This window comes from Protopterus annectens, chromosome 4.part1 (genome assembly GCF_019279795.1).
Source record: "Protopterus annectens isolate FY-2018-M chromosome 4.part1, PAN1.0, whole genome shotgun sequence".
Lineage (NCBI taxonomy): Eukaryota > Metazoa > Chordata > Ceratodontiformes > Protopteridae > Protopterus > Protopterus annectens.
Genome location: NC_056734.1, coordinates 292,042,356 through 292,114,444, shown reverse-complemented (window position 1 = coordinate 292,114,444; position 72,089 = coordinate 292,042,356).

Here is a 72,089-nt window from a genome sequence, read left to right as displayed (position 1 = left end):
ATGCTCACAGGGCAGCCATGGTGGGCAGAGGTTAGCATTGTCACCTTACAGCAAGAGGTTCCCTGGTTCAATCCTTGGCTTGGGTTCCTTCTGTGTGGAGTCTGCATGTCCTCCCTGTGGTCATGTGGGTTTCCTCCAGTTGCTCCGGTATCCTCCCACATCCCAAAGACATGCTGTAGGTGGATTGGACACTCTAAATTGGCCCTAGGTGTGAATGCGTGTGTGTGTGTGCCTTCTGTGGAAGGTTGGGCTCTGGGCTGCTAACTTGACACCGTAAAACTTCACTGCCAATCATGAGCGGACAGGTGATACACTGTGGCAACCCCTAACTGGGAAAAGCCAAAAGAAAAAGAAGAAGGCATGAAACATTCACACAGTCCAACCACAGCTGAATACTATTACATCATGCAAGAAAGAAATTAGAAAGTGACTATAGTCCATTGCAGTTTCTGACTTCATGCTAGTTTGTATCCTAACAGTAAATGTGTTTCCCTCCCCACACAAAAACAGGATTGTAAGACAGACAGATGTATAGTTACAACAATTATTATGACATGTTTTGTGTCTACTAACTGGTCTGTGTCCAACTATAAATCATATAAGTACTTGTACAACATACAGTGCATGGTTTGATAGCAGTGTCCACTTTTATGAAGGTGGTTGTATGAGGAATGACTCCAGTTTTGGAAAGCAGCTTCTGTGGCCAAATGAACTAAGACAGCCATCCTGCTTGATGAAGCTTCACTGGTGTTTAGGGTTTAAATCCTAATCTGAAGTTTTGGAGGTGTTTTTGCAATAGTTAGAATTTTTTACATACTGTCACTCTATGTCCCATAATGCTTCAATCTTTATATTTTTAGTACACATTTGCCCAATGTGTCACATGCTCACAACAGTTTTAATAGTGCCTAAATATTTTGTGTGAACTGCAAAACTGAAGAAAAAGGAAATAATCAGATAAGAGTTATGTTAGACTGGCAATAGCAAACACTGGACATATTCAATTATTGCCTGTAGCAATTGTGAAATTACGGCCTGAAGTAGTGATAGGAATGGGCTGCAGTAGGACGTAGACATTACATAATAGGAAGGCTGGATGTTAGCAATGTGCCTTTTGCTTGGGCACTACTTACCTATCCACAAACAAGTAAAAGAGGGAACTACACATGCATGTACACTTAGTGCAATAATCATTGCACTTTCCCTGTGTCTATCATAGTTTTAAATTGTCAGATTTATGAAGAATGTCCATATTTTTACATAATATTTGTAGCCTGTTCCCATTAAAATATTGGTTTCTACAAAATTATTGTTAAATCATTGAGAATGAAGTCAGAAAATAATGACATACATTTCATTTGTGGATGTCATACCCTTCATAAAATTCATGCATAACCTGCTATTCCATCAACATTCTATGATTGTAAGGGAAATGTTTAAACATTGACCAAATTTTTTCCACTTTATACATACATTAATTTATGGCTTTGTGCAGATTTCTTGCTCTAAGAGTTTGAGAGGTATGCTAACTATTACATCACACACATAGATCTGTGTTATTACTGTCCTATATTTCCCAGATGCTTTGTTTAACCTAAGACTACATGTGGAAACATTGCAAACTGAGGGCACAGTATAACTATCTGTAGAAAAATGTGATAATCATCCATGCGTTTCCTCACAACTAACCTCAACAATAATCAGTACTACCATGGGATCTCCTTAATTCTACAACACATACATTTAACACAGAACAAAGGTCTAATATATAATGTTGTGTGCTCCCTCATGCACACAGCCATATAGTTGTGCTCACAGGCTTGCACTGCTAAAGTCAAGCATCCAAATATGCTCAATTTATTTATTTTACATTTGTTAACTGGGAAAGTCCGACTTGGAATGAAGACAATTTTCAGCAGAGGCCTAGGGAGAGATGCTCCAGATGCATGTGTTTGTAATCTGGGAGGAAAACGGAACACCCAGAGGAAACCCATGTGGACGCAGGGAGGACATGCAGACTCCACACAGAAGGCATCCCAGCCAAGAATCGAACTGGAGAACCTCTTGCGGTGAGGTGACAATGCTACCGCTGCACTATTGCGCCAATAAGGGACTTGTGTTGTTACACAGCTATGCCTTCTAAAGAGTATACTACTATTAGTGTATTAGCCTCAGATGACACTAAGGTGCAATGTGCATATGCAGGCCTCCCAAGCTGGGATGATGTCATATACTATAAATTTACATGCAGTCTAGTTAAAATCAGACTTGTGTGGTGGTACGTGTGCTAAAACTCTGTTCTGTAGTCTGTGCACTTAGATAGGTAGAGGTTCAATTCTCACTGTAGTAGTCTGTGTGTGTGTGTGTGTGTGTGTGTGTGTGTGTGTGTGTGTGTGTGTGTGTGTGTGTGTGTGTGTGTGTGTGTGTGTGTGTGTGTGTGTGTGTCTATAAAGAAGACTGGGAGTGTGTATCCAAAACTGCCTTGTAAAATGGCATGGTTTTGTCCATCTTCTTACCCCCCCCCAGGGCCTGCTGATGTCATCTACTATAAGATCATCTGTAGTCCCATTAAGTCAGACTTGTGTCGTGGCATGTGTGTTAAGTACTGTGTTCTCTAGTATGTGAAATTAGGTTGGGCTTCAAATCTCACTGTATCCAGCTTGGAGTATGTGTGTCTGTCTCCACAAAGAGATGTCAATCTCCACACAAATGCTGAGGACAAAACCTGAAGTCCTTTTGATGGGCTGTGTGTTGCTTATATTTGTTGACCAGATTAAATGTGTGAAATGTGTTGCTAGGACAGTGGTGAAATGGGATAAAAGCAGAGGGTAGTACACAGGGGAAAGAATAGAGGAATTTGCAGGATGATGATGCAACAGAATTATAGCTATCCACTTCTTCACAACATAAATGTAGTTTTTATGGCTTTGCGGGATTGTCAGACAGGGGATAGGTAACAACAAGAGAATAATGTTGAATAGTCAGTTGGAAAAAATCAGTCGTGTCAAGATGACACATAGGCAATGTAGAAAGCTATGTATGGTGAATATTTTTTCTAAGAGAAAGAGGATTATGTTGAGAAGGTGCTTAGGAATAAGAGGGTCAGGTACATTGGGCATGTTAGGTAGTAGGTGCAGACATATGCGAGTAGTGATGAGCACACAAGGTTGGGTGAACCCATGACTGGGGATGGATAGGAGACATCAGGGGCTCATACATATCCAGCTTGAGGACAGTGCAAATCTATTCTTCACCTTCAGAAATGTCCTCACTACTAGTTGCTTTGGAGACAGGTTTGGCCAAGCTATTCCATACCTCAGCATTACACAGAGACCAAGTATAATCCTCCTGCAGCAGCCTCTGTCTATATAACTGCACAAACAGTGCAACAAAATCCCTGGACTCCTCAACATCCCACTTTTGTGTTCTAAATGGAGCACCATCCTCATATTTACCAGCCATGTCTGTAGAGGTCAAGCCACATCGGTGTCCAGTTAAGATCTTTCAAGTAACAGCTTGTGTGAAAAGACACATAGCTTTGCTAGCTGCATTTGCACAAATAAAATTACAACAATGGCTTGGCAGACATATTTGCCCTGATTACATCAGAGACAGGAAGGTGTGAAATCTGGCATTAAGATTTGGCCATATGTGATGCTCAGACTATTGACACATATTCTAATGAAACACTGAAATGCTTTATGGTGTTTCTTATAATCGTGGCTGTGGAAGGAAACATGGAATGACTTGTGACATATTGGGCTGTTGGGACTTACACACTAGTAAGGTTTAGTAGTACCACCTGGAACTGAACACATGAAGAAAGTATAAAATGTTATGTTTTGCTTATTACTTCATTAACACTTATGTGGTACAGAATATGTGTGCTGGCAACCCTGGCAGTTATCATGACTCCCATATCTGGCACACATGTACTATATGTTTGCTGGGGGGGGGCATCCCACAGGGCCATTTACTGAGGGATGTTGGCTGCTCCTTGGAGCCATGGATAATGACACCCATCAGAAATTAACACACATCCATGGAAGAATGCCATAATGAGGCACACACCCAAACTAGAAACATCACAGAACACGTGTTGTGGCTTCTGAAGTCAAAGTTCTTGTGCCTAAATATATCTGATGGAGACTTGCAGTATAGTCCATCCACATGTACACAAATATTCACAATTTATAGCATGCTGCACAACCTGATCCTGTGGAAGCAGCTGCAGCAGGATCAGCAAGAGGAATGGACAGACATCGCCCACCAGTGCCTACGTCATCACAGCCATAGATTCATAGGTTCATAGGTAGGTACTAGGCTATCAGCCCAAGGGCCTAATTAAGCCTAGCCAACAAAGTTCCCTGGCTTATGCCACCCAAGAAAGTTAATTTCCTGTACCACCGTCGAGCAGAGCCACAGAAGTGATCCCCAGGGTGTATTTCCTATTTTCCATCCACTCATCAAGATTTTCTTGAAGAGTGCTAATGATGAACTTTGCTTGACATAGATGGGTAACTTTTTCCAGAGTATAGGGCTTCGCTGGGACAGGAATCTGTCCCCCCAGCATGTCCTGTTTATTATGGTGACAATGTTTAGGTCCCTAGAGTGTGTTGCTCAGAGGGATTGGGATTTATTTAGGTGTAGCATGTCCAACAGCTCTGGATTTAACATAGCATTATATGTTAGGCAGAGATCTTCTTGGAGTAGGTAATATGCTACAGAGTAAAGTAAGGGTTTTCTGAGATGGTCAGTATAGGGCATCTGTTGAGGCCAGTAATCATCTTTGTGAGGTACTTCTGTGGCCTTTCCAGCTGCTGCAGATTTCTTATGAGGTACATTCCAAAAGGGGCATTGTACTGTATAATGGGTCTAATGAGTGCCGAGTAGAGGGGAACAATGATCTCTTTTTTCCTGAATGAGAACCCTTTTGTGATGAGGTGTGCCACAAACAATGATTTCATGACTACTGTGGCGATGTGATTATCAAAGGTGAGACTACTGTCCACCTGGGTCCCAAGGTCTCTTATCACACTTTTGGCATTAAGTAGACTGCTGTTTATGTGGTAGTTCATGGGTACAAAGTTGTTACCAAAGGGGATGAGAATGCACTTTTTGGCATTGAGATTGAGGCCATGCCTCTGACACCAGGCATCAGTCTCAGTGAAGCCCTTCTGTAGGATGTCCACATCATTTCGTGACTCGACTATGGCTCCTAGTTTCCAGTCATCTGCGAACTTCATTAGCCAGAGGCCTTCTGTGTTGGCCTGTACTTCAGAGAAGTAGATACAAAACAGGAGAGGTCCCAGGACTGAACCCTACGGTACTCCACTTGTCAAAGGTTTGAAGTCAGATTTGGAGTCTGCAACTTTTACAGTGTGGATTCTGTCAGTGAGCCAGTTGGAAACCCATCTTGTGATGTAGGGATTTATACCTAGTTTAGTGAGTTTAGCTATAATTCCAGAATGGGGGATGGTGTCGAAAGCCTTGGTGAGTCAAGATAGGCTGTGTGAACCACCTTACCCTCATCTACAGCTTTGCTGGTTGGCTCAAAGAAGTCAATCAGATTAAAAAGGCATGATCTGCCTTTCACAAACCCAAACTAGGTGGGTTCCAGAGTTTGGAGGTTACCAATGTCTTTGTTTACGAGTTCCATGATGATAAGTTCCATGGCCTTGCAGACCAGGCTCATCAGGCTAATAGTGCGATAGATCCCAGGATCAGTGTTGGCTCCCCCTTTGTGGAGTGGGATAACGGTTGCTGTGTGCCATTCAGTGGGCACAAAGCTTGACATGAGACTATGATTGAACATTGTGCTTAGGTGGGGAGCCAGTTCATTTTGAAGTTTGTGTAAAACACAACCTGGGATGTTGTCCAGTCCTATGGATACTGTGTTTTTGGTCTTAGAGAGTGCAGATTTTACCTGCATAGTTGTGATTATAGGGACTCTGCATTCTTCCTGTATAGATATGGGCCGTTTATAGGGTGAGAGGGGGGTAAAGTTAGCACTGAACCTATCTGCCAGGATGTTGGCAATAGCAGTTGGTTCTGTAATTTTTATGCCATTGTGCTGTAACTCAGAGCAGATCTGGCTGTTGCCATTGATATTCCTGACATAGCTATAGAATGCTTTGTGGTTGCCCTTAGAATCAAGTGGCAATTTTGTTTTCATAGCTAGCTTTGGAGGATCTTATAAGGGATCTCATCTTCTTACTGAGGCTGACCAGGGAGCTCCTCCACTCATGGGATTTTACTTTGCAACAGTTTCAACAGTTTCTTCCTTCTGTTGTAGAGTTTTTTTATGGCAGGGGACCACCAGATTGGCTTCTGTTTTTGGAGGATAGCATCTTGGTTCTGTTTGGGATAGCACGCTCCATGCACTCGTGTAATTGCTTATAGACTGCATTTTGTAGGATTCAGCAGTCATAACTGTATTGTCCGTCTGCATGGGTGTCATGAAGTTCTCCACTTTTGTCTTAAGAAGCATGAAGTTGGCTTCGGATAAAATATTTACTGTAGTTTCCTTAATGGTGGGTGGGGGCAGGATGCGGATATCTAGGGTGATTAGCTTATGGTCGGATCTGACCAATGAGGAGTTGACTTCAGGTGTGGAACACCAGTCACTCATGTTGGTAATAATTAGGTCTAGGATATTGTTGCCCCTGGTGGGGGTGTGGATAAGTTGATCCAGGGCATTGGAATTTACGAATTCCAGAAAGAGTTGAGTGAAGGAGTTGGTGCATGAGTAGTTTTCCCAGTTAATGGTGGGGTAGTTGAAATCGCCCATTATTAGAGTGTTTGGTTGAACCTTAATATGTTCCAGTATATCAAGAAAAGAGGAGTGAGAATCCTAGGGCATGGTGGGGGATCTGTAGCAAGCTACAATTTGGATTGCAGTTTTGCCCAGAGTTAGTTGCACTTGGATAACCTCGGATGCATTATGCTGTGCAACTAGCCTGGAGGTGTGGATATCCTTAATGAATATGGACACACCTCCACCTTTGGTGTTCTGGTCCAGGTTAGATGGCTGAAAAGTGTGGTATGAGTTATAGCCTGGTAATGCAGGGGTGCTCTCTACAGCCTTGAACCAGGTCTCAGTCACTGCACAGATATTGATGTTCTCCATTTTAAGGAGTGCCTCGAGTGAATGCATTTTGAGATTTAGACTTCTAGCAATGAGTAGCATTATGCTCATTTTTTCTTGCTGTTCCTGTTACAGTGCTGAATTTGTCATTTGAGCCTTGCCAAAAAGGCACTATAGAGGCGGCAAGACCCTTAGCCAGTATCCGGAATCCCAGGTGTGACAGGTGTAGGCCATCTCTGGAAAAACATCATGGTCTGTCGACCATGTCATCCCAGGCAGACAAATACTGGATCCCTTTAGAATGACACCAGAAGCTTAGCCAATTGTTGAAGTCAATCATTTTGTCCTTGTACTGCGGTATCATTCTGGGTGATTGCAGGATGCTACTCAGGGTTAGGGTTATACCTGCCTGGGCTACAAGATCAGAGAGCTCTTCCATGTCTCTTTTCATGTACTCCAGGGAGGTACGTCGCAGGTCATTCACACCAACATGGACAATGACAGAGTCATATTTGTACTTGTCGTGGAGTGACCTGAGTGCATGGGTTTGTGGCAGATCCTGGTACCCGACAGGCAGCTGACAGTAACCTTCTCCTTGTTTAGCCTGGTGAGTTGGACATCAGTGTGCCTGACTATAGAGTCACCTATGACTAGTGTGTTGGGTATGTTGTTTTACCTTATGGGCTGTGGTTTATTGGCACACTGAGTCTGTGGGTTATGTGTCATTTGGGTTGTGTTTTGGGGTGGAGTTTGCTTACATTTCTGCTTTGGAGGTCTCTGTTGCTTGAGCAGATTATTATTGAGAGTCTCCGTGAATATTTTTGTATTTCTATGTGTGGATTTTGGTGGTGTAGATTTAGTGGGACTATGTGATGAGTGTGGTGTGGTGCAAGTGTTTACCTTCTTCTCTTGACTGTCAAGTTCAGTCTTGGTTGGAGAGAGCTTTACCTCCAGTTTGGCTAGATAAGTGCATCTCTCACAGGTTGTAGTGTTGGGTGGTAGGAGGAGAGGGTTGTCTGTGTACATGAGGCAATTGCTACATTGCCCCAAGATGCCCAGATTCATCAGATAGGAGAGAACACTGGAAGCTGACACTTGGACATGCCTGAATAAAAAAATACTTTCCTCTAGACAGGTGAGAAAAGTGAGTATAAGAGTTGTAGATACCCGTAGGAATCAATGCTCGTACTCGGGATGAAAAGGATAAACCTTTATTCCACAAAACAGAATCCCATAAAACGCTGGTTAAGCGCTTTCAACTGGAAACCCAGTCTTCTTCAGGTTCTGAGTACGAGCATTGATTCCTACGGGTATCTACAGGTCTACATCTGCTTTTTACTAGTTGGTTGTTGCTGTTTTATTATATGAGTATAAGAGCTGTTTTTCTCTAAGCAAGTGAGGAAAGTAAGTACAAGAACTGTTTTCCTCTAGGTAAAGAGGAAGTTTGAGTGCTGTAGTAATTTGTAGCTTATTTAGTGCTAACAAGTTCTGAAAAAGTGCTGAGCAGAAATAAGCAAATTCAAGTGCTAAAACTAAGAATCTGTACCTGGATCTTGTGGTAGATAGGCTACTTTGTGCTTACCACTCTCACTGATAAGCTAGAATGCTTCCGTCCAACACAGAAAGGCTTAGGGGGGCTCAGAAGCTTACAAACAGTCCTGGATACAGCAAATCTTTATCTGGACTAGACTAGTTACAGGAGAGGTGGGAAACAAGCACAAATGTGAGCTTTTAAACCAGAAAGTTTAAAAGGATGGAAAAACTGCCCAAACAGCCAATAAACTATAATTTCTGGGCCAGAAACCACTCTTGTGGTAGATAGGCTACCTAATGCCTACCACTCTCACTGATAATCTAGAAGGCTTCCCTCCAACACAGAAAGGCTTGGGGGGCTCAGAAGCTTACAAGCAGTCCTGGATACAGCAAATCTGTATCTGGACTAGACTAGTTACAGGAAAGGTGGGAAACAAGCACAAATGTGTGCTTTTAAACCTGAAGGTTGAAAGAGATGGAAAAACTGTCCAAATGGCCAATAAACTACAATTTCTGAGCCAGAAACCACTCTTGTGGTAGATAGGCTATGTAGTGCTTACCACACCCACTGATAAGCTAGAAGGCTTCACTCCAACTCAGAAAGGCTTGGAGGTCTCAGAAGCTTATAAATAGTCCTGGATACAGCAAATCGGTATCTGGACTAGACTAGTTAGAGGAAAGATGGGAAACAAGTGCAAACACTGGCTTTTAAGCCAGAAAGTTGAAAAAGCTGGAAAATCTGTCAAATGGCCAGTAAACTACAATTCCTGAGCCAGAAACCACTCTTGTGGTAGATAGGCTACATAGTGCTTACCACTCCCACTAAGCTAGAAGGCTTCACTCCAACACAGAAAGGCTTGGGGGGCTCAGAAGTTTACAAACAGTCCTGGATACAGTAAATCTGTATTTGGACTAGACTATTTACAGGAAAGATGGGAAACAAGCGCAAACATGGGCTTTTAAACCTGAACATTGAAAAAGATGGAAAAACTGCCAAACAGCCAATAAACTACAATTTCTGGGCCATAAACCACTCTTGTGGTAGATAGACTACCTAGTGCTTACCACACCCACTGATAAGCTAAAAAGCTTCCCTCCAACACTTAAAGGTTTGGGGGCTCAGAAGCTTACAAATAGTCCTGGTTACAGCAAATCTGTATCTGGACTAGACTAGTTACAGGAAAGGCAGGAAACAAGCTTAGAATTGTTTTGGAAAGTGGAAAGGGAGAAAGAAGAAACAGAAGATAATTCAAAATTAAGGACCTAAGTGGCTTGCCCTTCACAAATCTTCTCTCTGTATTAGGTAGAATGAGCTAGTGACACTAGACTAGAATAGAGCTGGGAGAGAGCTGAAATGATGGGACTGGTAGGAGTGTATGAAGTCAAATATGATCTCACTGTACTCAGTTGAGTGAGCAAATGAGATAGACCCAGAAGGAGTGTTCAAACACAAATTTACAGAAGGGGCAGGCAATTCCAAAGCAACCAAGATTAATACCAGAAAAAGAACAAGGAGGGAGGGCAAGAAATTAACTGCAGAGAGAGAGAGAGCCCACAGTATTCTATGAAACAATTAAATAGACAGAAAAATAAAATGCAGTACAATCTTTAACACTGCAAGTTTGTATTTAACTCAGCTAGTAATGCAGTTGATTATAGGCATGTAGCAGAAGCCAAACAACTCTGATATTGAGCAGTAATAAATTCAAAGATATGTGACTAACACTTATAAATACAGAGAATCCCTCTAGGCTAAGAGTTTAACACTGAATATCAATAAAGTGAAACACAATACCCCACGCTTACTGCAGAGAGAGAGAGAGCCCACAGTATTCTATGAAACAATTAAACAGAAAAATAAATAACTACAGAGAGACAAAGACCACAATATTCAATGAAACAATTAAATAGACAGAAAAATAAAATGCAGTACAATCTTTAACACTGCAAGTTTGTACTTAACTCAGCTAGTAATGCAGTTGATTGTAGGTATGTAGCAGAAGAAAAACAACTCAGATATTGAGTAGGAATCACAAGAAGTAACAACAACACACAGGAAGACTCAAATGAGGAACCCCCCAGCTGCTGTCCCTATAGGTAGACATAAGAGTGCTCTGTTTGCCCTTGTTTTGGGTAAGAGACAACACACAGCACATTCACTGACCACCTAGGGTCTAACCTTCTTCGTACACACATACATATATTAAAATTGATGCCAGGCAACTCACACAGCCATTATCTGTACATGTATTGACTGTGTACTGCTTGCATCAGACATAAGTCAGCCCTGAACTAATGCTATGTCAACTGCTGCATTTTCAAGGTAAGGCCTGAACCTAGACTATGGTGTTGAACACTATTATGACATATTCTTGTATACATCCTACGTTGTTGCAGTATACAAATATATAGTGGTGCTTTTCTAGATAACTTAAGTTAACATGTGAGTACACACACATATTACTACTTTGTTACCATATGTAATTATTATGTATTAGGCATAAAACACTCACACAGTCCAGCCACAACTGAATACTATTACATCATGCAAGAGAGAAATTAGAAAGTGACTGTAGTCCATTGCAGTTTCTGACTTCACGCTAGTTTGTATCTTAACAGTAAATGTGTTTCCCTCCCCACACAAAAACAAGATTGTAAGACAGACAGATGTATAGTTATAACCATAATTATGACATGCTTTTTGTTCCAAAAACCAACATTCATATATAGAAAGATTGTGATACTTAAGACAACTCTTTATTCAACAAGTCTCTTATTTCCACTTCACAAATGTCCTCAGACGCTTTGATGATCGAGTGTAGAGGTGGACTAAATGCACTAGGTACAGTAAAGTCACTCTTGTTGTTACCTCATTATTCCCAAAAAGCAGTCTTAAGTTAAGCTTGCATGTAAACCTTTGAGATCAATTAAAGTCTGGACTATATCAGATCTTCTGGACGGAATAAATGAAAAACATTGGCTGAGTAGATTAGTTTGATTTCCCATAAGTATATGAGTTGATAAATGAAATACCCTAAAACGCAAAGGCATTACCTGAAAGGGATGTTCCTCTGCTGTCGTCTCCCTTTCTGAAATAAAGGGTAATAACCAACCTGGTTTGAGGTCTCCACAACACTCCCCCATGTTTGATGAAAGTGACTCTCCCTGTTTCTCCATTGAGGGATTTCTTTCATTGCATTCCCTACTTCCATCGGCTGTTGATCCTGCATCAGTCTCCTCTCCACCAGTCTTTTCAATCAATGAGGAGATAAAAAAGACGTTTGAATGCTGATTTGGCTGCCATTAACACATTCCTGCTCTGCTATCCTCTGTTTGCACACTGATGTAATTTGATGATGAGTGTCACTTAGGGCTCTCCAATTCCCTGCTTTCCATTCTTAAGGTGGAACCATGCTTGTTTGTATGGTAGATTCTACAATCTGTATTTATCTTCTTTTCTTTCTTCTTTTTGAGAGATTCATTTAATTTGTCAATCTTTGGATGAATGTGATCCAAAGCATTACCAATTTCTTGTAGAGAAGCTGCCAAGGATAGTTTATCCTGTTAACCATCGATCTATTTATCGAGTTTTGCTTCCTCTTTGTCATGATACACCTTACGTAAATTCCAAAAAGCAAGCCCGGCGTTCTCACAGATTTTATCGCATTTGTCCAGAAAAGAAGTACCATATTGCCCACTGGGTTTGTTAGAAGCTTGCAAACCTTTCGGCACTTGCTTAACCTCAAGACAAAACTTGAAGTAAGCAACTTCCCACTGTAAGCATTTATGTTTGCTTAATGAAGCTTCTAAGTCCTTAAATAGCTAATTTTTGTTCAAAAATACTCTAGGGATATTCTCCAGCACTCCAAAGACATCAACTACATCCTTGGAACTAACAAATGGAGCAGCTATTAACTCCTTAACCACATCTCTCCAGGTGGTGTCATTCCCCATAGGGCAATAAGGTAGTTTTAGATCTGGATACCTCTCCATACACTGAGTTCCCATAAGGTTATGGTGTATACTTAAATTCAACAAACTGTCCCCTCTCATAGTGGTTTCACCATGAGGCATTGTAATGTATATCAATAAATAAAACCAAAAAAACTTAACAATGCCTCTAATTTCAGTGCAACTAAAACATTTGACAAAAAACGCTGTAAAAGAAAAGAGCAAGAGCCAGAAAACTCCAAAGGTTTACTGTAGAAATGAAGGTTAAGCTTGGCTAGACAACAATGGCCTTCTTCAGAACAAATAAAAAACACATAAGCCATCTTTAAATACCTCACCCTAGTCTAACACAGCCAATAAAAAATCCACTTCAATACAGGTGGTATTACATAAAAACATAAAGAACTTTAAAACTGTACTTATAAAATAGTCAACACACATTCATTTATGTTTGTCATAACAGGCTGTCAGTGAGCATTGAACTAATGCTGTGCCAGTTGTTGCATTTGCAAGGTAAGGCCTGGACCTAGACTATGGTGTTGAACACTATTATGACATATACTTGTATACGTCCTATGTTGTTACAGAATACAGATATATAGTGGTGCTTTTTTAGAGAACTTAAGTTAAAATGTGAGTACATACACTTATATTACTACTCTGTTACCATATGTATTTTTTATGCATTATGCATGAAACACTCACACAGCCCAACCATAGCTGAATACTATTACATCATGTAAGAGAGAAATTAAAAAGTGACTGTAGTCCACTGCAGTTTTTGACTTCACGCTGGTTTGTATCCTAACAGTAAATGTGTTCACCCCCACACAAAAACAGGATTGTAAGACAGACAGATGTGTAGTTATAACCATAATTATGACATGTTTTGTGTCTACTAATGGGTCTGTGTCCAAGTATAAGTCATAGATTTACTTATATAATATACAGTGCATGGTTTGATAGCAGTGTCCATTTTTATGAAGGTCATTGTATGAGGAATTACTTCAGTTTTGGAAAGCAGCTTCTTTGGCCAAACAAAGTAAGGCAGCCATCCTGCTTGATGAAGCTTTACTGGTGTTTAGGGTTCAAATTATATTGTAAGTTGAAGTTTTGGAGGTGTTTTTGCAATAGTTTTTTTTTTACAGACTGTGACTCTATGTCCCATAATGTTTTAATCTTTATATTTTTAGTACACATTTGCACAATGCGTCGCATGCTCAAAACAGTTTTAATAGTGCCTAAATATTTTGTGTGAAGTACAAAACTGAAGAAAAAGGAAATGAGCAGATAAGAGTTATGTCAGACTGGCAATAGCAGACACTGGACATATTCAATTATTGCCTGTAGCAATTGTGAAATTACAACCTGGAGTAGTGATAGGAATGGGCTGCAGTAGGACGTAGACATTACATAATAGGAAGGTTGGATGTTAGCAATGTGCCTTTTGCTTGGGCACTACTTAACTACCCACAAACAAGTAAAAGAGGGAAATGCACCTGCATGTACACTTAGTGCAATAATCATTGCATTTTCCCTGTCTAGGATAGTTTTCAATTGTCAAATTTATGAAGAATGTCCATATTTTTACATAAAATTTGTAGGCTGTTCCCATTCAAATATTGGTTTCTACAAAATTATTGTTAAATCATTGAGCATAAAGTCAGAAAATAATGACATAAATTTCATTTGTGAATGTCATACCCTTCATAAAATTCATTCTAAAATATAACCTGTTATTCCATCAACATTCTATGTTTGTAATGGAAATGTTTAAACATTGACCCTATTTTTTCCATTTTATACCTATATTAATTATGGCTTTGTGCAGATTTCTTGCGTGATTTCTAAGAGTTTGAGAGGTATGCTACATCACATACATAGATCTGTGTTATTACTGTCCTGTACTTCTCAGATGCTTTGTGTAACCTAAGACTGCATGTGGAAACATTGCAAACTGAGGGCACACTATACCTATCTGTACAGAAACTTAATAACCATCCATACGTTTCCTCACAACTGACCTCAAAAGTAATCAGTACTGCCACGAAATCTCCTTAATTCTACAACACATACATCTAACACAAAACAAAGGTCTAATATATAATGTGTGCTCCCTCATTTACACGGCCATATAGTTGTGCTCACGGGCTTACACTGCTAAAGTCAAGCATCCAGATATGCTCAATTTATTTATTTTACATTTGTTAACCGGGAAAGTCTGACTTGGAACAAAGACAATTTTCAGCAGAGGCCTAGGGAGAAATGCTCCAGATGCATGTGTTTGTAATTTGGGAGGAAAATGGAACACCTAGAGGAAACCCACGTGGATGCAGCAAGGACATGCCGACTCCACACAGAAGACATCCCAGCCGAGAATCGAACTGGAGAACCTCTTGCTGCTGCGGTGACAATGCTACTGCTGCATCATTGTGCCAATAAGGGACTTGTGTTGTTACACAGCTATGGCTTCTAAACAGTATACTACTATTAGTGTACTAGCCTCAGATGACTCTAAGGAGCAATTTTCATATGCAGACCCCCCCAAGCTGGGATAATGTCATATACTATAAATTCACATGCAGTCTAGTTAAAATCAGACTTGTGTGGTGGTACTTGTGTTAAAAACTGTGTTCTGTAGTCTGCACTTAGGTTTGGGCTCAGTTCTCACTGTAGTAGTAGTGTGTGTGTGTGTGTGTGTGTGTGTGTGTGTGTGTGTGTGTGTGTGTGTGTGTGTGTGTGTGTGTATCTATAAAGAAGAGTGAGAGTGTGTATCCAAAACTGCCTTGTAAAATGTCATGGTTTTGTCCAACTTCTTACCCCCCCCCCACAGGGCCAGCTGATGTCATCTCCTATAAGATTATCTGCAGTCCCATTAAAGTCAGAATTGTGTCATGGCATGTGAGTTAAGTACTGTGTTCTCTAGTATGTGAACTTAGGTAGAGGTTCTAATGTCACTGTATTCAACTTGATGTGTGTATGTCTGTCTCCACAAAGAAAAATGGGAGTGTGTATCCAACATTTTCTTGCCAAATGACATGGTTTTTGCAGTGTTTTTTTGCTTGCAAAATCATCCATTTGTATTACGCTTGCAACCACTTGTCCCCCACAGGGCCTACTGATGTCAACTACTGTAAGATTACCTGCAGTGCTGTTAAAGTCAGTTTTGTACTGTGGTGCATGCATTAAGTACTGTGTTCTGTAGCTTGTAAACTTAGATAAGCAGGGGTTCTAATCTCACTGCAGTCAACCTGTTGTGTGAGTTGTTCGTGGATGTTATACAAAGCACTTTACAGTAGCCTATGGGACATGTCCTCATGTCTTCAACAGACACTGCTGATGTCATCAACTATATCAGATTATTGGATATGTATTCTTCACAACAGGCCATGGTATACACTGCCCTGGCAGACAGGTAGATGTCACTTCATGCAATATAAGACAGACAACAATGATATTCCTTTTATTGCATTCACAAACATCATGGCAACTCTTTGCAATGGTGATGGACAGGTTGACACAAGAGATCACACAGGAGTTTCCATAGACTATGATTTTTGCAGATGATATTATGATGTGCATTGACAGTAGGGAATATATTTAGGAGACCATGGAGAGGTGGAGTTATGCTATACAGAGGAGTGTAATGAATGGCATAAGGTCTAAGACAGAATATATGTATGTGAATGAGAGGAAAGATAGAGGAATGGTGGCATTGCAGGAAGTTCAGAGTAACAGTGAGTGTGGAAGGGGGTGAAGAAGACAATGCATCCAGGGTGGAGTGGGTATAGAAGAGTGTCAGGAGTGATTTATGACAGACAGGTACTAATAAGAGTGATAGGGATGGTCTACAAGACAGTAGTGAGAAAAGCTATGTTGTATGGGTTGGAGATGGTGACAATGACAAAAATACAGAAGTCATAAGAGGAGCTGGCAGAGTTTCAGATGTTAGAATTTGCACTGGGCATGCTGAGGATTGACAGGATTAGTAATTAGTACATTAGAGTGTCAGCTCAGGTTTTACGGCTTGGAAACAAGGCCAGAGAGGTGGGATTGCATTGCTTTGGACATGTGCTTAGGAGGGATGCTGGTTATATTTGGAAATGGATGATAAGGATGGAGCTGGCAGGTAAAAGTAAAAGAGGAAGGCCTAAGATAAGGTTCATGGATTTGGTGACCAAGGGCATGCAAGTGGTTGGTGTAACAAAACAAGATGCAGAGGAAAGGAGGAACTGGAAGCAGATGATGTGCTGTGGTGACTCATGATAGTAGTAACCAAAAGAATAAGAAGATTAGGATGAGATCTGTTTTTGGAGAAATCTCACATGTACATTTGTGGCAGGAGTTTACTGTAAGCGTATCTATTTGAAGGTTAGTATTTCTGAACCCAGTGTTAGCTTTAACAATGTTTTCTTGCATTGCTTGCTCTGTTCTGGTTTATGTGTATAGGCCTTAACACTTTGCGTTCATACATACAGAAATGCCAATAAACTTACTTCTCAATACAATTGGCTGCTGCTATGTAGCAAAGCAGATCTTCAACAGATCTGATGAAGCAACTTCAGTTGTGAAAATGCTCATCTATTTCATTCATTTGTTTTATTTTATTTTATTAAAGTTTTTTCTTTTTGGCTCTGACATCCCTTCACTTGTGCTGACTATTTTTTGATACTTTGGACTTGTTTTAATACATTCAGCCTGTTCCTTGTCCTAGTTGTATAACTATTTCTTTGCTGATAAATAAAACAGTCATATTATGTCAGCTGTGCAGTTTTTGTATTAATATCTGCATTATTTCACATATTGTGCTTATTTAACTTTGTGCAAACATGTTGCATCTGTCTGTGCAATGCTAAGCAGTGTGCACCATTTTTAATTGTTGCAGATTGCAACTTTCTGCATTCTCAGTATCTGTTACAACTATCATTGATGGGAAAACACATTATATATTGGTGTTTGTCTGCATTACACATGTCTGGCGTTCAGGGTGAACTCTTGAGATTTTGTTTTCAAAGGAGGGGTGTGCAGGAGTCCAAAGTGTTTGTTGGACTCCTAGTGAATGATTATGGTCCCCAGCTGTTGCAGGAGCACTGTCATGGATCAGATTACAAATTGGATGCATGGAATAGTTTGGCCTGGGATTTGTCCACCATTACCGGTATCCCCCACAGTGGCAAACAGTGTAGAAATCACTATTGAGACCTCAGGATTAGGAAGAGGGATGCCCTTGATCACTGGATCGATGAATGTAGGACTGACGGTACTCCACAGATGTGTGAGCATCACTTACAGGCACTGCTTGAATGATGAAACAGCAGCATCTGTTTCTGATTGCTGATCTTAATGTGTTTAATGTTTTCCCACAGCTAATACAAGAGAACAGTAAATGTGCAAACCTATGAGAGAAGACCAAGAAGGATGAGACATGCAAGTGGTATGTATGCTTCAAAACAGTACTGTTATTTTATTTTAGCATTAGGAGTAAATACAGCTTGTGCTAAACACTTGTATCACTTTGAGTATGAATTTGCCAGTTTATTGCAAAATTATGCATACATTAGTATGTTTAGTAAAACAACAGTCCAGTATTACAGAGCTGACATGCATTGTCATTGTCATTTAGAAAACCACACTTCCAAACTATACAGTACATGTTTAAGTTGACATAAATATTGCAATGTACTAAGAGCATGCTGCAGATTGTTATCATTATAACAGTGAACCTGTAGCTATAAAAGTGTAAAAGAAAGGGTGCTGGCATTATGCTGTATTCCATATGAAAAGTATAGTATTGCATTAGTCACTGCTTGTGAGTTTGAATAACACACTCCCCAAATTTAAGGGCAGCTGTTTACAATAACATTTTAGCTTGTCATCAATAAAATTTAGTAGTTATGTATTCATATTAATAGCAGTGGAAGTGCCTCAGATGCCCCTCTGTCAAATGTAAACGTACATGCACCAAGCATATGTTCAATATTTGCAACCATGCACGATGGCAGGATGTAATCTGATCTGTAGTATAGTGTGTCTGTGTTTGCAATAGGGTAGTATTCAATGTACTAAAGGTAATTGTAATAGAATATAGTACATTATTTGTTGAATCCTTTATATATTATCTGTGCATTTACTAATGTTCTTTTTTTTCTCTTATCCCACCCATTCTCTCTCCATTTTAATTATCATTATATTATGTACTTAATCATATTTTCTATTCTAATAACTATTTTGTATTATTTCTGTTTTGTTTTTTATGTAAATGTTATTTTGTACATTATTTTGTGTTATGTTTAGTGCATTATTGGATGTTAATTTTATTTGCTATTACTACAGCACAGCAGGGTAAGACAGTTCCATTTGAAACACATACACTCCCTCCACTAGCTACAGCATCAAGGCCCAGCACTTCTGGGCTGCAGCTTGGCCGCACCCCCCCCCCTTGCTGTTCCTGTCCTACTTGCACCCTCAGGTAGTTCTGCCCCAGAAGAGAGGCCTGTGGTTCCCTCTGGGAGCAGAGGCAGAGATGGTGATTTAGTCACCGAGCTAAGCTACCAGGTTTGGTGTGTAGGATTGTGCACCACATAATTGGTGCACAGCTATGCCAAGTGGAGACACTGCTCTCCATCATCATACTTAATAACACAATGACATGCAGATGTTAGATACATTAGCCAATGGCACAGTGAGGTGACTGTGATGACAGCACATTCAGAGGGAACTTGATTCTCACTGTCACCAAACATTAATTACATAGGCTCGCAATTCCAAAAGCCCCACCCAAACCAAGATATTCAGCCCCCTCTTGTGTCCTTCACCAACCCTGTCCTTGTCTTGTATGTCTTGTCTGTCTGCAAATGCTTCCTCACATTCTCACCTTGCCTGCCCCAGACTTGCCAAAATGTCTCTCCCCCAACATTCCACTCTATCCTTAAACAAAAAAAAAGAAAAAGGAAAAGGGCATCTATCCCTAAAAAATATTGTCCTATACACAGCTCTCCATTTCTCACATGTGTCTGCTTGACACACCTAATTTAGTCCATTTGGCCTCACTATGCAGTTATATTGTTTTCACCCCTCTCTCTGGAAGTGTCAGTCCAAATACAGCTAAAAATATGTACATCTGCCCAGTTGTTACTGTCACAGGAAGTATTACTATGGTTCTTCCCTACACCATTCCTGCTCATTCCTACCTTCCTTTGTTTCCCCCTGTTTTCCCTTGCTCCCCATTTCACCGCTTTCCTGTCATCACCTTTTTTTTCTTTAAATAAGTATTGCACGATGGTGTGCGAATCACAGCATCGCACCATAATGGTAAACAAGAGCTTATTCACTTTTATTGGATATATTCTGCAATATACCATTATGTTTTAACCCAACTTGTTCTCTATTTAAGTACTTTCCTATCTCCTCTATTTTTATTTTGTAATAGATTTTCCACTCGATGGTGCAGATTGCACATAAACACTCAAATGTGAGAAAGTATGTTGGCGTATTTCAGATGCTCATGTACACTTAGTACATCCTACAGCACTTTTCCAACCTGCCATCACATATGAGTGTGATCATGCCTTAATTAGTTAAAGCTATGACCAGACCCCACAACAGAGTTAATTAAGCGACAGGTATATATATATATATATATATATATATATATATATATATATATATATATATGTATATATATATTGGTATGAGTACATACCAATTAACAGTGTGTATTGAGTATCCTAGAAAATCCTTGATAGTCAACTAACTGTGTGGCCCTGTGTGTTAAAACAGTGATATGTTCCTTTGTTTTGAAGCTTATGATACTGGTTTCTATTATAGATGTGTTATCATTTTTGTGTGTTGCTGTAAATTGCTGCATGTTGCACAGTAGCCTGCAGAAATGGTGAAGGTTTAACCCAGAAAGCAGGGTGAAGGTTTCAATAGTTCATTAGTAGCTGGCCATAAATGATTACACGTGAATCAGCATGTGTTTCCCACCAATCGCGCTAATCGTGAGTGCACACCATAGATATTTTAATACATTTGAAAAGGTGTATGCCACTTAGAATCACACACACACACGTTAAAACAACTGCATTGGTTTGCATGATGCTAACAGATGTGCACCTTTTGTATATGTATATTAAAATAACTTACAAAAAGTGCAGTTCCACTGTGATTTTATTTGTATAAGCTGTAATCCCACAACAGTATAAAGAATGCATGTCCTGGATTAGAACCCTGTGCTGTCTGCACTGCAGTCTAATGCTCTACAGATGTCCTCACATGTGTTTTACAGTGGTACTTAAGGAAACTGCATATTATTCTATTAACATTTTCTCACACATGCTGCACAATGCTGTGCATTGCACACCATCGTGCAAACATACTTACTTGGGAATATGTCACAATTACTGCTGATTGTTTAGAATACATCTGCGAATTAAATAACTCTGTGGCTTGACAGGGCAATACATTGTTATCAAAGTCACATGGTACAGGGTTCGAGTTAGGGTGTCAGCATAAGTTTTACAAGTCTGTGCTATATATTTGGATATATTTACCAGTACTACTGCCACTTAACATTGCTTAGTGATGGTGCACATTGCACACCATCGCACAATAAGTCTTTCAAGAAAAGAAAAGGGGATGACAGGAAGTGGTGAAATGGGGAGCAAGCATGGGGGAAACAAACTGAAAGGATGGTAGGAATGTGCAGGAAGGGTGTTGGGAAGGGACATAGCTATCCATTAACAAATGGGCACATGTACACATGTTTAGCTGTATTTGGACTGTCACCTCCAGAAAGTGGGGTGACAACAACATAATTGTGTTGTGAAGCCAATTGGACTAAATTAGGTGGGTCAGGTAGACACATCTGTGAAATGGAGAGCTATGTATGGGACAATGTTCTTTTTAGAGACAGTTGCCCTGTTTCTTTTTTTAATGGAGAGAGTGGAATGTTAGGGGAGGGACATAGGCAAGTCTGGAGCAGGCAAGTTAGGAAGGTGAGGAAGCATCTGCAGACAGACAAGACATATGAGACAAGGGCAGGGTCAGTGAAGGACACAAGAGGGGGGGCCACCTTGGTTGGGTTGGGGATGGGGGAATCGAGGTCCCATGGAAGTCAGCACAGTAACAGTGTGACTCAAGACCTCACCCATTGGACTGTCAGCACTGTTCCATCAATGCACCACTGGCTGCAGTGGTCAATGTCTTTGCCTATGGCCAATCTGCTATAAAGGATGGACAGTATGTTCTCCATCCAGCGTAGGCATGTGCCCACAGTCTGGTGCACAATCCTAGTCTTCACATCTGGCAAATCTGCACAGGTAATGCATGCACACCCTATGCCTTTGCTCCCAGGGGGGACCAAAGCCTGGCCCCTGGGGAAGAGCTACCTGAGGCTCCAGATAGGGCATGGGCAGCAGGTGGGGTGCCACCAGATGGCAGCCCAGAAGTGCTGGGCCTTTGTGCTCCAGCCAATGGAGCAATCATAGCTGAATCAGTAGGAACTGGCCTACCCTGCAGTGCTGTAATAATAACATAAAGAAAAAAACAAAAAAACAAAAATGAAATAAAACATGAAACAAAATTAATCAAAGATTTTAAAAAAGAAAAAAGAACAAACATTATAAAAACTGTTGAAATAATATTAAAGCAAACAGAATGATAAATAATAACAATGGAAAAGTATTTAACAACAACAGAAGATCAAATTATACATAATAAACAAAACATAAATAATAAAAAAAATAATAAGGTGAAATATGATTAAATGAATAATATAATAATAATAACAAAGAAAGCATAATACAAATAAGTGATCCAGAAATAACAAAAAGAAGATATGGGCTGAGGTGAGTGAAAAAAAGAACATTAGCAACTTCACACATTATACATCAATGTTCCAAAATTAACTTTATTGCATTCTGTTGCAGTCTACTTTAAACAATAAGAACTGCTAAGAAATTCCTTTACTACTTGGACTACATAGTGCTTACATGTGACAGCAGACCATTACAGCCACAGGTCTGCACTTCATATGCTATAATGATGATTACATAACAATATTGTAGTTTTATTGATGAAAAGCTAGCACAATATTGTAATAAGATGATTTTTATATTTGGGGAGTGTGGTATTAGAGCCCACAAGAAGTGTTTACTGTAATACTGTACTTTTCCATTGGAATACAGCATAATGCAAAATTTATTTTGTTTTCCACTTTATATACTCTTGATCACTGTTATCTGGGAATGTGCAACTGTTGCTTTGTTTTTCAGATCAAACCTCTCCAACTTTTAGAACAGGATATCTTGACATATCATAAAATATTGGGTTTACAAGGACCCATAATTAGGAACACATTTCAAATACTGCTATTACACACATGGATAGTTGCATAGGATTTGTGTTAACATAACATTTTGACATCCATTTATTGACTTTAATATAAAGTATTTGCCACACAACCATGAATCCTACAATGACCAGAGCAAAGCAGTGATACTTAAATCTAGGTTTTCAGCAGATAGAAATAGTAGTGAAAGCTATGCCAAAGTGTAATGCATGCATACTTGCTTTTACTGTTCAGATATGCATTTCCAAATTCATAACAATATAGTAACTAATACATCTATAATTGTTAACGCTGCAATAAGAGTGCTTTATATAATTTTTCTTAATTACCACATTCTTCTCCCATCCTCACCAATCACCTAGAATGGGACCTCACATTTGAGGTCCTCTCTTCTGCAGCTATGGAAAAGGGGAAAAGAAAAATCATTATAAATATCAGTGTTTACCATAGTGAGCTTGAGTATTTTCATGTAATACATGTAAATCATACTTACAAATCACCGGGGTGTTCCCCACCTGGCAATCCCTGATCCACTGATCAAGGGTATCCCTCTTTCTCCTACAGAAGTCATCATAGTGGTGACACACTGTTCCCTGGTGGGGAGGTTACCAGTCACACTGGAAAGAGCCCTTGTCAAACTATTCCATGCTTCAGATTTGTATTGTGAGCCAGGATAGTCTTCCTGCAACAGGTGTGGACAATGATCCCTCACCATGAGTCCAATAAAAACCTTTGACTCCTGGACCCCCAGCACTATGCTCTAAATTGTACACCCTAACCTGTGCCAGACATTGCTGCACAAGTGCACAAGTCAAACCTCATTGTATAAAGAGCAATTCCCAGTAAATCCCCTTTAAATATCATGTTTTCCCACCAATTACACTTACTAAGAGTACACACTGTCTGGATTTTGATACATTTGAAAAAGGTGCATGCCGCTCACCATCATACAAACTTATAATTGCATGATGCTAAGCAGCACACAACTTTTTCAAATATATCACCAAAAACACTCAATCAATACAATTCCATGGTTACTTCCTTACAGTACCAATTTATTTGGATAAGCTGCAATGTCATATCATAATAAAAAAAGTTTGTGTACCCTGGAGTAGAATCCAGGATAGTTTGCACTCTAGTCCAACCCTTAATCCGTGTCACCATGATGTTAGTGACATGATCAATGTAGTTTTGGTAGTCATTATTAACTTCATGGGATGAGAGTAGCACAGTGCCACTTACTGGGTTTGTGTGTTGTACAAACTCATGCAGTGATATTAATTGAAAGCATCCCATTTCTATTTTTAGATGTCTGGATCATGTCTGATACATGGGTAGTTCCACTGTGCAAACATGGAAAGCATTGCTAAGTGCTGCAGCACATCTTGCACATGGGGAAAGAAAAAAAAGACAAAAAGTAGAAAAGCCGGAATATACATATATAACTACCTCTGGTATGTTTAACAGGGATTTGACTTATATTTTTGTGATGTTCCTCATACAATTTGCGATTTTTAGATCATCATTCGGGATGGATGGAAACAACTCTGAATGGCATTTCCATTTACAACTTCATACTCTTCAGAAGATGCATGATGGGGCAGACCATAGGTGCTTACACAGATTATCTGTGTTCTTCTATGAGGTTTTGCAGCCAACACAACTAGGACACACAGCATAACCTCACTTAGGAACAATGACAACACTTTGTGGCCACGTACACAGATACACTCTGTAGGCTCTACATGGAGCCTACACAGAGTTTATTGAATCTTGGGGATATCTTTCTAGATGTTCAACCCACGTTTTCACCTAATGTCATTCAACAGTTTGTAAGTAATTTTTTTGAAGTATTAAGTCCATATGGAAATATTGCTTATTTCCATAATTACTAGCAAACAGCTTGCAATATTTCATAGATTAGTGTGATATAAACCAGCATTTTCAGTGCATTGCCCTGTCTCCCACATTGATGATTCACAGCATATACCTCAATAAAATATAGGTCTCTCAATTATGAAAATATGAACAGAAATATGAAAATAGAATTAATAAATGGCAAACAATGATTAATTTCTTCACTGCAGGACATCCTTGTCTAACAATGTTAGTGTTGTTTTATTAATAATGCCTTCTTTTTTGAATACTTTTTATTAGCCGATAAGTCACTTAGTTAAAGAAGCCAGACCCAGAAAAGTACTGGATGGCATAAAGAGGTATGGTATGAATTGGAAGAGTAAAACAATGGCATTTTAGGCTTGAGTGAGTTAACTGTCAATGGCACAGGAAAACTTACTTTTTAACATGCCACAGACATGTGCACATACATGAAGGAAAAAATAAGTTACACACACTCAATATGTGACAAAGTATCAATTGATATTACAGGTACAACAAAAATAACTTCTGAAAGTTATTCTTTATAATTTGCAGTTAGATGCATAGATGACAAGGATAATTGCAACAGTTAAGAACTCTTTCCTCACATAGTATAAAATAAGAATAAGCAAAACTGCATCTTTTTTCTTCTTTTTATTTTGAAAGCATCATTCCCTTATGAATGCTTCTCTAAAAAGACTGCTATGTGATTTGCCTTGCTTTTGACATCTGTTTTAATGAGTAATGTACTTCCTTAAAACTGCAGACACATTTTACTCAGAGGTACAAACTATGGTCATAAATAATTCATACAACTGTTAGGAATGTTGTTCTCTTCAGTTTGTCAATGTACTCACATACTTTCTTCTAAGTCTTTTCTCCTTGACATATCCTCGGTAAGTGTACAACAAAGATGACTGCCTGTGATACCCTGATTTTTCCTGCAATCAGACTAATAATTCACACTTGCAAGACATTACACTTCTTAATGCTCATTTTTGCACTGGTATGGAATATGCACACAATTGTGTGTCCTTATACCATGTTTATCCGCCCTGCACTTAGTGCAGATTGTGGAATTCATGAAAGCTAATGAGTATACTCCTTATTTGCATATTCACAGTGCAGCGAGGGGAGAACCTGCATTTTAGAAGGTTATAATGTGAGGAGCATGCATCATAGTAGGGAAGACTGTTTGGATCCAGAGAGCATGGTACTGCTATTTGCTTTAAAAATGTGTTTCTAGTTTAACACCTGGCTTGCTGCAAAAGTATATTGCTGTGTTTTTATACAGTGATGTATTTTAACCTACTTGATGGATTGCATTTCAGAATACATATGTTTGTTTATTGTCAGTATTTTTTTCACAAGCTGCTTGCATAGCCATGTATACTATTTATCTCTTGACCATTAAAAGTGTTCAAAAGAATTTAGCCTGAAATTTAATGGAAAGTTTAATATGGGAAGTTGACCAGTTAGCACAGAAGAGTGTTGTACCACAATTAGCTAGGTCAAGGGGTTTTGCATTATTACACACAAAACTGTGCAAGCTTGCAGTGTATATTAGGCTGCCCTCCATGGATGTGGATATCCCACAAAAGTATTATCCATTTTCTTTGAAAGGTGTACCTTATTTGCTTTAACGCTGCAATGCACTACAGAATTACACAAACATGTGTCTTATTAGCAATTTGTTCAAATTCCTTTATTCGTTTGCTGTAGGGTCGGAGGAGGAATCTGTATTAAGTTGTGTGCATTCATATGGAGCCTTTCTTTTTTATTTATTTTGTATGTGATGGATGGATGCATCATATATATTTGTTTTGTTAGCAATCATTTAGGGTTACTTATGTATTTTTTTCCTTTTGTGTTTCCCCCCATACAGTGCTATGGTGCCCAAGACATCTGCGCCTGCAAAACACCTTACAGAGACACTGAGAATATAGTGATCACTCAGTCACTACATCATCATGTGTTATTCTTCTTATATACAGGCAAAGGTAACAAGTCCTCCCATAACCATATTTGGGAGCAGGTGGTCAACAATATCAATGTGGTCTGAGGTTATGTATGCACATATTTAAAAATAACACAAAGAGGGAGTGATATGATCACACAGGTGAGACATAGGACAGCTGCAATTTCCTGAGAATGTATAGCTATGGGGTGGTCCATCTACTGAGCCTTCAATGACTGCAGGAGTGGAGTTCTTGTCCACTGTGAGAGATACAGACACCTCAAGACAGGGTTCACACAAAATCATTTATGTCAGTGCTGATGTGGAATACAACCCAAGTGTGTTTACCGCAGATATTCCAGGTATGCAAACTAATTAAATAATTCTAACTGCAGATATCTATATATCTATATCTGTATATCTATATATATATATATATATATATATATATATAGAGTTATGTGTGTGTGTGTGTGTGTGTGTGTGTATACATACATAATATGTATATATATATATATATATATATATATATATATATATATATATATATATATATATATATATAGAGAGAGAGAGAGAGAGAGAAGGGAATGAGAGAAATATAGCTATAGATAGATATAGATATATAGATATGTCATATGTTATATGTTATATGTATATATAAATATATGTGTGTGTGTGTATATATATATATATATATATATATATATATATATATATAGAGAGAGAGAGAGAGAGACAGTGACAAAGGTGGGATAAAAGAGACACTGAAGGGGAGAGAGAGAATGGGGGTCCACTGGATACTAAACTTTTGTATGAGATGAGTCTTACTGTGTTGCTGTACGGGGAATTGTTTTCTGTTCCTTGTGTCATTTCCTTTGTGATGTTTATCATCCATATTTCATCTCTCTTTTGTATACGTAGACATGTCTGGTTCACATTTTGCATGACCACCTACACTTTGTAAGCACAACTTTTGTATTTTTATTAATGTAAATAAGGTAGATTATCTGTAACAGAATGTCATTTGTTTTCAATGCATTAGCATCTCCTAATTTGTAATATACATTTCACATAAGTATGATCAGTTTTTATTTTATTTCTCTCTTTGTTGTGTTGCTTACTTACTTGTTATCACAGGTAATCTTTCCTGTGGCACTGTGGAACTCCTACTGCCTGATGTTAGACTACTGGTAGCCCATGACAATGACAGTCATGATGAAGAGGCATAGTGTAGGGATGCAGATGTCCAGTATGACATTGAGATTGTATCTACAACATCCCTTGCCCCTATTTCAGACAAAGGGAGTATGTATACACATACCCATGACACAGAGACCTCAGACATAGGACAGGTTTAGGATGGTACAGTTGATCAGGTTATTGTAATTATTCCAGTTGCAGAATAGGCTGATTCTTCCTGTAGCCATCATGAGAGTGAAGTGCCACACAGACAAGCTGATAGAGCTGCTTGGAGGAGGCCTGCTGTCCACCATGGTCCTAATGTGTATGTGCCAGTGGATGCCACATGACATATGCATAGGACCATCATGGAGGCATAGGCACATTCCATCAGGGCTTCATAAGAAATAGTGCAAGTGCTAAACATTGTGCATTCTGATGTGTAGCACTGCCTAAACTATATGGGTGACACCCAGGACAGGAGGAATGACACGCTGCATCAGGTCGTGTCTGTAAAGGAATGTCTACTTGGGATAGGTTGGCATCCACATGGCTATAGAACCTCTTTATTGTCCACTGTTAGCCAAAGTTGCCATACAAGACCCTACTCCCATACTGGCACTACTTCCACTGTTCCATCAGTGACTGCAGTGTCCACACACAGATGTGCTAGGCCACATGGTCATGATCCGAGATGTAGTCATAATGACAGCTCATCCAGTAGACATCAATCTCCTTTAGGTAGCAACCCAATTTCTAGCCAGGGCCATGGAACAAACAGTGCAAGCTTTGGCAGAGGTAGTGCTTGTGGTTGGGAGTGACAATACTGGACTGACTAGTATACCATGTACTGCTCACACCTGTTCAAGATGCTAGAATACAGTCCTAACACAATATTTGATTATGTTCATGCAGACAGATACAAACACACACACACACACACACACACACACACACACACACACACACACACACACACACACATTCAACAAATACTTGCCCATACCACCTCACACACACATACACATGTTATCTAAGCAGTACTGTTGACTGTTATACATGTCTTGCTACTGGCCCTGATAATTGGATACTTTTTTTTTTACTTAGGGATACTTAGGGAATACATTTTTGTTTTACTAGCATTCACTCACTTTTTTTGGTGTCTGACTTGCCCTCCTGTAACCCTCACCCTTGTACAGGTGATGATGACTCTGCACTGCTCTTTGCACATTTCTTTGTGGCTTCAGGTTGCATATATGTCTGATGCAGAGAGTGGATATTTAATTCTTGCTTACTTATAATGTTGCTTCAATGTAAATGCATTGCAGAAGAGATGATTTTATTCATTGTTCATAACCAGTCGTGAATGATTGTTTATGTAATTAGTGATCCTCATTATATTTCTGTTAGTGTCCTTATTAATGCAATCAAACTAGATATTTAAGAGTTAATTATTGGTAGAGTAGCATAAATTATGCTAACATTCACCTACCCAGTGGTTTATATACAGTGGTTAACTAAAATGCTTGATGCAGAGTATTGGGCAGAATTCATAGCTGTATATTGCAAGCATCAGTCATAATGCTATTACTGACATGTTCTACCTTAGGGCCATATAAGAATACACATATGACACTAATCAGTTCTAAAACTTTTTTTCCATATGGTTTCCAGACTTACCTTGTCAATACTGCATTTAGAAGATGTATCCTTCTGGGTTGCCTCTGTGTGATGCTAGCAGAAGAAAACCATTACATGGTTAAGAAAAGGTCATGTATTCTTGCATCAATTTTAACATCAGTATGTTCTTAGGATCTTAAATTTTTACTTAGTCAGTGTGTATACTAGCCTTTGTCTCTTAGCCATTGCCATGGCATATTTTGCATGCCTACATCTGCTGGCAGCATTTGCAGCTGGTCATTCTCCTTCAAACTCTTCACCTGTATCTGCTGGAGCTGCTGGCTTTGCCTGTGGTACTAGAAACTGCAGTATAGCCCCTAGTTATCCTTGTTGAAGCTGTTTCCTGGGAATTATATTGTGCAATATGGTTCAGGCTGTGAGTATTTCAGTAGAGGTTTCTGCATCATAAGGTAGGGCACCTCCTGATGTATCTAGACACTGGAACCTTGATTTTAAGCAACCCAGATCTATGTTCTATGATATTCCTAGTTTGAACTTGGGAATCACTTTGTCCTTGATCACTGGGCTGTTGGGTTCCTCATGGGTATCATGAACCAAAGGTCCAGTGCATAACCTGCATCCCAAACTACAGTAAATGACCTTGTAGAAAGTCGACCACTAGCAAACCTTGTGTACAGCTCACAGATGCGCCATATAACACATATTATGTAAACAGTTTGGGTTAACTGTAGAGACATTATGGATGTTCATTGGACATTACAGACAACCTGGCAGTTTATAGAGTTATATCTTTTCCTGTTAATGTACCTGCTTCATTGTTCACCAGATGGGGTTTTTATTTCTATGTGTGTGCATTCTATGGCCCCTGACACTTCAGGGAAGTATGATATTGCATAAAATTACAACATGTTTCTTGCTCTCTCCTGTGGGGTAGGTGGGAAACAGTTATGCTCCCTTACATGTGGCAGCACTGGATCTGGAACCTGATTTAGTGTTTTAGAAGCTGAGGCTGGTGACACTGCTAATATATCTCCTGTGGGTCTCTGGAAAGAACCTGTAGGTAGCATACGTAATGCCACACATACCTTTGTTTTCACTAGGATGGGATCACCACAATTTCCCTGAGGCCAAAGGTGAAGGTGGCAGAGGTTGCTTATTTCCTCTAGTGTTTTCTATCCACCCAGTATCACTCTATAATTTCTGTGTCATATAGTCCACAGTAAGTCAAATGGGGTCTTAACACCCATCTTTGATGAGGTCTGGCTGCTGCAGCAACTGCAGCACCTTCGATTAAAGCCTGTTGCATATACAGGTTAATGATGGCAGCAGCAACCCCATCCCTTTTTTCTTAAGTGCAATCGCAGATGTAATCCAAAGAGTTTTGGATTTCAGGGAAAATGGCTACACTAAGTGTACACAATTGCATTATAAGTTCCTGAATAACTCTGCCATGTTGGATTGGTTAATTAGCATGTAATTTGGCTACTTATTCCTAAATTAACATATTCTGCAGTTTCCCTTGTTTTGAAGCTCCACATTTAGAGTAGAGCTGTTTAATGAATATGGAATAGCTCTTTATCAGGGTTTATGTTTGGCTACCAAATAAAAAAAAAATCTTGAATGGCTAAATATCACACTTAAAACATTGAAATGGAAAATTATTGAACCTCTACTTCTTCAAAAATGAAATTCATCAAATTCATTCATCATTGGCCAACAACCAGGAAGTGATGTGATGCATAAGGTAAGTGAAGGAAAACCTTTTAAATGTATCCTATTCCCCACTATAGTGCAATCTCAGAGTTGGTATATATAATTGGGGAGTTGTCGAGGGCATAGCCCCCCCCCCACATTTGGTTGGTTGTGTTCGCAATGTTGGCCAACTATGTCCATTCGATTAATTTCATTTTCAAAGAAGTAATGGTTTGATAATGTTCTTTTCCAATGTCTTAAGATGATATTTAACCATTTGAGGGGGTTTTTTTGGTAGCTGAACATAGACCCTCTTTATCATGTGAATGGTGTGTCAGGATGTACATACCATAGCTGCACTTAGTGTAGGCATTCATGAATCCAGCACATAATTTCATGATATTATCATATTAATTTTTTACAAGCTTTATTTTGTAAATTATTCTTTATGTTAGCAAAATGATTTGCTTTCTCACAAAGATCTCAGCATAGATGATTAAACAGTTAACTGCGTTACAATTAATAACAGAAAAAATCTTAATCACTCATAATTTTTCAAATACATTCATGAATCTTGGTAGCCTTTTTTATGTTAATTAGTTTAATAAAATATGATTGAATTTAACTGAATATGCCTAGTATTACAATTATTATATAAATTGTTTTAATTAATTCAGCAGTTATTTATGAGGTTGATTTCTGTTGTAAGATAGTTATTCATATATTCTGAAACAGCATTTTGACTAATCAGAATAGTTTTCTATGAATAACAAAAGTTTAATTCTTGTATGCCTTTTTTCCCTTTAGCTATGGGCAACAAAGTAGTGCATTAGTTAGCATTGTTATCTCACAACAAGAGGTTCTCTGGTTCAATTCTCAGCTGGGGTGCCTTCTGTGCATGTCCTCTCTGCGTTCATGTGGGTTTCTTCCCACATTCCAAAGATGTGTCTGGAGCATTTCTCCCTGTGCCTCCACTGAAAATGGCCTCTGTCCCAATCAGACTTTCCCAGTAAACAAATGTTAAAAAAAAGAATATAATTTTATTGATACACTAGCATAGTGGCAGGATAGATATGAAATCAAACTGACTACTTACTTTACAGTGACAGAATATATGTTTAGGTGTTATATCTAACATTTTACCAATCATTCCATATGACACTTATCAAGATTTTAATCTTTTGTTTTATAAAAGCATAATGGTATGGAAGTTAATAATGATAATATTAGTATTTATATGGCAAATGTGTCTCAGAATTATCATAGGTGAAATAAGTAACAATAACAATCTTTTCATTTACTGGTTTGTTTGATATATATCTAGCAAAACAGGATATACTGTTTTGTACATATCTGAATAAGTTTTCATTTATGTTTGATGACTTATATGTAAATACTTTTAATGCTTATATAACATACTAACAAAATAACGTTAATATCATTTAATTTAATGTTTATTATTATTGATATTAAAGAAAATCTATGAGTTCTTAGATTTATGTACATTGTATTTCTATTAATAAAAGGTAAATCATTTGGTTTAAGTCTTACCACTTATTTTGGATATAATTACATTTACTATTCATGTAAATACTTATTGATTGTCTTATGATTCTAATAGTTATGTTAGACATAATAAACTTTATATGCTATGGAATACTTATTTCCAGTGATATAGTTCAAGTTATTCAAAATAATTAAGTTATTACACTACTAATTAAAAATATTTATAAGATTTTATTTTCATTTATTCGTGTTATTTAATAAGCTAATCATCTGTCATTAATTTAATTATACTTAATAATATTGCTAATTTACTTTTTTATTAACTCATTTCAATTAAATATGTTTTTCCTCCTTTTAGTAAGAAGTAGCAAGGATAATTGAGTTTATTACTTAGTTCTAATGTAGGTAAATAGTTTCAATGGGATCACTCATGAAATTAGGAATGAGAAGTTCCATGCTAGGATTTAATTTGTTATGTATACTATTTTTAGTTAGACTAATTTCAGATTTTTTTGTCTATATCATAAAACACAATAATTGCATTCATTCTCATTCTCATTATGTTATCTTTTCTATAGTTAATTTGATGTGTAATTGTATAATTCAATGATAATATTAAAATCTGTTTTATTTTTTACAAATTTAATATGCTTTACTTTAAATGTATTTTTCTGAATATTAATGGGTTGAAGAATGGTCACAAGAGGGGTAGTTTACTCAAATACTTAAAGCTTCATAAAGCTGATATTGTTTTATTGCAAGAAGCTCATTTAATTCAGGAGGATATTAGTAGATTGACTTCAGAAGATCATGTAGTAATTGTGAGTTCACATTTTAAAGGGAAAAGAAGAGTTATGACCATTCTATGAAAAAAAATTCTACCATAATGCCAAAAATAATTGATGTTTACTCTGACAATAATGGCATGTTGTGTACAGTAGTGCTTGAATTACTGGGAATTACAGGGAAAATATATATTTTTGATCATTTTTATTAGATTCCAGAGTTTGAAGCAAAGATTTTAATGAAATCCTTAGATATAATCATTTCATAATTGAAAGGAAATAGTATCATTTCTGGTGATTTCAATTGTCTCGTAAAAAACTGACGACTCCAACTCTACTTGTAAACTGAAAATTTCTGCCTCAGCTAAAACATTAGCTGATGTAGTGGGTTCAGAGATTCTTAAATATATTAATTGCTAATTAGAATCTTATTCTTTGATTTATACTCATTCATACAGATTTGGTACACAGTCTAAAAAAGATATGATTTAATTTTTAAAAGTAAAAAGCCATAATAAAATACTTCATTTATTAGACCTTTATGCTGTAGTCGTTATGTTTATTGCTAACTGTGATGCCAACCACTGCTGCCAATATGTTATGGGCCCCACTATGCATCATCCCCATGCTGGGCCAGTAATCAAGAAGCCTGAATCCTCACCACTGACACTGAAGAGGGACATGCACTTGCAATATGAATGGATACATTCTGTATTTCCAGATGCAGATCTCTCTGTATCTAGTACAATTTCCCTTAAGAACACACAGAGAACACACTCAGCCAGGGGTCTGGATGTCTCTATATCTGTCTACCTTCAGATCCTCAAAAAGACTCCTCACTGGTACAGCTGTATGGGTAGGTCTTCAGCCAAGTGTCCAAGCCAAGTCCTCCAGCACCCTCTCTATAAGCTCAGTGCTTTGTGTCCTCCAGCACCCTCTCTGTAAGCCCAGTGCTTTGTGTCCCTGCCCCATGTAGCTGACACACACACACACACACACACACACACACACACACACACACACACACACACACACACACACACACACACACACACACACACACACACACACACACACACACACACACACACACACACACACTCACACCTGATAAAAGCTGGCACAGATATACCAGCTGTTCCCCCTTCTGCCCAGAGTATAAGGTAGTTATCACTGCCACCAGACACTTCACAGTCAGCTACTCTAAGGCCCTTAACAAAGGGTGTCCAATTATACCATGCAATATTAATACTAATACAAATGGTAGTAGTTCACCAAGACAACTAGACATTCTGGAGTGGCCCACACATCACCAAATAAATTTAAGTACTCTCAAATGTTAGATGCTAAGGACCAGATTGAATAAATATTTTAAATATGTTTAATAATAAATAATAAAAGAGCATGAAAATACTGAATATATATTTACAGCAAACCACAGAGTTCAGATCACAGAAAACATTGAAAACAACATTAATGGACAGACTCATACAAATGAAAAACAATATTTAAACTAAGCTTCACTATATTCCTGAAAGATTCTAAGAGAATGCACTGTTCCCTAATAAAGTACTTGGGCATGGCAAGATGAAATACGTGAACAGCCTTTCTAGTCAGGCTCCAAAACAGAATACTCTATATTCTGAGCTTACTCCCTGTAAAATATAATATCAAACATGACTTGCAGAATGATCTTACCTGGTCACCTGATTATAGGTTCCCACAATATCTCCTTTTGAAGTTTGAGATGGGAATTAAACATAGACAGCTGCAATACATATCCAAATGTTTATGGCAATGCCTGGAGGCCTTCCCTCTTTTCACTGAGCTAATGAACAAAGGCTCTGTCCCAGACCCAGTGTCATTGGTCCTACTTAGCACTGTGGTGTGCCCTTTAGTAATTCAAAAGCTCATTTACATTTCCTTTATTTTTCTTAAATTAAACCAGCTGGTTAACCATTGTTGTGCCAGTGTCCTGTATTAGAACATATACATTTAATTGAGATACCATAATACATGTACGTTTCTCTTCATTTCAGCAGGGTGCACTGTTGATACATCTTAACATAATGAACATAAGCAAAGCTCACAAATACATTTTCAGCACAAGTATCTGTACAGATCAGTTTAATATACAAATGACATATAATTATTTATAAAATTCCAACTAGCTGTGCTGGCATAAGTAATATTTCTTCTGTTCTACATTTTATTTATTTTATTTTTATTTTACATTTGTTGACCGGGCTAGTCTAACTGAATATATGTCCATTTTCAGTAGAGGCCCGGGGAGAAAAGCTCCAAGCATGAACACTAACATAGTTAACAATATATAACAATGACATGTATAATAACAGTACAGAGGTACAATTGACTAAAGACATTATGTTAAAAAATTAAACTAAGTAAACAAGTACACTAAGCACAAGCTGGGTACCGGCAAACAGAGTCAGGTCCTTACATTTATCCTATTACTATGAGAAAAAAGAGAAATCAGTAGATTTGGAGGTATAGGTAAGGGGCGAGAGGAAGGGGTCTGAGCAGGCGGGGAAAAATTTCAGTCTGGGTTAGCACAAGGACAAAGCCACTGATTTTTAAGATGTTCTTTAATATGCTTTTTGAATAGAGAAGTAGAAGCTAGAGTAGAAAGTTCAGGAGTGAGCTGATTCCAGTTTTTACCTATAGTGTTTGAGAAAAGTCAGTCACCACCTTTGTTGTAAGATTTAACTGATGAGACCAGGAGTTTGTTAGCAGAACGTAGTATAGCTAGATTTTTATATGGTGTAATCAGATTAGTGAGGATAGGGGTGTTATTGGGGGGGGTGTAGGATCTTTTGAGTGATAAGTAACTGTTGACAGAGTATATATATATATATATATATATATATATATATATATATATATATATATATATATATATCTTTATATATATATATATATATATATATATATCTTTATATATATATATACATCTCCCTGGCATGGCTGGCAGTATCTCCTGTTGTCACACTAACAGAATGCCAGCTTATTTTACAAAATTAAAAAACTAAAACATTATTTTAAGAAATTAATCACTTTTTAGATATTAATTATAATGGTTACATTTCAGAGGTAATTTTATTGGATTCCTTAATGGTAAATTTAATTGGCAAGATGCAATTTCATACTTACATAAACAGAAACAGTTAGACAATGAATTATTAGATTTATAATCAAAATTAGGTGGGTTAAAGTTGCTTATGAAAAATGGAAAATTACATCAAATTCAAAATATAGGGTGATTTTTAAGGCATAACATATCTACTAGTTTGAAGAAACTGAAATTACAATGCAGCAAATTTACACAAACTATCAATCAGCTCAAATATATATATATATATATATATATATATATATATATATATATATATATATATATACATATATATATTTTTTATTTTTTTAAGTAAATCCAAAAATTCCAGGCATAACAATCAAGGTATAAAGAAACCATTGTGGTCACCAGGCTAAAGATCATTAACATCCACTTTAATCAGTTAAGAAAAAAAAACACTATAAAAACTTTGAAGACATAACAAACAATGAGTGCTTTCATTTTCTTAGAACCCGTCATCAGATCTAATCCATATATTCATTGTCCAATATTTAAAATAAGAACAGCCAATCAAAAGTCATCCAAATCTTGATTCTACCAATACCCAACATACTGGTAGAAGTGCCACAAGGCAAAAATAATAAGTTATCACTGGTCAAAAAAAATCCCGTAAAACCCAATGAAATTTGTTTCAACATCTCCATCCTCTAACAGAAACTTAAACATTGACTGGCCATCAGTATTGGCAAGATCCTATCATACTTTACAGCACATCATTACTTACTAAACAAATTCTCAAACTATAACATGACATAAGGCAGAGATGATGAATTATCATTGGTTAAAAACCATCAGATAAAAAACAATGAAATTATCTGTAACATCACCACTCCTTGAACCATATTTTATATTTCTTGAACAATTCATGTTCTTTAAAATAAAAGTTATACTAAAAATAAATAACCAGAACCGCAGTGGTACAGCAGTAGTGTTGTCGCCTCACAGCAAGAGATTTTCCCATTCAATTCTCAGCTGGAATGCCTTCTGTGTGGAGTCTGCATGTCCTCCCCATGGTTGAGTGGCATTCGAAGGACATGCGTGAATGGGCATGCCTTCGTTGAAGGTTGAGCGTCGGACTGGCACCATAAAAAATGACTGCCAATCATTAGCAGACTGGAGTTCCGCTGTGGTGACCCCTAACTGGGAAAAGCCAAAAGAAAAACAACTAAAATAAATAACCATAAGTGTGCAAACATTCTTTGATATACATAAAGCAGTAGACAAATAGATACAAAAGTCAGTTTCCAAATATCATAATCGGAAATTCTTCTGGTTAACTGACATACAAAAAAAAGCACTTAATCAATGAGTTTCCAGCTCACAACACACACTCCATAAAATAATTAATGATCAACTTAATGTTGGCCAGTCACAAAAAACAAGTGTTTAAATTGGAGCCAGAAATATCTCCAAAAACACCTGTACACAATTGGATGGCCATTTTACTTCCAGTTGGTGCATGCAAAGAGTCTATGCCACTAAAAGGCTATGAAAACAACCATTCCCAACTGGTAATTTGATGTAATGAGATTCATTAAATGGAAGTACATCTCCAGAAACATATATCCAAAAGCATATCTCAAGAGACAGTATTCATTCTACTAGCTCAATCTATCACACAGTTGTGATCCTTCGCATTTTAAGGGCTGATTATAACAACAGTTTATTATTCAGAACTGATGACCTTATAGTTCAGCTGCCCACCTCATCTCTGACAGCTAAAGGTAAACTGCTGAAAACATATAAGCCTTCTTCAATGTACAAAATTAATGTAAATATGGAGAGAGCTGATTTTTAAAAACCTTAGATCGAGGATCCTTCTGACTAAAAGTTATATAACGAACACTTGCATGCAACAATTGAAAGTAATATGACCATCCAACTGTCTAAAGGTATTTTTGGAGTAGTCATAAATGTTGATGTACAATGGGGCAGAACAGGTATGGAGTAAACTGATGCAGCAAGCCAATTCAATTATTCAAAGATTAGTACACAATGGATCTACTGCCACATTGTGTAAGAATCTTACCTGTGCAAGATGTACATATACACATCAGTCCCTTGAAATGATATACAGTTCAAAGATCAAGTACCACTGGGGTACTGTCTGGTCTCAGTGGGGTAACTTATGTGATAACAGCCATATAGCTATCAATGATGTTGCATTCTGTGTATAGTAATCGGCCCACCACCAGCTTTTGGCTCACCATACTCAGCAAAACAACATAACAAAAAAATTCCATTGCATAGCATGAACATTTTTAAAATTCCTACTATCAGTGGAATTCCCTGTGGGGGAGGTAAACTTGCTGCCATACATTACACTGTCTGGCCCACACACAGCCATTCTGGTGAGCTCTACATCTATTCCCCTTACTACTATAATAGTATGATAACCCTGTAGTCAACCTGCAAGCCTAATGACAGTAATCGTTTTGCACATAGAACTATTCGAATAGTTTTGCCACATGGGAATACATCCTATGCATTTCTTAATGAGAGAAACCAATTGAAAGATGAAGAAGCTTGAACAAGAAATTAAAAGTTTACAAGAAGGTATTGTTTGCAATATGTTGTTTGAATCCTATAAACAACTTTGGGAAAATATGTTTTTCAATGCACAATGTATTGTCAGAGTGTGCAAAAAAGGAAAGAACTTGAAGTTTAGGAAGAAAAATGAATATAAGTCCAAATTAGCTTACCCCAAATCACAGTTGAATAAATCAAAGCATGTATTCCATGGATTTAATGGACCTGGTGGCATTGTGGAATAGGACAATAGGCAAAGAGAGCAACTTAATTAGGGAATTTCTTTAGCCTCCCCTAATTCCTCAGATGATCACAATGCCTGAAAGAGAAGAGACAAGAGACAGATAGCCCTCTGAGAGAGAATCAATAAGTATATCCCCATTACAGGATTTATCAAGAGACCAATGAGTATGGCAGACAATTGGAAGCTACTCAATGACAGTGCAGGGGAGAAAAAGACAGTAACAAGTCCTGATAAAGGTACTGTTTTTGATTTTGAAGGTTTTATGCTTTATGATTCTACAATAAGTCCTGACAAAGCTAATGTTTTTGATGTTGAAGGTTTATGGTTATACACATTTAGTATTTACTACTATTTTACTGAGCTATTATCAAAAGGTATTTAATTTAGTTACAATATGTTTAGTGCTGTTATAGTTATTGTAGGCTGATCAGAGTTGATGCATTATTTATATTATTGGACATTAGTGGATTAAAGTGAGTGTTATTTTTATATATATATATATATATATATATATATATGTGTGTGTGTGTGTGTGTGTGTATATATATATACATATATATATATATATATATATATATATATATATATATATATATATATATATATATATATATATAATATTTTCTTATATATATATATATAAATATATATTTTTATATCAAATTATATTATATTTTGGTTTATAGTTTATTATTTAAGTTGGTTGAATAGTTTTTGATCATGTTTGAAAAAGTCTTTAAATTTGTTTTAAATGTATAAATAGTACTGTCTTTTTAAATGGTTTTTAAAAATACTGTTTGGTGCCTAAAATGTTTATTTAAATGGCTCAGAACCACCTTCTTGTTGTTCTGATGAAGTCTGTTTTACCAGATGAAAGCGCTTAACCTGGAACTGCTGGTGGATTTATTGTACTGTAGTTGGCAATAAAAATATTTTATTGGTTCGAGCCGAGGAGTTCAGTATTTAGCTTTCAAGTACCAAGCTGTTAGTGTTTTGTAATTCTTACTATTATCAAAAGGGTTGACTTCTGTGCCTGCAAAATCTTTAAATCTTTTTGATATTTAATTGTGTTAAAATTATATATAAGAACATTGAATTTGGAGTTGTTTTTGATTAGAAAAAAAAGATGAGGTTTGTGATCAAATTCTTGCTCATAAAAGTATATTTAATCCACCATTAGTGCCAACTTTATCCTTATATGAAAAAATTACATGAATATGATATAAGACAATTCAATAGAAATAAGAAAATTACAGATATGTATTACAATCTAACAATCTTATTAAATAAATTAAAGGAAAAAAAAACTATTAGTACATGTTATAAAGCCAGATAAGGAGGATGAGTTATAATAATGGATTGTTACATCTGTTCTAATAAGAGCCTGGAATGTTTACATGATCGAGCTTATTTGTGACTGTTTCAGTGAATGAGGTTAATATTTACAGGTATAGAATTCATTTAGTGGCGAACAATATTTATTTAGAAAATAATTTTGACAAAAAATAATTGAATACTTGAAAGTCAACAAACCTTTATTTCCATCAATATGTGGGATTCTCAAAGTACAGAAGAATGTTCCAAATCCATCTTTAAGACCTATAGTGTCCTTGGGTGGTTTGAAAACTGAACCTTTAGCCAAATATGTTTTGTTTAATTTAAAAAGTTTTTTTAATAATAAAGAACATATTTTAATTGATTTGTGGCATTTATAAATGGTGGAAGTGAATTTAATAAAGATATGATACTGGATGGGACGGATGTTAAAGATGTATTCCTAGGTATTCCTCTTGATATAGGTTTGTAATGATTTTATGAAGCATTGGCCAAACCTAGTAATTTATTGTAGAATTAAATTAAAGTACTGTGTTCATTTATGGAATTGATTTTATGCTATAATTATGTGTACTTTGAAGGGGAATATTATAAGCAAATAAATAGAGTAGCAATGGAGGCAGCAGCAGCCCCACTTTTTGTTAATGTTGTTTTATGATGGGAAATTAATTTTGTTTTTCCCTCAGTTTATAAAATCTCTCTCTCTCTCTCTCTCTCTCTCGGTCTCGCTCTCTATAGATAGATAGATATACATATACATATAGATTTATAGAGATATATATTATATTTTTGTATGATATATTTGTAATGGGGAAAGGGAATATATAAATGTTGAATGAAATTTTGGCTATATCAATCAAACTACATTTTTTTAACCTTTACATCAGAATGGAATATAGATAGTATAAATTTTCTGGAAGTGACTATTAAAAAGAATAAAGTAGATAATAAGTCTATATTTTCTAATAGTTATTTGCTCTATATTACTAATCATCCCTTATGGCAGAAAAAAATTAAAGGACAAATGGTAAGATTATCTACATTTATATCAGAATATGAAGTATTTATTGATGAACTTGATAAGTTAAAGTTATTTTTTAAAGGAATTATCCAAAAACAATAGTAGAAAATATATGTGAAGCAGTATTTGTAGGGATGTTAACAACATTTCACCCTATTTCAATACACCCTAGGAGTATGCTATTCAAAAGAGACAGAAATGGTTATTTTGCTTAGGCTATTGTGTTACCCTTTGGAAAGGGGGTGTATGAGATAAGATCTATTAAAATCGGAATGAGTGATTAAAATGTTTGACATAGAAGACAAGTTGGGAAAATTACCTAATATTGTATATAAGAAGGGTAAAGATATTAAGATCTTCATAGAAGGAAATAAGAATAATAACATTAATTGAAAAAAAATAATTAATTGCAAGGTATACCAGGGCAGGGCTAGCCACCCAGCAGTGTATATTTGGCTCTAGATGATTGTCACTTAGTGAAGTGACACTCCAATCCCATGGCCAAAAAATATGAAAAAAAGTGTTGTGGATGGATGGATGGATTAAGTGCAGGGCATATCCATAGTGTCATCATATTAATGATAGTACTTGCATGGTGCTTAGAGATTATCCAAAGACTATTGTTAATAATGGAATATTTAAGTAGATTACAACAAGGGTGATATATGAAGTCACCTGTGGATCAGGCACAGCTTTTTTATATTAGTTAAACTATACACCCCCTGAAAGACAGAATTTATCAACACTTATATGCAATAAAGAAAAGGGATAATATAAATACTTTGAATGCACACATATAAAATTGTCAAAGTTCTAGGAAGTTTTCTTTTGTACTTGAGAAGGTTGCAAGAAATGCTAGGGGTGAAAATTGTGAAAATTATTTGGAGACTTGTGAATTATATTGGCAAATTTGATTGGATGCCTTACATTCTCCAGGAAATACTGGTAAGTTATATATACACATTATTTTAGTCTCAAGGGCTAACAAGGTTTAAGTAAATTAACATTGTATAAGATTTTGTATGCTTTGAATACTTATGAGCATGGTTATGTTTAATAGTTATATGTAATATTTATTTTAGATTTTAATAGTGTGGATTTATTGTTCTAGGTAATGCTTTTAAGTATTTAATGAAAATTGATTAATTATTTGAGCATTATTAAATGTTATTTAAGGAAGGGAAGTGATGTAATTCTTGTTCTGATGAAATTCCATTTTTTTAAGATATGAAAATGATAAAACATTTACTGTTTAATAAAAGTGCTGAGTTGCATGGAGTACAGACTAGTGTATTTTTTTGAAGTTGACATTGATTTTCATTACAAATCTGAATGAGGCATGATGGATGACTACAGCATGAAGGTGTATAACAGTTGCTTACATTGATGTATGCCTTATTAGGTAGCTACACATAGTTACTTTGTAAGGTAAACTGTACTGCTCCTAATACCTTACATGGCTGTATTTTGTAACTCTCTCACATTACAAAGCCCTGCCTGCCTTCCTGCAGAAAGGTGTTCCTAGTATATACCACAGTACTAGGCACTTTTGTGCAGCATTCTGTAAAATGGGAAGTTTATTTTATATTGCTGCGTACTGCTGTCATTCATTCATTCATGGTAGTCCCTGGTGGACTAGTAAACATGATGTGCACATTTCTTGTATGCATACATATATATATATATATATATATATATATATATATATATATATATATATACAGATATATATATATACATATATATATACATATATATATATATATATATATATATATATATATATATATATATATATATAGGTCTGCTTCACATGACTAAAATTTCATTTGACTGAATTTCATTTGACTAAGACCATAACACCAAATTTTCAAAATACTAAAAACTTATTTGACTGAATCTCATTATGCTGAATTGTAAGCCATACACATGATGGGGGTTTCCCTTCTCCTGTGACTTGCTTGTGATAAAAAGAATTACTGTAACTTATAGTGCTGATTGTCAGAATACCTATAGTCATGCAGAAATTAGTGTGGTAGTGTTTCTAAATGGGGGTATGTCTGTTTACATTTTTATGGGAAGTAACTAAAGTAATATGGCAGATATTTTGTACATTCCCAGCAGTAATGGCAGCGTGTAGACTACTATAAGGTAAGTAAAAGGTGTATGCCCCTTTCCCCACTGTAGTGTGATCCTGGAGTTAGTATATATACTTATGGAGGTATGGGGGGGTGTAGCCCCGCCCCTCCTAGTTTGGTTTTACACTGCCTGGTTTCTGTTAAGAGGGTATGTAAGTACTTTTTAAGTTCTGGAAAGAGTTAGTCATTGGTGTTGTAAGTGTGCATGTCTGTGGTTTACAAGTTATTATTTTGAAATTCAGCATTGTAAGCTTTCAGTATAATGAGTTTCAGTCAAGTGATTTCTAAGTATTTTGAAAATTAGGTATTGTGGTCTTGGTCAAATGAAAGTCAGTCAAATGAGATTTCAGTCATGTGAAGTAGACTCATATAAATTATATACATATATATATATATATATATATATATATATAGTTTGTGTGTGTGTGTGTGTGTGTGTGTGTGTGTGTGTGTGTGTATATATATATATATATATATATATATATATATATATATATATACATACACACCTTATGCTTTTGCATAGCAGTGGTAGACACCATTATGCTTTGGACTATGATATTCAGAAATGTAAATGAGAAAGATTTGAAACTATGTGAACACTGGATCATTGTAAAAATACATTTTTTTCAGAGAGATATTGTAGATACAGGGAACAAAATACCAAGACAAGCCTCCTTGGCCAGGCCCGGTCACATTTCTCAATTTTTAAAGAATTGAGAAATGCATCAATGTTGGCCCAACACAAGGAGCAAGAGGATTTTGGTAATGCCTGTCTGAAAAAGGCAAATCCAATTGGAGGTATCCCAGAAAAATATAAATATATATTAGATAGCAGAAACTTTGACATTGTTCCTCAGAATGCATATTTTGAATGCTATTTGATGATCTATGGTTATTTGGAGTTATTTCTGCTTGTAATGGTTAACCTCATAAATTTACTGTCCACTGAGTTGTGTGATTTATAAGTGGAAAAGAGCTAATGGGTTCCTGTGGAATATACTGCATTTCTACAGCCTGCTCTCTAGGGCAATACTGTGGTAATTTCTCTTTCATAATATTATCTATATACTGTGTACAGCACTGCAGAAGGACTTGTGTCACCACACTGAAAAGGTTTTCTTGATGGAAGCATGTATCTCCCTGCCACATCTTCAGTACCATGACTTTCACACTGGTGACATAATGCTTGTCATATGTAGTGTCTCTTCTTCAGTGCCTTTCCACATATCGAGGTAGCAGAAGGCAGTTGCTGTATAAATACAGCAATAATTAGTCAATAAGGCCACCATAGCTCCTTGTTTCGATCATAACCCTCGACTTCACATTCTCCTTCCCTTACACAATATTAAGTCGTATTGTCATGACATTCTTTTACATTGAAAAGACAAGACACACTGCCTCCTTACACATTACTATTCTCTAACTCTGCTCAAGTTGAGCCATAATTCATGTCCCTGTTCTGTGTATGGAATCAAACTATCCCGGCAGTAGCCCTGAAGCACTTCATTATAGTTTTACCCCCCCCCCATCTGCAAAAGTCTCACTCTATATTTTCATGCAATGCAGTGTTAATCCAGTGGACTTCACTTTTCTCCTTTGCAAGTCTGCAAAATTGCTGTATGATGCTCATAACTGCTCATGTGCACTCTGGTTATCCCAGGCTTTCTTTACCCAACAGTGTTTCAACTAACAAACCATGCTGTAGCAAAGGTTTTAGGCTGAATTTGTTTTCTCTATGGTGAATGACAAACTGCAGCAAACAATTAATTGGCTTCTTCTGCATAGATTATTTTGAAATTGCATTATGATGCCTGAACATAGCGTGATATATAAGGTGGTGATTATTGATATGAATAAGAGGTTAAAATTATATTCCGTCTTAATGCTGAAGGAGACAATCAGCCCATCTTAAATTCTGTTTTGTGTGCTGTAACACTCATCTTCTCCTCCAGTCCTACCTTAGTATAGTTTTTTCTACATATTCAGGTAACTTGCTCAGGGCTAATTTAGAAGTTGGACTACAATATCATACAGCACTAGCCTTATGCTTTAAAGTTTTGGATTTTGGTTGTTTACGCATATTGTCACACCTGTTCATCACTTTTAGTCACTATTTATTGCTGCATGGTCCAAGCTGTTTGGACTGCAAGAGCATTCACAATAACGTGGTTTGTGCTCTGCATTTTATCTCCTCTGGGGTCGGTTCAGTCCTTGAGTCCCCTTCTCATTTATGTTGCAACTGTTTAACTTGAATGCATAGCTGGCCGTAGGCATAGGCCAACTAGGTGTCCGCCTAGGGCGCCACTCTAGCAGGGGCACTTTTCAAGTATTTATTTGATGTAGGTAGACCAGGATGGGGCACCAGGTGGTGTGGTGGGGGTGCCATAGAGCCATTTTGCCTAGGGCACCAGTTGACTTAAGGCCGCTACTGCTTGAACGTGTCTGTTCCTATAAGCTACAGCCTTTATTTCCTGATAGTTGGCATACTAAGTTGTTAGTTTTACCTTTCAGCTCTTGCAAGTCAGCAAGGCTTACTTACTGATATCTGACAATAAAAGCATTTAATGTGACAAGAGTATGCCATACATTTCCCTATGATACAAGTTTATCTGTAATGGATAACGTTTCACTTGTTAAACTGTTATTTTAAAATGGAGTTTTATTTACATGTGTATTTTTGTATTTGAGTTCCATATAATGTATTCCTCTGCTGCAACTTTTGGTGTTTACAGGGTAGTCTGTAGCACACTGTAAGAGCTATTTTTAGAAAATTTGATCCTTGCAATTAACTCTTTTCTCAGTGTTATATTGGACTGCATAATACCTACTAGTAGTTTTATTTTATACAGTTTTTCTCCTGCCTTCCATATTTCTTTACAACCCTAGACTATATTTTTCTCTCCTGTTTCTCTCTCTCTTCTCATATCTTTCCCTATTCTCCACTAGCATACCTCTCTTACTATATCTCCTTCCTCCTCCCTCAGACTCTCTCATACTGCACATTGTTCCCTCTCTTTTTCTCTCTTTCTTTATCCTCTGCTCCCCTATACTCTCTTGTTTCAGCCTTCCTACTTTGTACTCTTGCCTGCTGACTGCATACCTCCAATAATCAGTTGTTAATTCTTCCTTTCCAGACACTTGCTGCTGCATTAAACTAAGGTGCGGAACATCCCCCTAGCCAGCCGGAATCTTCTGTATCACCTCCACCCAGTAGTACTGCCACCTGCAATTATTATTTTATTTTCTCCACACAAGTGCAATGTATGTTTGCTCTGTTTTTTTTTTAATCTCTGAATGCCCCTACCAGATTTGCTGTTAGCTTATCTGAGTATTAAAGCACACCATCAAACCCATACCAACCTGTCAAATTTAAGGGCATGCCACTACCTAATTTCTATTAGTAGTCTCCCTTCCCCTTACTCTGCATTAACTAATGTTTTCCCTTTGCACGTTACCCCACTTTTCACTCTGCCTCATATTTCTTGGAGTCCACCCCCGAAGTGGTTTTCTTATTATTGCTATCCTATTTTTCCTTTGTATTTCTTTCTTGCTTTGAACCCATCCCCTCTCCAAATTGTGTTTCCCTTTCCTTCTTGCACTCCTGTTAACTTAGTTTCTCCCATTTTTGACTACTGCTATTGATTTTTCTATTCTTGACACACTAAAACTGCCTCAGTACGTGGCAAAACTGCTTATGTTTTTACAAATTGCTTCTGTAGTCCCGTCCCCTTTTTTATTTGCACCACAACTTATGGAATGCCTCTGTGAATTTTTTTTTCTCTTTCTCCATCATCCATTCCAGTAGTCTATTCCATAAGTCTTCAACTCTCTCTGTGAAAAAGAACTTTTGGAGATCTTTGATGATCATCTGTACAGCTACTGACTATATCCTCTACTCTATCATTTGTCTGTAGAGTGACCCCCTCTCATCTCCATTGCATTATTTTATGCACCATTATCATGTATCCTTTGCCTTTTCTTGCTTCAAGAGAGAAACGTTCTAGCTGATCTAGCATTCGCTCATATTGTTTCTCCCCATTTCACAAATTTTTCTGGCAGATTTCTTCTGGATTCTGTTCAATAGATTAATGTCCTCTTTCTTATATGGCATGTAGAACTGCACTCAATACTGAATGGGATTTTTGGTCAAATACATGGAGAATGAAAACCACTAAACCTTGCTTCTGGAATCTGTACCCCCAAGGATGCACACATCATTCTGTTTACTGCTGCTGACATCTCACTGTGTTCTTGGTGGTCCATTCTAGGTATGATTAACATCTTTAGGTCTTTGCCCACTCCAAAGCCATAAGTTCCACAACAGACTTCTAATTAGAGGGCCCTAAGTGAACTACTTTCAACTATTTGTATTGAGACTTAACTACCATCTTCCTGCTTACATGATCATCTTTTCCTAGTCCTCTACTGGATTGTTTTCCCACCCTGCTGCTATGCCTTCATGCTACCAACATGAATGAATGTTGTTCTCTGTTCCTCAGATATGTCTGTAAGGAGCACACCAAAGAGTGCTAGGCACAGGATAGACCCCCTCCCACAGTACTTCACTGTTCATGTTTCAAATTTCTTACATTGACTGTCTTTACCAAACTCTCTTTGCCTTACTATTGAGTAATCCATCTTTTCATTTCCTCAGACTTGGTACTGTTCTTAACTCCTCTAGTTTCTGATCCATCCTCTTCTGTGGGACTGACTCTGAAGCCTCAGTAAACCCCTTCTAGACTAAGTCTACCAACACTCCCCTGTGATGTTCACTTATAATTCAGCCATAATACTGTATCAGACTGACTGATAGAAATTTCTGTCCATGAACCCATGAACAAGGTTGTATCTCTCTTCTGTCTTATCACATTTTCCAATTTCACAAAAGGGGCAAAGCAGAATAAAAGCTCCTCCCAAACAAATCTACCTTTTGTTAGTCAAGGAAAATCATTCATGTAGCTGATGCAATGCTTCTCCGTCATATTTCTGCCCTTTCTCAACAAGACTTGGAAAAATCATTGATGGACGCTATTCCTTCTTAACGCATGGGCTCTGCAGCTATTTCTATTGATTTTAGAAACTAAACCATTGAAAGGCATTACAGAGAAAGTTATTGAATTATAAACTTTGGAGAAATTCATCAATATCTGAGAGACATACAAAGTAAGTTTGGTGAACCTCTGAAAAATGATATAGGTTATAATGTCATGTCAGGAGTTATGTATAGATTTTCAATCTAGCTTGGAGTTATGCATTGATTTTTAGTCATGCTTAGAGTTAGATTTTTCCACTTCAGTTGGAGGTTAGTGATGTATAAATCCCTAGTAAGTCCATCATCAATAACTGCATATGAATCTATATCAAAAGAATGCTTCAGGTTTAGCTAATTGTGATAAAGATATAATTTTCCAATCCATGTGTGATATTATGTATTGTGATGTGTCATCTAAATAGAACATCTCTGTAATAGAAATAACTGACACTGTCCAACAAATTTTCATTGCGGGTACACTATGGCTTTTGAATGTCTGAGTATGAAGAATTATATGCATGTTTGAAATTAGAACAAGCCAGATTCCGTATAAAGAAAGGAACCCAGTAATATGCCCATGCTATCTGAGTTCAATAATTAGATATTCACAATGTTATCTTTTTGCAAGTCAGAATTGTGGGATCATCATTATACTATAACACACACCCTATTGGGTGTTGTTTGCTTAGTGGATCTCTTAGGGCCTACCTTTTCCATGGCACATCTTTATGATAGGTTTTTACTTTAGCACAGGTTGCTGCGGCTAAATGCAGTTATTGGCTAACCTAGGCTGGTGGGGAAAAAAGTGAAAAATGTATACTGGCACTGTCCAGTCACGCAGCATAACACCAGTCTGATTGGTCATGTAAATCATTCCATTCCATTTACATTCAGTTAAATACTCAGTCCCAGAACTCTTGTTTTATTGATACGGTATCATTTGAAAAAAATCAGTATAAAATTATTGTTTGTTGAAAGTACAGCTCTACATTTTAATCAGCAGATGAATATAAAATGAATTTCCATAACACTTGTTCCTAGTTTGCTTGTCTAGCATACCACTGAAATACGCTTCCTTATTAATTTTTTCCAGCAACAATTTGCATATCTCATAGTAGCTGACAGAGAACAACATGCATTCTTTTTATATGTAGGCAGAGTAAGCGATATATACAAATTTGTGAGACTAGCCTGAGTTACCAGTGCACCCTATTAATATCTGCAGTCCACAGCATTATTTTCACACCTCAGCAGGCAGAAAGAGATCCTCCAGTGCATCAAAACCAATATCAACCTGACAGAATTAATTACTTCCTTCAGTCTTTTCTCTGTAATGAGTCTCTACGGGAAAGACAGTATCATATGAAGAAACAAGTTTTCAAAAAAGTCACCAGCAGGATATAAGATTGTGCAGCCCTCGGAGTGAAAATGCATGCATCCCTATTCTTTTTATGTCTCAATAAAGGTTTTGCTTTTCTGTGTTCAAAGATTCCTTTCCACATGCATGGAACATCTATGGATTAAGGCTGCACAAATTCCTTTCAAACTTAATCTTAGATCTAGTGATTCATTTTTTTTCTTTATTCTCAGTTATTGCTGAAAGAAATATTTATCAGGCTCAGCTGCAGATTATTTTTTCTTTTAGCTGTGGTCATTAAAAATTCATCTCATTGGGTGAAAATATACTGGCAGCTTGCAGCAGATATTAACTGTTGTTTTACTCCACTTATACATTATTTTCTGAGATGATATAGGCTTTGATGTGAATTGAATTAAGCTTCTGTGCATTACATAAACATTTTCCCATCTATCCAACAAATGGTCCCTGCATATCAAATATTTAAAACTCTCAATGCTTTTGAATTTAGTATTACCTTTGAAAAGTGTAATATCCAGGAAATATGCAGTTGCATACCATTTTCTAACAGTGGCACTAATTCAGAAACATCACTCGTCCATGCAGCATGCTGGGAGCAAAAAAAATACCTTGCTCTTCTACATGTTTTGTAAGTGACTGATCCATTTGTATGAAGCTTCTTCAAGTCTTGTAGGCATGAGCATAACAGTCCTGCACAGTGAACACTTCTGCACTGACTGTTTCTGTAAATCAAGGAGCAAAGTTGTGTACTTGTCTAAAGACATCTTGGTTGCATACCTGATCCTACAAAATGTCTGGAATATTCTGTACCTTCACACTGATAATGATACATTTATTTTGGTATGGTTCATAGGTTCATAGGTAGGTACTAGGCTATCTGCCTGAAGGCATTTATATGCCTAGCTAGAATGTGTTGCCTCCACATTAGTTCCCTGTGCTGCTGTCCAGCAGAGCCACTGAAGTGAAACTCAGGGGTACAATTTCTTTCCCATCCACTCATCAAGGTTTCTCTTGAAGAGTGTTAGCGAGGAGCTCTGCCTAATGTAGATTGGAATCTTGTTCCAAAGCATGGGAAGTCTCTGGGACAGGAATATAGCCCTCCAGCATGTCCTATTTATTGTTGTGGTGAGGTTTAGGTCCCTAGATCGTGGCTCGAGGATATGGTTTTTAGGTGGAGCATGTCCAAAAAAACCCCCCCTCTTCCTGCTTACATGATCATCTTTTCCTAGTCCTCTACTGGATTGTTTTCCCACCCTGCTGCTATGCCTTCATGCTACCAACATGAATGAATGTTGTTCTCTGTTCCTCAGATATGTCTGTAAGGAGCACACCAAAGAGTGCTAGGCACAGGATAGACCCCCTCCCACAGTACTTCACTGTTCATGTTTCAAATTTCCTACATTGACTGTCTTTACCAAACTCTCTTTGCCTTACTATTGAGTAATCCATCTTTTCATTTCCTCAGACTTGGTACTGTTCTTAACTCCTCTAGTTTCTGATCCATCCTCTTCTGTGGGACTGACTCTGAAGCCTCAGTAAACCCCTTCTAGACTAAGTCTACCAACACTCCCCTGTGATGTTCACTTATAATTCAGCCATAATACTGTATCAGACTGACTGATAGAAATTTCTGTCCATGAACCCATGAACAAGGTTGTATCTCTCTTCTGTCTTATCACATTTTCCAATTTCACAAAAGGGGCAAAGCAGAATAAAAGCTCCTCCCAAACAAATCTACCTTTTGTTAGTCAAGGAAAATAATTCATGTAGCTGATGCAATGCTTCTCCGTCATATTTCTGCCCTTTCTCAACAAGACTTGGAAAAATCATTGATGGACGCTATTCCTTCTTAACGCATGGGCTCTGCAGCTATTTCTATTGATTTTAGAAACTAAACCATTGAAAGGCATTACAGAGAAAGTTATTGAATTATAAACTTTGGGGAAATTCATCAAAATCTGAGAGACATACAAAGTAAGTTTGGTGAACCTCTGAAAAATGATATAGGTTATAATGTCATGTCAGGAGTTATGTATAGATTTTCAATCTAGCTTGGAGTTATGCATTGATTTTTAGTCATGCTTAGAGTTAGATTTTTCCACTTCAGTTGGAGGTTAGTGATGTATAAATCCCTAGTAAGTCCATCATCAATAACTGCATATGAATCTATATCAAAAGAATGCTTCAGGTTTAGCTAATTGTGATAAAGATATAATTTTCCAATCCATGTGTGGTATTATGTATTGTGATGTGTCATCTAAATAGAACATCTCTGTAATAGAAATAACTGACACTGTCCAACAAATTTTCATTGCGGGTACACTATGGCTTTTGAATGTCTGAGTATGAAGAATTATATGCATGTTTGAAATTAGAACAAGCCAGATTCCGTATAAAGAAAGGAACCCAGTAATATGCCCATGCTATCTGAGTTCAATAATTAGATATTCACAATGTTATCTTTTTGCAAGTCAGAATTGTGGGATCATCATTATACTATAATTACATAAAATATGCTGAAGACTATGCAAACTGTTAATCTGTCTTTTGTCATTATCGGATACCAGTTGACAGTGAATGTTCTCTGTACTATCAGCGTCTATATGTAGAAGGACATGTCTGTCATGGTCACACATTTTGATATTTATTCAACTTTAACAGTCTCATTTTTTTCTGAAAAAAACAAAACCTATTACAAGGAACCTAACTTTGGATGGAAATGTGTCTTATGATCTGTTACAGAATGGACACAAATTGTACATTAAATCCTGATTGGAGGGCAAAGCTTTGCTAGTCGGGTGTTAATGTGCAAGTAATGTCCACTGAAAAACAGGTTTGCTGTGCTGCCATAAAGCTCAGGCAGTTCAAATCCAAATGGCAGCCATTTTTTAAGATTGCTAAACAGCACTTTGCTGTTTAGTGAGTGTAAAATAAAAATAAAAACTAAGTAAAAAAGCAAACCATATGTGTGTGCATGCATGCATGCATGCGTGTATGTGTGTGTGTGTGTGTGTGTGTGTGTGTGTGTGTGTGTGTGTGTGTGTGTTTGTGTGTATGGGCTTGCATGCATGACAGCATAGGTGTGAGTGAGTGACGCCAAATGAGAGCAACAGACAGTGCTGACTGTAACAAGCAGTCTATCAGAAATGATTTTTATAGATATTCAGTTAAGATATGTCTTACTGGAATTATTTATTGATTATGTTTAAGTAACAAATCAGTGAACAACAGAAACAATGGATAGTAAAAGCAGGAAAAGTCCAAAGAGTAGAAATGGCTTGCATTATATTTATTTATTTATTCAGATTTAAACATTCACTTGCGGAATAAGACTTCTAATGTGTTCCTACACAACAAAGTACCTATTAAGTGATGTGTGTGTTTGTGTGTGTGTGTGTCTGTGTGTGTGTGTGTGTGTGTGTTTACATCTATCCATCTATATGTGTGCATGCTTGTGTTTTTAAATGTGTGTGTGGTGTAAATGTGTGCACGTGTGCATGCATTTGTGTGTATGTGGGTGTGTTTATGTGTATGTATATGAGTCCATATGTCTGTGCTTCTGAATGTGTACGTATGTCTAGACATCGAATATTCTTGCAGTTATGATGTAAAATATTTCCTCTAGCAAAAATAAATATATTAAAGCAAGTTTGATTCATTTGGCAGAGGAAATATTTTACATCACAAACACAAAAATGTGTATATAATACTAAAAAAAAATACAAAACAATTTTGTAGATATCTCATTCTATAAGTGCAATAATGCCTTCAACATCAGGCCACAGAACACCTCTGGGTATGAGTTATTTCCACAATAACACACACCCTATTGGGTGTTGTTTGCTTAGTGGATCTCTTAGGGCCTACCTTTTCCATGGCACATCTTTATGATAGGTTTTTACTTTAGCACAGGTTGCTGAGGCTAAATGCAGTTATTGTCTAACCTAGGCTGGTGGGGAAAAAAGTGAAAAATGTATACTGGCACTGTCCAGTCACGCAGCATAACACCATTCTGATTGGTCATGTAAATCATTCCATTCCATTTACATTCAGTTAAATACTCAGTCCCAGAACTCTTGTTTTATTGATACAGTATCATTTGAAAAAAATCAGTATAAAATTATTGTTTGTTGAAAGTACAGCTCTACATTTTAATCAGCAGATGAATATAAAATGAATTTCCATAACACTTGTTCCTAGTTTGCTTGTCTAGCATACCACTGAAATACGCTTCCTTATTAATTTTTTCCAGCAACAATTTGCATATCTCATAGTAGCTGACAGAGAACAACATGCATTCTTTTTATATGTAGGCAGAGTAAGCGATATATACAAATTTGTGAGACTAGCCTGAGTTACCAGTGCACCCTATTAATATCTGCAGTCCACAGCATTATTTTCACACCTCAGCAGGCAGAAAGAGATCCTCCAGTGCATCAAAACCAATATCAACCTGACAGAATTAATTACTTCCTTCAGTCTTTTCTCTGTAATGAGTCTCTACGGGAAAGACAGTATCATATGAAGAAACAAGTTTTCAAAAAAGTCACCAGCAGGATATAAGATTGTGCAGCCCTCGGAGTGAAAATGCATGCATCCCTATTCTTTTTATGTCTCAATAAAGGTTTTGCTTTTCTGTGTTCAAAGATTCCTTTCCACATGCATGGAACATCTATGGATTAAGGCTGCACAAATTCCTTTCAAACTTAATCTTAGATCTAGTGATTCATTTTTTTTCTTTATTCTCAGTTATTGCTGAAAGAAATATTTATCAGGCTCAGCTGCAGATTATTTTTTCTTTTAGCTGTGGTCATTAAAAATTCATCTCATTGGGTGAAAATATACTGGCAGCTTGCAGCAGATATTAACTGTTGTTTTACTCCACTTATACATTATTTTCTGAGATGATATAGGCTTTGATGTGAATTGAATTAAGCTTCTGTGCATTACATAAACATTTTCCCATCTATCCAATAAATGGTCCCTGCATATCAAATATTTAAAACTCTCAATGCTTTTGAATTTAGTATTACCTTTGAAAAGTGTCATATCCAGGAAATATGCAGTTGCATACCATTTTCTAACAGTGGCACTAATTCAGAAACATCACTCATTGTCCATGCAGCATGCTGGGAGCAAAAAAAATACCTTGCTCTTCTACATGTTTTGTAAGTGACTGATCCATTTGTATGAAGCTTCTTCAAGTCTTGTAGGCATGAGCATAACAGTCCTGCACAGTGAACACTTCTGCACTGACTGTTTCTGTAAATCAAGGAGCAAAGTTGTGTACTTGTCTAAAGACATCTTGGTTGCATACCTGATCCTACAAAATGTCTGGAATATTCTGTACCTTCACACTGATAATGATACATTTATTTTGGTATGGTTCATAGGTTCATAGGTAGGTACTAGGCTATCTGCCTGAAGGCATTTATATGCCTAGCTAGAATGTGTTGGATTTCGCCTCCCCCTTACATTAGTTCCCTGTGCTGCTGTCCAGCAGAGCCACTGAAGTGAAACTCAGGGGTACAATTTCTGTTTCCCATCCACTCATCAAGGTTTCTCTTGAAGAGTGTTAGCGAGGAGCTCTGCCTAATGTAGATTGGAATCTTGTTCCAAAGCATGGGAAGTCTCTGGGACAGGAATATATCCCTCCAGCATGTCCTATTTATTGTTGTGGTGAGGTTTAGGTCCCTAGATCGTGTGGCTCGAGGGGATATGGTTTTCTTTAGGTGGAGCATGTCCATCAATTCTGGGTTGTACATGTTCTTGTATGTCAGGCAGAGATCACCTCTGAGTAGGCGGTATGCAACTGAGTACAGCTGCAGTTTCTTTAGTCAAGCTGCATAGGGCATCTGTTTGAGGCCAGTGATCTTCTTGATGAGGTACTTCTGTAGTCTTTCCAGCTGTTGCAGGTGTCTTGTAAGGTACATCCCAAATGGGGAGTTGTACTCTATGATGGGTCTGATGAGTGATGAGTAGAGGGGCACAATGACCTCTTTTGATCTGGATGTGAACCCTTTTGTGATTAGGTGGGCCACATAGAAGGATTTTCTAACCACTTTGGCAATGTGATTATCAAAGGAGAGATTACTATCTACTTGGGTCCCCAGATCCCTTATTACGTCTTCCATATTTAGGGGACTACCACCTATGTGGTAGTTTGTGAGTACTTTGTTTTTTCCAAAGGGGATGACTATGCACTTTTTGGCATTCAGCTTGAGGCCATGATTTTGCCACCAGGTATCTGTCTCAGAGAGACCCTTTTGGAGGATGTCTGTGTCAGCCAGTGAGTCAGTTATAGCCTCTCGTTTGCAGTCGTCTGCGAACATGGTCAGCCATAGTCCTCCTGTGCTTGCCTGTACCTCTGAGAAGTATATGCTGAACAGGAGGGGTTCTAGGACTGAGTCCTGGGGAATGCCACTTGTAACCGGTTTAGAGTCAGACCTAGCTTCCACAACTCTTACCACGTGGGTTCTGTCCATGAGCCAGTTGGCAACCCATCTCATGACGCAGGAGTTTATGTTCAGGATGGTGAGCTTGTCTATAATACCAAAATGGGAAATGATGTTGAAGTCCTTTGCGAGGTTTAGGTAGGCTGTGCAGACCATCTTTCCCTCGTCTATAGCCTTGGTAACTGTCTCAAAGAAGTCCACCAGGTTTAAGAGGCATGATCTTCCCTTAACAAAGCTGAACTGGGTAGGGTCCAGTGTTTGGAGGTTCCCAATGTCTCTGTTAATGAGTTCCATGATGATGCGCTCCATAGCCTTGCAGACCAAACTGATTAGGCTTATAGGGCGATAGTTCTCGGGATCTGTTATAGCTCCACCTTTGTGGAGCAGAATGACCATTGCTGTGCGCCACTCTATGGGTATGTAGCCTGTGGAGAGACTGAGGTTGAACAGTGTGTTTAGGTGAGGGGGTTAGTTCATCTTTGAGCTTGTGTAGGATGCCGCCTGGGACACCGTCCGGTCCCATTGATGCTGTGTTTTTGGCTTTGAAGAGGGCTGTTTTAATGTGAGTGTCTGTGATTTTAGGGGCTCTACATTTTTCTGGTATGGTTATGGGCCCTTTTGGGGGTGAGAGGGGGGTGAAGTTTGCACTGAACCAGTCTGTCAGGATGTTGGTGATATCGGTTGGTTCAGTGTATTTTGTGCCATTCTGCACTAACTCCAAGCAGATCTTAGAATTGCTACTTAGATTCTTGACATAGCTAAAGAATGTCTTGTGGTTATCTTTGGAGTCCTTGGCAATTTTTCTTTCAAAGCTAGCCTTGGATGATTTTATGAGAGATCGTAGTTTCTTGCTGATACTGATAAGGGATGTCTTCCCTTCTTGGGATTTTACTCTTTTCTGAACTAGTTTCCTCCTTCTATTGTATAGCTTGTTTATGGCAGGGGTCCACCAGACTGGTTTCCTTTTCTTGGAGGAGTGATTCTTGGTTTTGCTTGGGATAGCATGATCCATGCTTTCTTGTAGGTGCCCGTAGAGTGCATTACTAAAGGATGTTGCAGCTTGGACAGCGTTATCCTTTAGCATGGGGGCTTTGAAACTTTCCACCTCTGTCTTAAGTAACATGAAGTTTGCTTTTGAAACGTTTTTCACTGTGGCTTCCTTGACCAGGGGTGGGAGTGGAATGTGGATGTCCAGAATGATTAGTTTATGGTCAGATCTAACCAGCGAGGGGTTGACCTCCGGTGTGGAACACCAGTCGCCCATGTTAGTGATGACCAAGTCCAATATGTTGTCACCTCTGGTGGGGGTGTTGACCAGTTCGTTTGAGTTTATAAATTCTAGGAAATGTTGGGCAAGGGAGTTAGTACTTGAGTAGCTCTCCCAGTTAATGTTTAGGTAATTGAAATCACACAATATTAGGGTGTTTGGTAGGACCTTTATGTTTCCCAGTGTTTCCAGAAATGTGGAATGGGGGTCCTGGGACATGGTGGGTGATCTGTTGCAAGCTACAATTTGAATTGCAGATTTTCCCATTGTTAGTTGCATGTGGATGATCTCTGAAGCATCGTGCTGTGTCACTAACCTAGAGGTGTGGGTATCTTTGATGAATATGGATACGCCCCTGCCTTTTATATTTTGGTCCAGGTTCTGTGGCCGAAATGTATTGTATGAGTTTTAGCCTGTTAGTGCTGGTGTGATCTCTGGAGCTTTAAACCAGGTTTCTGTTTCTGCACAAATGTCGATTTTCTTCATACTGAAGAGTGCCTCGAATGCCTGAATTTTGAGGTTTAGACTTCTGGCACCGAGTAGCATTACCCTCAGTTTTTTGTTACTTGTGCTATTTAAGGTGGTGGGTTTGTCTTTTGAGCCTTGCCTAAAAAAGGCACTATGGGGGTGGCAAGAGCCTTGGCCAGTATTCGAAAGCCTAAGGGTGACAGGTGCAAGCCAACTCTAGTGAAGCAGCATGGCTTGTTGAGCATGTCATCCCAGGTGGACAGACACTGGATCCCCTTTGAATGACACCAGAAGCTTAGCCAATAGTTGAAATTGATATTTTTTTCTTTATACCATGGTATCATTCTTGGTGAGGGCAGGATACTACTCAGTCATACCGGCTTGGGCTACGTGATCAGAGAGCTCTTCCATGTCTCTTTTCATGTAGTCCAGGTTGGTATGGCTCAGGTCATTCACACCAACATGGACAATGACAGAGTCATATTTGTACTTGTTCTGGAGTGACCTGAGTGCTTGTGTTATGTGACGGATCCTGGCACCTGACATGCAGATAAGAGTAACCTTCTCCTTGGTCAGCTGAGTGAGTTGGATGTCAGTGTGCCTGACTATACAGTCACCTATTACTAGTGTGCTGGGTATGTTATTTTGCCTTAAGGGCTGTGATTACATGGCACACCGGTTTTGTGAAGTATGTGTTTCATGGTTTGTATTGGGGGGGGGGTGGAGATTGCTTGGATGTCTGCTTTGGAGGTCTCTGTTGCTTTTGCAGATTTTTATTTAGAGCCTCCAAGTATGTTTTTGTGTATTTCTGTGTGTTTTCTGCCGGTGCTGGTTTAATAGGTCTATGTGAGACTGGTGGTGTGATGCAAGTAATTCCCTTCTCCTCTTGACTATCTGATCCAGTCTTGGTTTGAGAGAGCTAAGCCTCCAGTTTGGCTGTATAATTGCATCTCTCACGTGTATTAGTGTTTGATGGTAGAAGGAGAGGGTTGTCTGTGTACATGAGGCAGTTGTAACATTGCCTCAAAATGCCCAGATTCACCAGTTGGATTAGAGAGTACACCTGAAACTGCACTTTGGACATGCCTGGAAAGGTACAGTGAACTGTTTTACTGATTGGCTGGTAAGGTCGAATAGGGAGCCTTGTCCTTCTGTACAGTATGGGGGGGGGGCGTCTAGTGCTAGGGTTTATTAGTGCTTGCTATGAGCTTTGAGCAAGTGCTGGGCTGAGAAATGAATGGTTCGTGTGCTTAAGTTGAAAGTTTGTCTAGTTCCAAGGGAAAAAATTGAAGAGGAGACTTTGTGGAGCTGGGAATAGTTATAATCTAGCTAACCAGCACTGCCCGGTGTGCAAAACCATGCAAATGCAGTTTTTATAGCAGGGAATTGAAAGAGATAGAAATTATTCCAAAATGGTAAATAAACTACTAATTTCTGGGCTAAAACCACTCCTCCAGGGACAGATAGGCTGCTCAAAGCTCCCCTCTCTCACAGGTGAATAGAGAAACTTCTTTCTGTCCAAGTAAGGTATGGGCAAACACAGAAACTTGTAACACAGTCCTGAATTCAGCACTAACCTGAAAAATAGACTATACTAGCTTAGAAAGGTTGGAAACAAGTATATATATATATATTTTTTGTTTTTTTTTCAGAAAATAAAGCAGATACAATAAAAAAACTTTAAATGCACAGAAATGGCTATCACACTTGAGTGAGAAGCCTATAACAGTTACACAGGTAATTTAAACACAAAAAATGACTTTGTAAAAGTGCAGGCAGTAAAATAAGTACAATATGTAGCTGAAACAAGCTTTTTAAATCACAAAAATGCTAAAAATTGGCATTTTAGGTGGAATTAGCTAAAGGCAGCAAGAAAATGCATACTGTTCTTACATGAAATAGGATAATTCATTTTTTTGGATCAAATTGCATGTTTCCTTGAGAATATATATTGAATTCATTGAGTTTGTAGAACTACTGAGATAAGAAACTCTATATAGACTCATATTTAGGATTTAGTATATTTAGAAATGTGAGGATGGGAATGGTACTGGAGGGTTTCTTGACTTCCTGACACACCACATAAATATTTTCTTTTTTTGTTTGTTTGTTAAAGTCAACTTTGGGGGTTGTCAGCTTAATATGTTCCTGTGTACCCTTTACAATCAATCATGGTCAGTTGTTCAGCTATAGATCCTTTTACTTTTAACATTGTCAGTAGATAGTATTACTTGATAATCAAAAATAAGGCACTGGAAGGTTCACCAGAATAAAATCCACTGTTTTATTGATTGCACACGATATTAAAAAACGTAAAACACATCCAGAATGCATTAACTGTATCATCGTGTTTTCGTCACAAAAACTTCTTCAGATGAGCATACCAACTTCTGAAACCTCTTTATATACAGAAACATCCCCAATTAATCAATTAACAAACTATTATACTTTTAAAAACACAGTGCAAAAAAAAACTATATACACAAACAATACACAAACTATATACACAAGCAATAAAAATATTTTTTTTGCACTTTGTTTTTTAAAAGTATAATAGTTTGTTAATTGATTAATTGGGGCTGCTTCTGTATATAAAGGGGTTTCAGAAGTTGGTATGCTCATCTGAAGACGTTTTTGAGTCGAATACGCGGTGATACAGTTAATGCATTCTGCATGTGTTTTACGTTTTTTAATATCGTGTGCAATCAATAAAACAGTGGATTTTATTCTGGTGAACCTTCCAGTGCCTTATTTTTGGTTACAAGTTTACTTTTGGCACTTTTTTCCACTTTCTTTGTTTAGATAGTAATAATTATCATTCCTCCAGCAACAACTCTATTTACCAAATGACATGTTTATCTGTGAATAATCATTCAATGTGCCATTATTTGCTGATATCTAATACTCACCACCATACCTCTCAACTTCTGAGCACAAGAAATCTGAACAAAGTCATAAATTATTTGGGGACAAAGACCCCAAAATAGGGACATATCTTAAATATTGCTCTTATAAACTTAGAAAGTTGCTAGAATAACAGGTTTTGCATTATCATGTATTTTCTGAAGGATATGAAGTCTGAAACACAAAATGTCTGTCATTATTTAGTGACCTCAACCCTAAATGATTTGCCAGAAAACTACAAATTTAGGAGGAACAGGTCTGGACATTCTGCAAAAATCTGGACAGTTGAGAGGTGCGCTCACCATCTACCCTCATTTGATTGTTTAATAGAGGTTGTTAGTCTTTTGCTTCAGGTATTCCTCTAACCTTTCAATTTCTATTCATTTTTATGTTTCTGGGTAAACTGCAACTCATCCCTTGCTTGGACAACTAGTACATTTATTCTTCACCTTTTCTGTCAAAGATTTTTTCCCAGTGCTTTATTGTTTCATTTCTTCAAACTTTCACATTTTCTTTGTTACCATTTTTTTTAGTTAACTGAACATTCCACTTTTAGTTTATTGATTCTATACAGACAGCATGTTGCCTCTTTGCCTGAATACAATGTCATAGATGAATACTTCAGTACATCCTGGCATCCTAATACAGAGTGCCAACAGAAGAGAAAAGGGTTTATGAAGCTGAAGTCCATTCTAGCAAAGTCCAGCTTGTGTAAAATGCATTATAATACCAGGATAAAAATAACATATCTTGTTAGGTTTGAGGGGACAAGAACAAAACATCACTTTCACTTAATTTAGCAAGTAGGCCATCACCATTCAGTTAAACGGATTATGCTTAAACAGGTGCCAGATTTATAAATACATACTTATGCAAGAAAGCTCATCTTTTTTCTTAAAAAATGTTTTGCTTACCTTTTCTTACAAACATATTGTGATTCTCCTGTTTGATTTCTGGTTAGATGTGAAACATCCTGCCTGTTCCAGAGTGCAGAAAGCCATCATACTTTTTCTCACACACTAGGGTAGATGATATTGTTATGGCATGTGTATTGTAATTTTCACATAATAGCTATTAGACTTTTTAGCTTTGCTGACCTACGTCTTTCCAGTACTTCAATGGGTTACTGGGCAAGTGGCACACAGAGATATGCTCAATGGATGTGATAAGAACAATAATCCTATATTCACCAAGAAACTCATTTTGGTTACCTTTCTGTTCCTTAACATTAAAAGTTATAAACCCATCAATTTCAGTAACGCATTATTCCATCTTCCACTGCTGTTTCATATAAAGGAAATCACTGCTGGTGTGGTTTCTATTTGCATGTCATCAGAGACTCAATGTGTGATTAGATGTCCAGTAGATCTGATACTGTGGGGTTAGCCTATTTATGTAAGGGAGAAGGGGAGATGAACACCCTCCCACATGAAGAGATGTAATGAGACTTCTTGTCTACCCATGCACAAATGTTTTCCTTCCAGGAACCAATCAGCTGTAGCTTTAAAGAGTTATTTTTTCACCCTGAAGCAGCAGTGCCTTTGAAATGAGACAAATGTATGGGAAGCAGTGACAGCAGAAAACTGACACACTTGTATCTTTGCATGCACGAGATGACTTGGTATAGTGTATCTATCTCTTTTTATTGCATTATTGACATATTCCATACTACATAATGTGCAAATGTCTTTTTGTATCTTCTAAGCTTTCCTTCACAAACTCCTAAGGCCTCCTGAGTCACTGCCCATATATGAGTTCAAAGAGTGAGACCTGTACTTGATGTAACAAAGATATAGTTAAACAAAAGCTAGTCTCACATTTTCCATTCATAATTAATCATTTTTGTTTCATGACTTTCAGCTTTGTGTTGAAGCACTGAAATTACCTACTACTCTGGAGATGATATACTGATTTCTTTGTTTGAGTGGGGGCATCAGACATAAGGGTGGCAGTATCAAAGGGAAACACATGGGCACCCTAACTCATCATAATTTCCTTTAGCATCCTGATCAGATTTGCAGTAGGATTACATCTTCGTCCATAACCTCAGTAATGGCGGTCAGCAATAGATAGCTTTTGGCTAGATATTGACATCATACAAATTTGCCAGTATTTCTCAATGAACTTGAGCTGACTTAAGCTGACATTCCATCAGAAGCAGGGATATTCTTCAGAATGAGTTTTCTCTTATCAGCCTGGGTAATGAAGGACCCTACTGGGACTTTGTAGAGAAGCCTAAGGGCATTCTAGGCTTGTAGCACACCACCTCTCCACTGCAGTATAGACCCACTCTAATATAACCTGTCCATAATGTTTTCTTTTTTTACTACTTCTGTGATTCCATACCACATATGATTGCGAGGTAGTTTTAGTACTGCCTCTGTACATAGATGAGATACCAGAAGTTGTTTAACGGTATGTTTTTCTCTCTTTATCATTACCTTCCACCATATTTACTTGTTCTGTCATGCCTCTCAGGTAACAACAGTAAGATGGAAGCAGGGAAACACTTTTTCAATGGATTATTTATCTTTGGTTCAGCTTCATAAAATGGGAGGTCTTGGAATCACATACCTTTAAAGTATGAAGAATCTTCCTGTATTTCTACTTCCAATAACATCAAGTGTACCTCTATGACACAGTTTTCAAACTCTCCATAATCTCTAATGAATACTTGGCTAAAATTTCACATTTTTATCATTGAACAGGAAAATTATATGATGTTAACTTGCATTCAAATGCATTATTAATCATTACTTTACTCGAGATAAGAGTCAACATACTGCAAGGGTGCAACAATGTCAATTATTTAATGTAATTCCAAGACCCATCTTTATGAGTACCAGAAATGCACAGAAAAAAAAGAATAGAGAAAATAAAGAACAGTGGATGCTGTAAATTAATGTTTCTTTTAAAGTTTTTTTTTTTTTTTTTTTGCAGTTGGTAAGACTATTGCACAGTGACTATACCATGGAAAGAAGGATAACTTGGAGACAAAATTATTTCAGACCTACTGTAATGGAAGCCATTTAATCACGCAAGAGCAATTACAGATAAAATCAGTTCTGCAAAAAAGTAATGCTGTAACAAACTTTGCTAACAGTGGAGAATTTTTTCTCCACTGTTTTATGACACAAGACTAAATATATAAAAGTTTTGGGGGTGTCCATAAAATGTAATCTCTGAGGTTTGGTGAAAATTGTTTTGGCATAATTCTTTTGCCAAACTGACATTCATTGTAATCATGTTCAGTTGATCGACTTGAATCCATAAGAATATGCAAGTCTTCATGTTTACAGATAGTCTTGTTGTTCAGGAACTTACAGATAACAGTACTGAAACTTAAAACTTTTACTATTTACAGACATTTCAGTTTTCTGTGCTGCACTTGATTCATGTTTTGATGACCTTATATTAAGCAGTTACCTAATTAATTTTCTGGCCTGTTTGTGCATATACACAGGTTTATAACAGTAATATCCAATTCTCGTTAAATTTAAATTCATCAGAAACACTTGTGGATGTCAGTTTTTAAAAAATATCCATCTTCATCCCACTTACTACATTTGGTAGATGCCGTGACCATGACAACCCATTTTAAGAGAAGAGTACATTTGCAATATCTGCTTGGGCACTGATGTGTGATCAGCATCCCTGAGGACTTTAATGTCATTGCCTTCTGTACCATGTGATATGCATTTTCTTTATATTATTTAAATATATCTGCTCAGCATTACCTGTTCACTTTATCATTTTTCAAAATGTACCATTTTGTGGATAATATTTGTAGAATTGTCTACTGATGTACATTGATCACCTGTTATTTGGGATATTATGTACTACTCTAAAGCAATCACTTTTAAATGTAACTTTGCACTAAGCATATCATGTGTTTCATGAAACACTTTGCAGCTTTTTCACAAGCAATAGACAACAATAAATTTGTAAATTACTAAGACCAAAGTCCAAACATGAAGATTTATTCTCCTAGTACCTTGTCAAAGTCATCCAGGGATGATAACACAACATAAAACACTAAAATTAAATACCCCACAATTAAACATTATTAAAATCAATAAACGCAATTATTTGAGTTAATATTTCCAATTACAATGAGAATTTAAGTCAGCAGGTACAAATTATTAAATTTCAATACAAATCCCATTTTTATATTGTTAATATGTTTTAAACATACATTTTAATATAAAAACACTATCTTTACAATGTAATTTTTTTCTAAACCAAACCTCTGTTTCTGGCAGAATGTAGCTGCTCATTATCACAATCATCTCTGAGCTATTTATATTTGCTTTGTTTCTGTAGTGTTTGTGAAATTTTGAATATTTATTGGAAATTCGGGCTGGCAACTTGGCACCATAAAAAATCGACTGCCAATCATTAGCAGACCAGAGTTCCGCTGTGGCGACCCCTAACCAGGAAAAGCCGAAAAGACAAACAAACATTGAAAATGTGCACGCTGCACATATTTGTGTTTTGGATATATCTGCTGTCTTCTATAATGGAGACATCACAGCAGACTGTAGCTTCACCACGTGCAATTAGTTTGTTTTTGGAACTCTACTTTTTTAACATGCACCTGCCTCCCTGTACTTGCATTTCTTATGTACAACTGACACAGAGCTTATGGCTGTTGATCCTGCACCTTGACAAAATATCACTTCCTTACTCTGTCTCCTCTCTGCAGTTCTGATAATCGTATGGAGATTTTCCTTGTGTAATATTTCTGTATTTTTGTATTTGCTGAATGTTTGTAGTTCTTCTTTAACCTTATCCTGGATCACTGGATTAGCAAACCTGTAGCTGTTGGCAATTTGATTTTTAATTTTCTTTGCATTTAGTAACTGAGGTGGTATATGAGACTGAGTTTTTGAAAATAAATATTCCTATAATCCAGTACTACAGGATGACAGTTTCTGTCCCAGTGCTTTTTTTCATCAGTTCCTCACAGTTTGCATAGTTTCTTCTACCTGGTCCTCAGAATCAAATGATGCTGTAGATGATGCTGTAAGTATTATTTACACCTGTTAAACTCTGTACTTTAGGGGTGGCCACAGTGGTGCAGCGGTTAGCATTGCTGCCTCACAGCAAGAGGTTCTCTGGTTCAATTCTTGGCTGGGGTGCCTTCTGTGCTGCGTCTGCATGTCCTCCTTGTGGCCACATGGGTTTCCTCCGGGTGCTCCAATTTCCTCCCACATCCCAAAGACATGCTGTAGGTGGATTGTACACTCTAACATTGGCCCTAGGTGTGAGTGCGTGCATGTGTGTGACTTCTGTGGAAGGTTGAGTGCCGGGCTGGCAACTCAACACTGTAAAACTCCACTGCCAATCATGAGTGGACAGGTGATCCACTGTGGTGACCCCTAACTGGGAAAAAGCTGAAAGAGGAAGAAACTCTGTACTTTGAAAATATACACCATGGTCTAATATGAAAACAGCAGTTATTCTTCACTGGATGATATGGAAATCTTTGCAATTATTACACTGCAGTTTGTAGTATCTGCCATTTTAGTTATTTCTAGGCATTTGGAATTACAGTCTGTACAAATGACGTATGTAATGTCTTTCAGTTTGACATATGTATGCCCAATCATCTTCAGACAAGCAGATATTTAGAACTGCAATGGAGTGTATTAGTTAATATCATCATTTCATCTGGATCTCCCTAGCACAGATAGGCACTTTTAATTGATTGTTTAGGGTCTATATTATAAGAATGAAAGTGCGTATGTGCGACTACATAAAAGTCGACATATAATGCACGAAATCTAAAAATAGCGAACGGCCATGTAAGCAAATTTTTCCCTAGGGAAAAAAACTTATGAGGCCATTCGCTAAAAAAAATTATTTAACATCATAAACAGAGATCGCACTATAGGGAAGGAAAGAGCAACTCTGTGATTGGCCAACCATCTCCTTGCCCTATGACATATTCATCAAATCGCTTAAATGAGATTCGATGAATATGTGTCGCTGTTTCCATATTCACTTAGAACCATTTTCGTGCTTCTAATATAGACCCGATTGTTTACACTTTTTTAAGATATTTAAAAGTACTGCTGTTATATCTCCAAAATATTTTTATTATTTTCTGCCCTTTATCATTATAAAGTACCACTTCATTTCATTGACCTTGATGCTGGTTTCACTGTATTGTATTCATTTTAAAAGTGTGTGTATGTGTCCACCTAGTTTGTTTGATTGTCCTGTAAGAAATCATTTTGGGCTAACTGTAGTGTGGTTTTACATTAAGAAGGCCGGGGTTGCTTTTCTTGTGGCAGTAGATGGTGACCTGGTTTGTCTGAGCTGGTAATCACACAGGATGGCTTTAAATGAGACTGCTTGATTGGACAGAGGGCTAGTTGCTCTGTTTAGTCATTTTTTCTGCCTCTATAAATTTGGTGTGTTTGCACTGCTCTTTGTTCATTTCCACCTAGCCCACAGCACTTGGCTTACATCTAATGGCATTATAATGCAGATAATTACTTAAAATTGATTTTATTGCACTTTTATGATATATTTAAGAATGCTGTTACTGCATATTTGAATTATTTATTTTCTTTTCTGCTGTTTTTCATTGTAAAGTGCTATTTTGTTTCACTGATTTGCTGCTGGGTTCTTTGCACTATTGTCATTTTAAAAATACATGTTTCAAGCTAGTTTGTTTGATCGCCCTGCTTGAAATAACTTAGTTTTACATTAAGAAGGCCTGTGACTGATTTTCTAGTGGCAGTTGAAAGTGGCCTTGTCTGTATGAGTTGTGAATCACACAGGAAGTCTTAAAGTGAAACTGCTTAATTAGCCAGAGGGCTGTTTGCTTTGTTTGGTTAGTTTTGCCTACCTCTGAGAATGTGCTCTGTTTGCACAGCTCTTGAATCATTTACACTGAAATCACAAAGCTAGTTAGTTTGAGTGGCCCATTTGAAATCACTGTGGGATAATTGCAGTGTGGTTTTAAAATCAGAACGCCTGGGAGTTCTTTTCTAGTTGCAGTGGAAGGTGGCCTGGTCTGTCGGGGCTGGGAATCACACAGGAAGGATTTAAGTGAAACTGTCTGATTGGAGAGAGTGATATCTGTTTGGATCAGTCAGTTTTCTTTGCCACTGTACATTTGGTACCTTTGTATGACACTGCTCATAGTACAGTTGTATTTATCAGTGCCCTGTGTATAAGCACATATATATTACTGAAATTTTCCATATAAAAGTATTCATGAAATTTTCCCAGTGCTTAGTTATGCAAAGAGCAAATAATTTTAGCATTGAGGAGAACCCCCCCCCCCCCCCAAAAAAAAAGGCTGGTCTTAGATAGTCGTGATTGTAATCTACATTCTTGCAGCAACCAAGCTAGGTGGCTGTAAACCCCTGTTAAATTATTCCTTTGTAGAAAAAACAAGCTAGCCAGCTGTAAAGTCCTCTTATATTATTCCATTGTGAAACATAAAATAAAGATCTGTTGTCTTTGACATGCAATTCTCTGCTATTCCTGCAGCTAGCCTGGTGGATATGGGGGTGCTGATGCAATGTAGAAATTGTTTGATGTTTACTGCCAGCCACTCAATAATAACAAACAGACTTGACACATAGATTAGGCCCACATGTGATGAAGCTCTTAAATGTAATCTCCTTAAACTCCAAAGATTTCACAGACATTGAACAAACAAAAAGTATTCTCAGCAACCTCAAGAGCATTCCACAAAATCAGTACCAAACATGCATATGGCCAGTATCCCATTGTGACTCAGCTGTTAAGTTCATAAGGCACAGCACCATATAACCCAATATTTTGTTCATTGGAGACTCCATTCTGAGAAATTTAGATGTCCCTCTCACAAGATTAAGTAAGGACAGAGTTATGCTTAGCTGTCTGTGAGTGACCAGAATCCATCTGATCACATACACACTTAGGTCATGAACCACATGTGCCAGTATGACACATTCATAGTCCTTGTGTGCATAAATGACCTGAGATGTACCTTTATGGACTATATGAAGAGAGACACAATGGAGTTAATGGACTAAGTGTCCTAGGCTGGTATAAGCCTAACAGTTAGCAGTCTACCTTCTCCAAGGATGATGACAGAACAAGAAAAGAAAGTAACTGACTTTAACAATTGGCTTAGAGTATGGTGTAATTCAAAGGGAATACAATATCTGTAAGCCTAGGAAGAAGTGGCCAACAGACCACACCACTTTGCCAGGGATGGTCTGCACCTGTCGCTTCTGGGATTTTGAATATTGGGTAAAAGGCTTGACAAGCTCATACTGCCTTGGCTTTGCCATCCTGATAAACCTAACTATGTAGCTTTAGCAGCCTGGGGAAAATCTGAAGGTGTTAATGCTTAATGCCAGGAGTCTAAAAAAGAAACTCCACTTTCTGCAAGCTGGCCTGACCCTGAAGAATGCACGTGCCTGTACATTTACTGAGATATGGTTGAAAGACATGGAAAGCAGCCAGGAGGTGCATAGATATAATGCCTTCCTCATATATAGGCCAACTATTTATTGCACAGGAAGAGACAAACAATAGAAATATCTCTATTTTCATTAAAACAAGCTCACCCCAATGATGGTCCATCATGATGGCATGCTTGAGCTTCTCCATGTCTAAGTACCTGTTAGAAAAATATATAATAGTAATATGTATGCTTAGTGCATTCGAGGTTTAAAAGGGTTAATACATTTATTCTGTTCACACTGCATCAATCTGCACAGCTATTAGAAACTGAACAAGAAGCATTTAATTTCTGCTAATGTCATGAAACTTAACAAAGAGATATTCATTTCTGCTTATGCCATGACAAAGTATGCAGCTGCTAGAAGCTTTGATAAAGAAAACAGTAGATGCTTAAAAGTATAAACCATAGTCAGCATTACTTGTACCAAAGCTAGAAATGTACCTCGAATCTAGACACAATGTAACACATGTATTAGAACAGTACAATTAAAGAATTGAAAAGTTAAAATGGGCTAAAATAAGCCCAAGGTCAGGTTGTTTTTCTCAAAATGTTTTGCAAGCTAGCAAATAATCTAACCTAGTCAGCAATAAGTCTAGTAACATTTTCTGTAGAACATACAGAAAGCTGTGTCTAACTATGTCAGCAATAGAATAGTAACATTTTCTGTGTGACAGGAAGAGAACTGTATAAGAATAACATACTAATCACCAGTAATTCAGACAAACCTTGTGCCTACATGCTTTGTCTCCTTGCTGCAAGTAATAAAGGGTGCCTTGCTTGAACCTAACATGAATTGGTCTTTGAAGTTTTTTCCTTTGACAGAATGGTCCTTCGGACCGGAACCCTCTCTTCACCTCGGATCAGATGGCCAGGTGGTTGAAACCGTACGGGGAAGAAACCAAATCGGTTCTTCTTATATGGAAAGTCCTCCGACTGAATTGTCATTCAAAAGAGGCCAGCCACTTTCTGATCTGTGACTGAAGGACGGGTCTCCGTGAATTGGTGATCAATCACGTGGGCTCAGGCAAGGTGAATCTACTTTTTTCTGTTTTCTGTTTTAGATCAGGGACTAGATGTGTATTGTTTTTGTCAGACTGTATTTTTCTTACAAGTCAGGAACAAAAAAGATTACTGTCTTGTCATAGATCAGGAGAAACAGAATAAGTAGGCAGTCATTCTGAACAGACTATAACAAAATCCATGGTACCACGTTAAAAAATTAAGAGGAGTTATGTAACGATCAAAGGGTAGAACAAAATGGGTAATAATTTCACAAAAAGACCCCAAAATCTGCCTTTAACAGAAGACGCAAAATATATGCAGTTGCAGCACGCCAATATTAGATATTATTCAAAATGGATTAATAAATGCGAATTTGATGGAAAATTAGAAAAAATCCTCACTTATCAAACTTATCAAACAGCTCAAAAGCGATTCCAAAGGTCAGGTAAAAAAGCAATGTCGATTAGGAATTCCTCAGGCACACAGGTGGCTTGAGGAAGTAAACCGTAGGGAACAAAAGAACAAAAATTCAAAATTTATTTATTTTTTTTATTTTACATTTATTTTACATTTGTTGACCGGGCTGGTCTAGCTGGATACATGTCCATTTTCAGTAGCGGCCCGGGGAGAAAAGCTCCACATAGAGATACATAACAGTACAATTACATAAAAGAAGTTATACAGTGTTAAGAAAAAATATTTAGGAAATGTAAAATAGTACAGTCAAAACGAAAATCCCCCCCCCTTTTTTTTTTTTTTTTTTTTTAATGGTATTCCAGTTCATAGGTTACAGTGATAATTTATGCATAAAATGCTTATAATTAGTGTACGTAGGATAGATTGTAAATATTTCATATGAAGACATGAAGGAAGGGAGGGAATGAGTTAGGGGGAGAAGAAATTAGCCAGGGTTAGTGCAGGTGCATAGCCAGTGATTATTGAGATGTGATTTTAGATGTTTTTTAAAAAGTAGGAGAGAAGTCTGAGCTGTGATTTCAGTCAGAAGTTTATTCCATAATTGTTTTTAGATAAGGAGGACAATAACTTAGTAATAGCATCAGCACCTCCACCTCCCTTACCAGAATATGAAGGAAGCAAGTGAACAGGTTAGTCCACCCCA